General features: G+C 36.0%; 1 protein-coding gene and 1 long non-coding RNA gene across 2 annotated transcripts; both read left to right on the forward strand.

The window, feature by feature from the left end:
* The first annotated feature begins 3819 nt into the window (after positions 1 to 3819).
* LOC150093449 (uncharacterized) lies at positions 3820 to 34008 on the forward strand. Its single transcript, XR_016550452.1, has 2 exons — positions 3820 to 3877; positions 33596 to 34008. It is a non-coding gene; the product is annotated as an uncharacterized LOC150093449 (long non-coding RNA).
* Positions 34009 to 36042: 2034 nt separating this feature from the next.
* Positions 36043 to 43523, forward strand: LOC150093450 (uncharacterized). The gene is made up of 2 exons (XM_090413622.1): positions 36043 to 37112; positions 43153 to 43523. Exons 1-2 carry the CDS (start codon positions 36140 to 36142, stop codon positions 43521 to 43523), a joined length of 1344 nt encoding a protein of 447 aa, XP_090269748.1. The 5' UTR covers positions 36043 to 36139.
* Positions 43524 to 72089: the final 28566 nt, after the last annotated feature.

The raw sequence follows: 72089 nt of genomic DNA on the forward strand, positions 1-72089 counted from the left end.
GCAAGAACCATCTATGACAAAATGAAACTAGTTTATTTATTTAAAAACACAGAAATACAAATTTATTAAGTATATATTTATAGAGTTCATAATTAAAAGGACTCTAATAATAATAATAATAATAATAATAATAATAACAATAATAATAATAATAATAATAATAATAGATTTCTACAGATGTGTCTGATCTTGTTTTGGTATTATCAAAATTATCAAGTTATTCTGAAGCATTAAGAATTTTGCTATTTTATTATTATCCCGCTAATATTTCTTCAAATGCGATACTTTTTACAACAAAACTGGCTAAGTTATGTTGAATATATCTGTTCGCAAATATACGCAAAATCCTTTTGACCTAATAAAAAGGTAGAATGCTGATGAAACTTCATCTGCATTCTATCTGTTAAACTGCAATTACCCCCCCCCACACACACACACCCACCGTTAACGGATTATTGTAATTATGTGCACTGTATTTCTTCGATTGACCCTTTTTTGCACAATTTACTTATTGTGTCTCTTCCAAAATAAAAACGAATTTCACATGTCCGAAAATAAGTAATCAAAATGTTTGTTTGCATTGGCAATATTATGTCAAATATTTATATTTTTTAAATAACATTTATTGAAATGAATATGACATTTTGCTTCCTTTCCTTGCAAAATAAGATTACATGGGTCGCACATTTCAATTTTAGGAACGATATTTTTATTTTTATTTTTATTTTTTATTTATTTTTATGAACAACAAATGGTGTTAAACTGCATAACTCGGGGTTTCCGATTGTGAGTCTTTTTAATTTATATCCAATAGTTTTTTTATCAGAGATTCTACACCTTTGTCTTTTGCTTAAAACTGCAACAGGACAATTACTTTGGAAAAATAACGAATTCAAACAAAAAGAAAGTGCGCACATGTTATCTAGCAGAATTGTGTGTGTGTGTGTGTGTGTGTGTGTGTGTGTGTGTGTGTGTGTGTGTGTGTGTGTGTGTGTGTGTGTGTGTGTGTGTGTGTGTGTGTGTGTGTGTGTGTGTGTGTGTGTGGGTGGGTGGGTGGGTGGGTGTGTGATAATTTTGGGAGGTGGGAGTTAGCCATTAAAGGCGAATTAATTCTGTTATGAAAATTTTGGAAATGAAATTTCATTTTGACGCTTGCACCTACATGTTTCAAAGGATAAACTGTAGGGAAAATATCGCTACTTCAAACGCCGCATAATATCGAAATTATCCGAAAATATGTACAATAACAGTTGACTTTATAACTGCCGTTTATTTTGATTTGTAGTGAGTGATTAGGGGGAAAACCAAGAAAGTTGAAATGCCAAACCTACAGATCATGTTATAAAAATCATGCATTACATGATATGATTCAAGATTTACGTATGATAACGAATCTTCGAACTAAGATTATGAATAAAATAGGAAACTTAATTTGGAACAGATGGAGGCTGTATTCATTTTTAGATTCGGATTTTCATGAATTTATAAAATAATTGTTTGACAAAAATAATTATCTTTAATCAAGTTCATGGAGAATTTTAAAATGTATTGGCGATTAAAATAATTAGCAAAAAAATTGATAGTGACATTGATCTTCCAAAGTGATAAAATATGAAGTGAAGAAAGTATGAAAGGATTTCTTATTTTACGCTGGCATTAAAAACTATAATTATACGATAAAAACAAGCAGCAAAATGAATTTAACTCATACGTATTTAGTCTGATATAACTTAGATTCCAGTTACAGAGCAAACGTTGCTCTAAAAACGTTCTGTGGCTTACAGCAAAGGCAAGCCACATAACGTAGCTACTACGTACGCCAGGTAATGCAGTTAAGTATTCTTTTCAGCGTGAAGGATTATCGCACCTTCTAATGGACATCACAGTCAAACTACACTTCTTATCCATATTCTTTCAGCAGGTGGACAGAATATTATCCAGGTTTGCTGGACATGTATATACGTCCAGCAAAGAAATTGTATGCTTACATACATTAATTTTATGGAATACAGAGTTCCTGTTAGTTTTATATTCTAAGGAAAGAACAATGTATTTCAAATGGAAGTGGGAAGCCTCAGAAATATTTCAGCTGCCTCTAGTTTTTATATTATGAATTTAATAATTAAAAATAAGTATTTTATTTTGGAACTATAACTATGCTGTTTTTTTATTGTTCTTTGTGAGGAGTAAGGTTTTAAAATGAGGCCCCCTAGAGAGTGAGGCCCTCATCTTGCACATAATGGAAAATGTGGCTCTGGTTGGGAGATCACTACCCAGATCGGTTTCGATCTTTGAATAAGTGAAACAGGCTCTAAAAATAAGACGATCCCGAAAAATCGCCCAACTCTGCATTGTTCCACACAATAGCAGGCTCACCTAGCCAACGAGAAGAAGTTCTCAGCATTGGCTCTACCCATTGGCAGCCTCACCCCACCACCAAGCAGAGCCATAATCTCAGCAGTGGCCCCACTCAGAGACAGGCAAAAACTTATCCCCAAGCAGCGCCTCTCAGAGCCAGCCCCCACCGGTTTCAATCTTCATTGAGATCTCATCAGCGAGTAGCTAGACCAAAATAATACTAAGAGTATAGCAAAAAGAACTTATATATTCTGCTATACGAATTGTCAAAAAAGGTGCACCCATAAAATATTTAAAATAAAGAGCCAATAGGTTTCATTTTGGTGATGTAAACATTATTTAAATTAAGGCGATATTGAATCCCACATTGTTTTAAAACCGAATAAGAAACTGAAAGATCGGAATCAAATAGTTTCATGTCGAATATGGTAACTATAAAAATATCGGCGACTACTAGCGTAAGCTAAAGCATGTAGTCCAAGTGCATAGTACAAACTAGGACAACTCATAGCAAAGGTGGAGAAAGTTCTGATGAGATCTCAATAAAGATGGAAACCATTCTTGGTAGTGACCTTCCACCATTATGTAAAACATTATACATCTGCTAGGAGATGGGTTTTACATTATGGAAAATACTAACAATAACGATCAGAACTTTCTCCACCTTTGCTACGAGTTGCCCTAGTTTGTAAAACGCACTTGATCTACGTGCTTTAGCTCATGCTAGTAGTCGCCGATACTTTTATAGTTACTATATTCCACATGAAACTCTTTGATTCCGATCTTTGAGTTTCTTATTCGGTTTTAAAACAACGTGGGATTTAATATCCCCTTATAATATCCCCTTAATTTAAATAATATTAACATCGCCGAAATGAAGTATATTGGCTCTTTATTTTAAAAAATTTATTGGTGCACCTTTTTTGACAAATTGTATAGCAGAGTATATAAGTTCTTTTCGCTATGCCCTTAGTATTATTTTGGCCTAGCTACTCACTGATGAGATCTCAATAAAGATCGAAACCGGTCTGGGTAGTTACCTCTCACCATAATATAAAACATCATACATCTCCTAGGAGATGGGTTTTACATTATGGAAAATACTAAGAATAGCGATCAGAACTTTAACCACCTTTGCTTCGAGTTGCCCTAGTTTGTACTATGTACTTGGACTACGTGCTTGTACTTACGCTAGTAGTCGCCGATACATATATAGTTACTATATTCAGCATGAAACTCTTTGATTCCGATCTTTGAGTTCCTTATTCGGTTTTAAAACAATGTGGGATTTAATATCCCCTTATAATATTACCTTAATTTAAATAACGTGTACATCGTTGAAAAGAAGCCAATTGGCTATTTATTTTAAATAATATAATTTTATATTATATTACTGTTCTCTATCCGATTGAATTTAATTCCAACAGGTGTCGCACATATCAGTGGAATTCACGAGCAATGTGATTGTGTAGCGAAGTGTCTGTAAGGTAGTCCTTCGATGTGGTTAAACTGGAAATTCGTAAGTACATTTTAATGTGTCATGTATCTTATCAACTATCCCACAAGGTGATATAACTGCTTATTATGTGCCCTTTATAGTATCCTAACAGTCAATGAAAACGATCTCTAAGACCGAGCACTGCCACAACTTTTCTGACCGACGTACATGGCAGGTGCTAACGTAGTAAATGGCGATATTCTGCGAAGTATGCGCATATAGGTGATTATAACCAGACTATTATAAATTGCGTGAACTCTAATTGTAACGTTTTTGTTAAAATTAGAGTTTTATATTCTTGCTATAATTTTTACTGCGCAAAACAGTGAAGTTCAGTACTAAAAATTATCAGAAGACAGAAACCTGAACTGTCAATGTATTATATGGAAATTTAGAGAGCAATCAAGTTCACAGTAGTCAAGTCATTTTTCCGAAAGTGGTATGCATTCCACTACAGACCAGTGGTCGCAGGCAAATATGTCCCTCAGCCCTGATAGCAGTGTAGCTACGGAATCGTATCAAATTTCAAAATTTGCATATCATTCATTTTCTTAGCTTTTAGTTATAACAGTGCAGCTAAACAAAATTAGGACTCATTAGCATATTTTGAATTATTCCATTTCTAAAATCGGACTCTTTCCTTCCAAACGGTTACTTTGTTATCACGCGAGTCTAATGGAAATCGATGCGGACGCATAACTGCATGAGACGGCATCTCGTATCCGGATAAGTAGGAGCGGACAAAATAGAAGTTTTGCATTCATGGAGTAGGTGAAGCACAGATTAGGAGGATAACGGCTCGCTACTCGAGTGCCAATTCAAGGAGTTAGCAATTTTTCTTCATGAGGAATTATACTACCTGTTTCTTTATTATGCAACTATGTAGACCGGATAGATTTCGCATTTTTTCTTTCAAATATTTTTCTTTAACCTTTAAAATGGTGCAAATTGTAGAACCACCTGAAAATATCTTCAGGACTGAATATAGTGTTGTACTACTTACCCAGGTAAGATAATACAACACCAGGCAACTCGTAGCAAAGGTCGAGCAAGCTACCAACACTCCTATCCCAGTATCTTCCATAATGCAAAACACATCTCCTTGTGGATATGTATACTGTTATGCATTAAGGGATTGGCCACTACCCAGACTAGTTTCGACCTTTATTGAGGTCTCAACTTTATTGAGTGAAAAAAGAAATGGATGAACTTAATGCATTTGAAATGAAATAAGAAAAATCAATAGAACAAACTGGACAGAAAGAAAAACAAATGAAAAGGTCAAAGAAGAACTTAACTTTAAAGAAACAATAATTACCGCACTAAAAAAGCCCCAATTAATCTGGTTTGGACGTGTTTCAAGAATGAACCCAGGAATTCTACCGAACATTGAATAGTGGAATCGAAGGACTGCCGAGCAGCAGAAGACCAAGAAAGAAATGGATTGACAACATTAAAGAAAGCACCTACTTCATCTCTAGAATAGAATCTCATAAGAAGACAACAGACAGAAAGAAATGGCAAAGATTCATCTTTGAGTCAACCCACCATGAGCAGAAGAGAAGATAATTTTCTGTTTCCTTTTTAATCTCGTTTTTTTTTAAATATTGGTATTATATTTTTTATTCATTCTACCAGAATTTTTTTTTTGTTTTTATTTGATTGTATACTATATCTAAACTAAATGAGTTATAATTTCTTTACTATTTTTTTAATAAATCATTGATATTATCTAGACCTCATGATTTCCTATTATTCAGTTTTTAATTGCATTTTCAATTTCATGTATTTGTTTCTTCTTGGTTTGTTTACCTAGTTTTACTTTTATTTCACCTATTTAATTATAAAGGTCTTTAAAAGAATTTTCTAATTCTTCTATTTTTACTTTTACTATTGGAATATATTCTGCTTCTTCTTTCTTTTGTGTATTAATAAATGTCCACATTTGTTTCTATATACCTTAAATTTCATATTCAAGTTTTTTTGTATATGATTCCCAAAATTGATTTTTACTTTCTATTTTCTTTTGATTAACTTTATTTCTTTATATTTCAATTATCTGTTGTTTTCATTTGTAGATAATTTTCTTTCATTAATATTCTTATTTCTTCGTTAAAGCATGGAGTCCATCTTCTTAATTTTGATACTTTTTTTTTAACCTCTAATATTTCTGTTGCTATTTCAGTTAAATTTGTTTTAAAAATCTTCCAGTTATTTTCTACGTGTTGTTCGCTGCTTAGTGAGAATCCTTTTAGTATGTTGGAACTTTGTTTTTATCTGTTTTAGTAGAAACATTATTATTATTATTTCGGGCAACTCCAAGGAGTCGACAGCCTCATCAAGGGAGGCCCTAACATCATGTCAAGAACAACTATTCAACATTCACACAGTATCTATCATACCTTGCCTTCAACTCATTCACAGTCATAGCACCCACAACAGACTCTGGCAGCTTATTCCACTCATTCACCACTCTCCAAGTAAAAAACCTAGCTCTAACACCCCTGCTAACCACATTCTTGTCCAACTTCCATGTATGGCCCCTAGTCCTCCCACCACCAGTCCTATTCTCAAAAATATCTTCTGGATTAATCTTATAGAACACCTTCAGTAATTTGAATGTCTGAATCATATCACTCCTTTTCCGCCTATCAACCAATTTTTGCAACCCACAAATCTTCAACCTGTCCTCATAAGGTTAATTTCGCAGACCTGCTATCATCTTGGTCACTCGTCTCTGGAACCTCTCCACCTCCTCACCATCAAGAAGAAACCCTGGCACCCATATCTGGGCACAGTAGTCCAGATGGGGTCTTATCAAGGCTCGATACAGAGGAACAAAAACTTGTTTGTCTCTGCTTGTTAATGTATTTTTCAGAAGCCAAGTGATTTGATGAGCTGATTTAGCCTCTTTTGCGATGTGCCCCCTAAACTTCAACTCCCTATCCACCAACACTCCAAAATCCCTGGCCTCATCAATCTCCTGGAGTATGGTTCCACCAATGTGATATGCTGCTGCTAATCTTTTCAACCACAAAATGCATAACCTTACACTTTGCCAAATTAAATCGACATCCATTTTCTTTAGCCCAGTCCTCCAAACTATCCAAATCATCCTGTAAAATTTTGACATCCTGTGCACTCACAATTGCTCTACCCAACTTTGCATCATCAGCAAACAAGTGAACACTTCCTCTCAGATCCTTACCTATATCATTGATGAACAAATTGAAAAGCAGTGGTCTAAGAACAGAGCCCTGTGGCACACCACTAGTCACAAGCCATCTTTTAGACTCCACTCCTGAATAAACCACTCTCTGGTATATCTCCATCAACCACCCTTCTATCCATCTCACCAACCCTGTATCCATCCCTATCTGCTCCAGTTTGCTGGTTAGGGTTCCATGTGGTATCCTGTCAAATGCCTTGGCAAGGTCCAGTAGAATCACTGTAAACCCATTACCCTTACCAAGTTCAGCCATCACTGTGTTATAAAATGTGAGCAAGTTACTGAGGCATGATCTACCCTTCACAAAGCCATGTTGTTCTCCATACAGTATCCCATTTTCATCTATCCAATCCTGTATTCTTCTCTTGATTAATTTCTCCAATAACTTGACAATGAATTCAGATATGCTAATCGATCGGTAATTTTCAACAGCAGTCTTGGAACCTCCTTTATGCAGTGGAACTATTTTCCCCTCTTTCCACCCCATCGGGACTAAACCAGACCCGAGACTCAAATGAAACAAAATGGTCAAGGGTACTGACAATTCTTTAGCTGGTTCACATACGACACGAGCTGGTATACCATCCAATCCCACAGATGTGTTGACATTGAGGTTTTGCAATAGACTACTCACCTCCATTTCATTCACCACAGTTCCCATATAATCTATTGGTTGCTTCATTTCTGGATTGTCACCACCTGGATGATATATTCTTGTAGAGACCTCACTCAGTAATTCAACTATATTAACTGATTTGGTTACCTCCCTATCATTGGCATTCTTTAAAATCATTGTGCCATATACATTTTTTCTTTTACTTGCAACATATCGAAAAAACTCTTTGGGATTTTCTTTAGCCTTGATGGCCAATGTTCTTTCATAATCCTTTTTTGCTTTTCTTACCACACTCTTTACCCTTTTGGCCTGCGCTTCATACCGTTCATGTGCCTGTCGGTCATCTTTATCCTTAAATTCCCTTTATAGTTGTTTCTTCTTTTGCAGCTCAAGCTTAATGGTGTTATTCATCCATTTAACCTCTAAATGATTTATTATTCGGGCTCTAGGTATACAGTCGGCCATTGCTTCATGCAAACACTTCTTAACTGCCTCCCATGCACTATCAACTTCTAGCCCTTCCAGTAGTACATGCTATGGCACTGAACCAAACACACTCCTAAGCTTGTCATACTTACCACCCTGATAATTCCACATTTACCCTGTCTTAATTGTTAATTCCACACCTTTAGCCACCTCTCAAGTCAAGACCCTATGATTACTTTCACCAATTGGTGGCAACGTGGTCATATTTGTTACAGATTCTTAGATTCAGTTACTAGATCAAGCACTCCCTGACCCCTAGTATTTTCAATGATATGCTGTCGCAGATAGTTATCCCTTAATATCCACATAAAATCCAATCCCTTCGCCAATGTGTCCTCTTCTCACTCCAATCAGTGTTACCATAGTTGAAATCTCCCATAATATTTACCCTCCTTCCACTCATTTCTTCTATTTCTTATGCATACTATCTCCACCATCTATTCCATCACCTGATCTGTAGGAGCACCTAACTATATATTTTGTTCTGCTAATTTCAATCTCACACCAAATAGCATCAAATGTGCTCTTTTCTCTATCCTGCAGTTCCACTTCTATTCTCCTTGGCTGTAGCTCATCAGCTATCATCAATAACGCTCCTCCCCCATTTTATTCTCCCTGTCACTCCTGAACACACCATATCCCTCACATTCAATCCCACTGGCTGTGTCATCTTCTGTCAGCCATGTTTCACTAATGCCATTAACCTGTGGTCTGGAAGTGCCAACCAAGACCAAAAATTCTTCTTTCTTGTTCCTGATACTTCTGGCATTAGTATACATGAATTGCAGAAGCCGATTTGTCCCATCCCTATTTTGATGCCTTATACTAACTAGCCTATTCTGATTTGTGGTCTTTCCTACTTGCTTAGGCATATTACACACATTCACACACTCAACTGTCTCCCTAAAGCCTGCATATCTTTCCCCTCCCCCTTAACAATGCTAGTTTCCCTTATTCTGCACATTCACTTCCAGTACATTTGACAACACCTTTTCAAGTATCTGTACACCAAATCCATTCAAATGTAAACCATCCTTTAAGTTACTAAAAGTTTTTTATAAGATTGATGGAAGGGAAATGTTTCAGCTGTGTTGATAGTGATGGACGACAAGAGGCCTGGAAATTAAGGAAAAGTATGTTAACAAAGGTGTGAGAACAAGATTTTTTGCATGGAGGGTAGTGAAGGAGTGGAATTGATTGCCTGAATCAGTTGTGAGTTCTTCTTCTGTAAATGAAAAGAAGAAGAAATATGATGTATGTTGTTTTGCTAGTTTGGGTCTCCCGCGATGAGTCTACTGACTCCATGGATATACCTGCAATAATAATAATATCCTTTCTTCTTTTAATAATTGCATGTTACATTTTATTTTCACCTATTTCATGTAAAGTTTTATTTCACATATTAACAGGTTGTGGTCACTCCCAATTTCTGCTGATGTTAACACTATAACATCTTCTATTTCTGATGGTTGTATTACTTTATAATATAATATAACCTATTATTGATTCCTGTCCTCTTTTGTTTCCAAATGTTATTTTATGCTGATAAAATGCATTCATTATTTCAAACTTATTTGATCAGAATTGTATCAGTGTTCTCCATTATTGTTTCTTGATTAAATCTTTGCATAATTCAGTTTATTGATATATTTCTTATTCTTGCATTTAAGTCTCCCATTATAATTAATTTTTCATTTGGTTTTATTTCATGTACTATTTGTTGTAGGTCCTGATAAAAGCTGTTTTTTCTTTTCTTCCTTCTTCTGGAGTGTATACTGTAATTATATTTATTTTACATTACTTTTTTACATTTATTTCTAAATTACTACACAGAATTGTGGACAGACAAATATTTTAAAAAAGACAACTGGCAAACAATTAATGAAAAGGAAATAACTAAAGAAGAATTAGAAATCAGCCTGAAAGAAACAAGAAACGGAAAATCACCTGGAGAAGATAAACTAGGTTCAGGACTATATAAATATGCAGCAACTAGATTCAAAGAAAGACTTATTATTTTTAAATAAAATTTATTCAACTGGTATCCCCCCAATAGAATGGAAAAAAGCAATTGTGATTCCTCTGTTTAAAAAAGTTAATAGAGATGACCCTAAAAACTATAGAGGTATCAGTATACTAAATTCCTGTTACAAAATATATAGCAAAATCTTAAATAGCAAACTAATGTAATATATTACGAAAACTTTTTAGAAGTACAGAATAGATTTAGAAAAGGACGATCATGTATAGACCTGGCCTTTTGCCTAAAATTAATAATAGAGAAAAGAAGAGAATACAATTTAGAAACACGTATTGCATTTATTGACTTTCAAAAAGCATTTGACAAAGTTAAAAGAAACATATTATTTAACATATTAAAAGTAAGACAAATACCAAATAATATCCTAAAAGCTATCATATACAAGAGGGATAAACCAAGGGGTCCTACAGGGATGTCCCCTCTCAGCACTCTTTTTAATATCTACTTAAATGAAATAATAATAAAATGGAATAAAAATTTACATCAAGGAATTAAACTTTCTCCTACAGTAAACTTAAACACTCTCCTCTTTGCCGACGACCAAATAATAATTACAAATTCTGAAGATAAACTACAGAAAGCTATTTTAGATCTAAATGAGATATCCAAAGATTATGGTATGATAATATATATTTACTTCTGGATTTTGCTAAGGCTTTTGACAGGATACCCCATAGAACACTGTTACGCAAATTGGAGCAGATGGGAATGGATATTAAATTGGTGATATGGATAGGAGAGCTCAGGGAGAGATACCATAAGGTGGTGTATGTAGGAGCCGAGTCCAGAATGAGGCAGGTGACCAGTGGTGTGCCTCAGGGCTCTGTGCTTGGGCCAATGTTGTTTAATTTGTATGTAAATGATATAGGAAACGGCTTAAAGGGAGATATTCAGTTGTTTGCTGATGATGCAAAGTTGTGTAGTGCAATAAAAAATCAAGCTGATGTTGAAACTTTGCAGGAGGATTTAAATAAGCTGGTAAAATGGGCAAAAGAAAATGGATGTCAGTTCAATGTGGAAAAGTGTAAAGTCATGCATTTTGGGATTAAAAGATTACCAGCTGTGTACTACATCGATGGAAAGGTACTTCAAGAGATTGACGAGGCTAGGGACTTAGGGGTATTGGTAGATAGGGAGATGAAGTTCAGAGGACACATTGCTAAGGTGTCCAAGATTGCACATAGGATTACTTGGTTGTTGAGGAACACACTGACATCCAGAGATAAAGAGGTTATTATTCCCCTTTATAAAGCATTGATACTTCCACATTTGGATTACTGTGCTCAGGTCTGGTCACCTGGATTCCTTGGAGATGAGGAGGCTGTGGAGAGGGTTCAGAGAAGAGTGACCAAGTTGGTGAGTGATATAAAAAATGCTCCCTACTTTGATAGATTGAGAGCTTGTGGATTGCAGAGATTGGTTGATAGGCGAAGAAGAGGGGATATGATAGAAACATTCAAATTACTAAAAGGTTTTTATAGGATTGATGCAGGGGAAATGTTTCAGCTGTGTGATAGTGATGGAAGAACAAGAGGTCATCTCTGGAAATTAAAGAAGAGTGTGGTTAACAAAGGTGTCAGAACAAAGTTTTTTGCCTGGAGGGTGGTGAATGAGTGGAATTCATTGCCTGACTTAGTTGTGAGCTCTTCGTCTGTAAATGAATTCAAGAAGAGATATGACAGATATTGTTTTGCTAGTTTGGGTCTCCCGCGATGAGTCTACTGACTCCATGGAGATACCCGTAATAATAATAATAATAATAATAATAATAATAATAATAATATCAACAGAAAACTCAAAAACTATGGCCTTTAAGGGACAAGATGCAGCAAGAACTAAAATTGTAATAGATAACAAGATCTTAGAACAGGTGAATTCATTCAACTACCTAGGATGTACGATCACATATGAAAAAGATATAAATGTAAAAATTGGAAAATATTTAAAAATAACAGGTGTAATTAACTCTATATTTAAACCAAACCTAGTTCAAAAACAAACCAGATTAAAAGTATACAATACATTAGCCCTACCAGTCTTAATGTATGGAAGTGAAATCTGGACAATAAAACAAACAAAGATTAACAACAGCAGAAATGAAGTTTATGAGAAAAACTGCAAAGTATACCCTATTTGATCACAAAAGAAACAAAGAAATTATGAAAAAAGTAAACCAAGAACCAGTAATAGAAAAAATTAAAAAAAAAATAAACATAAATAGATGGAACACGTTCAAAGAATGAAAACAGAAAGATTACCAAAACAAGCTTTAAAGTACAAGCCATTAGGAAAAAGGAAACCGGGATGTCCTCTTAAACGATTCAATGATGACTTCTAAGGCCAGAACAAGCCATGCTAGGCCTAAATCCTTGATACACATGATGACGATATTTATTTTACCTCTTATCGTTTTTTATCCAGACTATTAATATTCTTTCATTTATATATTTATATTCTTCTATATTTTCTTTTCACATTTTATGTATTACTGTTCCTACTCCAGGTTTAGCTCTATTTTGTTTTTTTACTCTGCTGTCTATAAATATTTCTCTTTTATGTTCATTATTCCATTTCTTTTTGTTTGTTTCTGTTATGCTGCATATTTTAATGTTTCTTTTGGTTATTTCTTGAATTAGTTCTTCTTTTCCATTAATTCCCCATACATTCTATGTTGCTAGTTTTATCATTCCATATCATATTCTGTTTCATTTCCGATCGATATCCAATTTTCCCATCTGATTAATACTTAACTTGGTTTCTCGAGCATTATTGTTTTACATTCAATGACAAGTTGCTAGCCCAATCACCAGATGCCTCCCACGTTAGCCAGGAATATTGATGTAGCCTGCATGCCTTGGGTGGCCCTTCTGGAAGACCAAGCTTCTGAAGGTACTTCACCCGTTACCTCTCCCTGATGATGAGGTATGGGTAGGATTTAGTGAGGTATTGCATTATATACTGCATAATTCTCCATAAACACCCTTAATTCCCTTCACCTCACATAATTTAAAATAAAAATTCCTATCCAAAAAATGTGTAAAGATTAAAACTTGTTAAGCGAGAATTTGTAAAGTGAGAACTACTTTTATTATTTTTTTTAATGAAAAAGTGTATGTTAGAAAAATACATGTGTTAACCTTCCAACAGGCCGGAATGCCTATTTATATATGTTTAGCAAAATCTGAATATGATGCATGTTCTGTTGAAAGAACATGGATAAGAAGTGTGGTTTGGGCATCATGTTCATTTGAAAGTGCGATAAACCTTCATGCGGAAGAGAATTTGTGATTATCGCTGTGTCTCATTTGCCAATAACAAGAAATGTTTTGTTCCATGCTGGACTTTTACTTATATGGGATAGACAAAAAATATACAATTTTTTTTCCTTCTTTTATTGTTTATTTATCTTTAAATATTTATCTTGAAAAACATTTTTCAAGATAAATATTTAAAGTATTTTGAAAAAAAAAAAAAAAAAAATGGGCTGTCAACTTTCCAGATTTTGCTGTTTTGATTTTTATTGAAAATCAACTTTCGTACATAACCTGAAGGAAGCACTTTGATGACTTTGCTTTATAGACAAAAATATGAAAATCTTTAATCACATCAAATGTGAAGTGATACTGGGAAAAGTATGAAATACAAAATTAGATGAAATTGGACATAATTCAGTTACTTTCAGAGGTCGTGGTAGCTGGAGGGTGCGGGGGGGGGGGGGGTTGGATAATACTTAAAAACAAAATTTTAATCAATTCCCTGTAGGACATGTCTCAGATAAATATTCATATGCAGAAATTATGTTGCTTTCACTCACAAACGATTATTTTGTAAGAAACAGCATTATTATTGAAATGAGCACTCTAGAAGTAACGATAATAATAATTTGTTTTGTTTTACAACTATAAGTTCATATGAAATACCATTGAATATAATTTTGCGATATTTTAAAATTAACCTTGAATAAAAATGTAATGCGGTTTAACATCTTGTTCATAAAACAGAAAGAATTGTTCTCAAACAACAGCAGTATATCTCAATCTGTAAGAATAAGAATGTGACATGCATATTTTTGTACATCGTTAGTAGTGCAATATAAAATAAAAAGTAATCTTCAGAACTTACTTATTGCAATAGATTTTGCTTGATAACATTTTTTTTTTTCAGAAGATTTTAAAACAATTGTTTAACACAAGGGTCCTTTCCATTCCATTTTTTTTGGGAGTGGGGCCAAAAAGAACTGAATACCGGCAACACATGCACAAATTTTTTTCTTAATTGAAATTTCTCTTTCTTTCTTAAAAAGCTGCATCAAATAATTTGTTTCCGATAATAAAATTGAAATTGTGATTATTACAATTTCAATTTTATTTTCAATTTCAATTTTATCTTCAAATAAATATTCTATCAGATTGTAAAAGAAATATTGGAATTTCTATTTAGGAAAGAATTGAAAATAAAATAAGACTGCTGATGTATTATGTAACACTGTTTGAGGCTCTAAAGAAGTGGTCTTTCTTTCTCAGTAGCTTTTCGACTTTACCTACAGCTGAGGAGATGTTAAGAGAAAAGTTATTTCTGGCAGCAGTAAAAGTCATAATATTTGCAATATTGTAAGGGGCGGGGGGAATGGACACGAACAAAAACTGACTTATTAAAATGAACTTTCTTTTTTTGTGGCATAAAAAATAAATATAAATAAATACTTAACGCAATGCATACATTCTTCTTTGATTTGAAAAGTGATAATTTAAATTTTGAACATACCAGCATGAGAAATAATATTCATGGGGTGTTTAGCAGTCAACAATTCAATGAATTACAAACATACAGCTGGATACCTGTGCAAATCTGTATGCACATGTATCTAGCCTAACTGGCAAATGCGGACTGCATGTATAAAAAGAAATTCAGCAGTAGTGTGTGTGTGTGTGTGTGTGTGTATACATATATATACACACACACACTACTGCTGAATTTCTTTTCATACATGCATCAGGCATATATATATATACAGGGTGTTCGGGATAAATTTGAGAGTTTCGTAAGGAAAAAGAAAATCTTCTTTGTATCTATTAAATTTAATGAATTGACAAAAAAACATTACAGGCAGAGTTAATTACAATACTATCAACAAGATTTACTCAAAATAACCACCATTAGCATCGATCACAGCTTCAATTCTGCTTCGGAACCTCGAACAAGCTGATGCTACAGTCTCCCTGGGAAGGGCCGCAAAAACTGTTTTAATTTTATCCATTAACTGGGCTTTTGTATTACTGGAAGTGCGATTGGTGTCTTTTTCAACTGCGCCCCATACAAAATAATCCATGGGGTTAAGGTCTGGGGAGTTTGGAGGCCAAACATTTGGACTGGTGAAGTCGTAGAAATTTTCAGACAACCATTTTTGACTTTTCCCAGAGGTGTGGCAAGGGGCCGAATCCTGCTGCCATACATACGGCCTACCATTGGCTACCCTTGTTATCCAGGGCTTGACTACAGTTAGCAACTCCACGAACAAAGCCCGAATTCCAATGCCAGGGTTCTTCAACACCTGTTCCTGCAGATTTGCGAGGAATTCTGCTGTACGAACGCAATCAGATCGTCTGCTAGGGATCTTTCTTCTTGCTACATCCTCGTAGTCACCATTGCAAGTCTCTAGTTCATGCCTGATTGTTTTTACTGTATTCAGGGAGCATTGGGCAGCAGTCGTAATATCCTTATTTTGATGGCGGGCACGAATCATCATGATACAAGTTATTCTCTTCCATGATTCAGGTGGGTTCCAGCTATCCATCCTTTCTGACATCTTGTATATGAATGAAGAAGGGTCCAAACTTTTAAATGAAGAGAAGTGTGTGTTAATACATGTAACTTACGGAAAAATATAATTAATTATAAATATGTCAAATTTATCCCGAACACCCTGTATATATATATATTTTTTTTTTTTTGAGAGACATCTTTTTTAAAAGATTTTAAAATGATGAAAACCAAGAGATAAAATGTAAAAAATTCTGTTTAATGAAGCACAGTTAATGTCATCTTCAAAGAATACTTCTTCAGGTGCACAATCAGAGGGAAGAAAGAGCTAAAAATTGCAAAAGAATAAAAATCTATACATTAAAGTATTAGCAGATTGACAATTGAAGGTGTTCTGGGTATCTCCTCATTGTTCGGTGAACAGTTGCATTCAGCATTTTATGAATACCAAAGTTGGATGGCACCTGACTGATTATAATTAAGATTGTTAAGATGTATTTGATTGATGATGATTTCTTGGGATTCTACAATTCTTCTGTCTAGTTCATCACAGCAGCAAAAGCTATTTTCAGATTTGTACCACAACACTGGATGAATGATGTTTTCTTCATTATTGTCAGCAGAATTCATGACATGGTTTGACAGTGCAATAGCTCTTGTTTTGCCATACGTGATGTCACTTTTATGTTCTTCAAGACGTAATTTGGTGGATTTTTCTGTCTGTTCAAAATAATGTTTATTGCAGTTGCACCAAATTCGGTAAACTCCGACATATTTCAGGTTGCTATGTTATTGTTTGGGCATACTTAGCAAGGAAGGGTGTGAAAGAAGTCCGGATGGTGTAATTTTTAAGAACTTTGGCCACTTTAGGTGAAATAGAGCTGATATATGGGAGGGATATGTATCCTTCTTCACTAGTACTATCTTTAGTATGGCGAGGAAGTGGATTGAAAAATAACTTAACTGTTTGTTTTCGAATAACCATTTTGCTGAAAGTTAGTAAGAAGAAACAGGCTCCTTTTTTGTATTGTTTTTATAAACAAAAAAAAAATGTGATTTAGCCATGGGTAATTCATTTCCGAAATTCGATGCAGCGTAAATTTTCTCCAATTTTTATTGCATCGATTTTTACTAGAAAGCTATAAAAATAAATTTGCTTTTGTAAATGGAATACTAAAAGCTTATGTATAGGGCCCAAAGGGAATTAACTTGCTCCTTGCATAAACAAAGAATGTATAAATAGTAAACCAAGGGCAATAATATTCCGATGCCTTTGCCATCGGAATATTATTTGATGTTAGAGCTCTGATTGTAGTGTAAGAGAACTATTTTGTTTATAAGTTCAGTCTAAGATGAGCTTCAAGGTCAGTTGAGAATGGAACGGCATGAATCAACCATTGGTTCTGCAGTCCAGTAAAACTGATTGAAGATGTACGAAAGGGAGAGAAAAGAGAAATCAATGGAAATGTCAGATTAAAGGAATCATGAGGAAATATTTGGGGATTTCAATCCTGAACCCAAGGTTCCGTGGAAGACTGAATATAAGGCAAGGTTTTTCAACCATCAGGATCTACATTTTGGCTAGGATACACCAAAGTCTGAAGGATGTCGATCTGCTGCAATGTCCAAGATCAAAAATGACGGTCAGAAATGATTAGCCACGGAGGAACCAAATCGAGCCAGACCAGATGCCTTGCCACATAGATGACTCTACGTATGTGCCAACCACTGGACCCTTTGCCCGAGTTTCGAGTCGCCAGTAAATCGCATTCCAAACCACTCCAAGAGATCTGACTGACGTGCCAGTGCTCCGATAACCTCTAAGGAAAGAAAATCCAAAAACTTGAAATGAAGAAGAATCTGAGGACAAATGGCCTGTAAAGAACTGCTAATTAGCTTAAGGAATTAACAACATATATAACGGATATTAATTAAAGGAAACTTTAATGAATAACTTCAATATTTCGGCAACGTCACACATTGCCATCTTCAGAAACATACAAATATGGTATGCGCACACAGGCACTAACAGAAGCAAATGAGGAAGAAGGCAAGAAACTAGTATTGTTCCTAAAGTCCTAATGGTGCCCTCTCGGGGGCTGATTGGGTTGTCTTGGCCGTTTGGGCTGAAGTTCTCATAATGTAAGGCTCCCAAATTTGGGGTAGTTTCATGCAGCCAAATTTGTTGCAGTTTGGAACGTTTTTTAGAGCTGCTGATGATTCCATGAATAATCTTTGTACTTTAACTTGCTGTAGTGTATTCTTTTAGTTTTCTTCCAACGAATTCTATGGCAGGTATCTAAGGTATGGTCTGCCAGCTCAGAGTGGCCGTACTGGTGAAACCAGATGTAGTATACAACAGGGAGGTCTTGGGGAAGTGGTTGGTCTTTGGTAGAGCGGATAATGGATGTCAACTTTTTATGTGGTCTATAACAAGAAGCCAGGTCATATTTTTTCAGGATATTGGTTATTTTCTCAGAGGTGCCCTGGATGTAGGGGATAGTGATAGATTTAGTGTAATCTTTATTGTGGATTGGGGGAGGGGGGTTGTAGCCATTGGCTAAAAAAGTGTTGAGGATGTGGTTTAGTTCAGTGGTTAGGGCATCGTCGTCTGAGCAGATTAATTTTGCCCTGTTATATAGTGTTTTTATAACCCCATATTGTTGTGAAGGGAGTGGTGAGATTGTTGGTGAATGCATTTGCCTGTATGGGTGGGTTTCCTATAAACAGAAAAAAATAAAAATCCATCAAGCTGGTGAGTGATTAGGGTGTCTAAGAAGGAGAGGGTGTTGTTTTCTTCTTTCTAAGGTGAACTGGACTCTAGGGTGTTGGTTGTTTAAGTGTGTTAGGAAGGAGTGGAGGGTATCTAAGCCATGTGGCCAAATAGTGAACACATCATCCACATACTGAAACCAGATAGTGTGGTTTTGTGGGGCAGAGTTTAAGGCTTTCTCTTCAAAGGTCTCCATAAAGAAGTTGACCAAGGGTGTGGGAAGTGGTGAACCCATGGATGTCCCCTCTATGTGTTTGTGGAATTTTCCTTGTCAAACGAAATAGCCTGGGTTCATTGTGAACTGAAATAGGGCTGAGATATCAGGAGGAAACTTGGCTTGGATGAGCTCTAGAATTTCCTTGAGTGGGACATTAGTGAATAGGGAGGAGACGTCAAAACTGACCATTATATCAGTTTGTAGGAGTGAGAGGTTTTCTATACTGGCTTTGAAGTGGGCTGAGTTTTTTATGTGATGGTGTGTTGCCAGTATAGTGTGTGAGCGCTTTGGCTAAATGTTTGGCTAATTTTTATGTATGGGAATCAATGCCATCCATTATGGGACGTAATGGCACATTTTGTTTATGTATTTTTGGAAGCCCATATAATTGGGGGGGGGTCTAGAGTTATAATGTTTTAGTCTGTTAGTGACTTCCACAGACCAAGAAGTGACCTTCTTAAGGAGTCTGTGGAGAGTTGTAATCTAAGAGCAGGTAGGATTATATTCATTAGGGAGGTAGGTAGTGCAGTCTAGTATGAAAGCATTAAGCTTACCTGTGTAGTCCTTTTGGTTGAGGACCACAGTGGCATTTCCCTTATCTGGTTTGGTGATTACTATTTTTTTGTTTTTCTTCATTTCTAGTAGAGCTGCATATTTGTCTTTGGATAAGTTGGTTTTTGGAGGTTTTGCTTTAGTGAGAATGCCGGCTACATCCGGTCTGACGTTGACGATATGGTTAGGAAGGTTGCGAATGCAACGTTCTATTTATTATTATTATTATTCAGGTCTCCATGGAGTCGAAAGACTCATCGTGGGAGGTCCTTCCTAAGAACATAAAGTCTGTCATACCACTCCTTAAACTCATTGACCGTTATCGCTCTCACCACTCCATCAGGCAATGCATTCCACGGTTCAACCACCTTCCATGCAAAGAAACCACTTGTGAATTTCCTTGGCAGGTATTCTTTTAGGAGCTAGGGCGAAATTGTGACAATGAAAGCGTAGTGAGTGCATCAGGCTTTAAACTACGGAAGAGAGGTTGACTACAATGTTGAGTGGTGGCTGTGGTAAGGAAGTAGAATTCTTTATCAAGTTATCATATATTTGTGCCGACTATGTATTTTTTCGAATTCTTTTGTTGTAGCGCATGAGACAAATAATCGTCCAAAGATCATGGCTGAACGTATCTCAAAGCTCTTCCTCTAGCATCCATAAGGTTTTGTTTTCATTGGCAATGAGAACACGCGTCGCTGTGATTTGTTCTCTTGATAAGACGGGGCTTGTGTGGTTATAAATATGGAGAGCTTTGAATATGAAGAAATTGGCTGCATAATGCAGTCATAAGCAACCCAGAATAATTTGATCGTTGTATTATTTTACTGTAGCCAGTACTCTATTTCTTCATGACTTCCAATGACATTACATCTCAAACGAGTTTTCATGACTACCAATCGCTTTAATTGTTATCGATATCATACCTTAAACATTCCCACAGAACAAGTTTCACTATAAGTATGAAGGCTTCTGAGAAAGTTCTCTGAATACCTTTCTGCAACAGGAACGAGCGACATCTCACAGAATAAAGAAATCAAACTTTAAGTAGAGAGAACTGTTTCTGTGATTTTCTTACCGAATTATGCATGTAAGAATATCTTTGAAATCAATCACTTAAAATTAAAGACTCAACTGCCTGATATTGACTACATTAACTTTGTTTAATGGAGTAACAGCTAAATTGGAGAAGAGAAATGACAAAACATTACCAAAATCCTGCTGGATTTTGGTAATGTTTTTGATAGGACATCCCCATTGAACTTGAAATGCATATTAAACTGGTGATGCGGATACAAGAATGTCTCATCTACAGACACCAAAATGTAATGTATTATTATTATTATTATTACGGGCAATTCCAGGGAGTCTTTAGACTCATCGAGGGAGGCCCTAAATCATATTCATCACAACTATTCGACATTCATACAGTATCTATCATACCTCGCCTTAAACTCATTCACTGTCACAGCATCCACCACAGACTCTGGGAGCGCATTCCACTCATTCACCACTCTAAAAGTAAAGAACCCAGCTCTAACACCTTTACTAACCACACTTTTGCCCAGTTTCCATGGATGTTCCCTAGTCCTCCCACAACCAGCCCTGTTCTCAAAAATATCTTCTGAATTAATTTTATAGAAACCCTTCAGTAATTTGAATGTCTCAATCATATCTCCCCTCCTCCGCCTATCAACCAATTTTTGCAACCCATAAATCCTCAACCTGTTTTCATAAGGTTCATTCCACAGACCTGCTATCATCTTGGTCACTCGCCTCTGGATCCTCTCCACCTCCTCCCCATGAAGAAGAAACCTAGGTGACCAAATCTGGGTAGAGTAGTCGAGATGGGGTCTTATCAAGGCTCGATACAGAGGAACAATAACCTGCTTGTCTCTGCTTGTCAACGTATTCTTCAGCAACCAAGTGATTTGATCAGCTGATTGGGCCACTTTCGCAATGTGCCCCCTAATCTTCAACTCCTTATCCACCAACACTCCTAAATCTTGTGCCTCATCAATTTCCTGGAGTGCAGTTCCACCAATGTAGTAAACTGCTGCTAATCTTTTTACCCCAAAATGTAAAACGTTACATTTTGCCACATTAAATTGACATCCATTCTCCTTAGCCAAGACCTCCAATATATCCAAATCATCTTGCAAAATTTTGACGTCATCTGCATCCACTATTGCCCTACCCAACTTTGCATCATCCACAAACAAATGAACTGTTCCTCTCAGATCCTTTCCTATATTATTAATGGACAAATTGAAAAGTAGTGGTCCATTAAAAGAACCCCGTGGCACACCACTAATCACAGGCTGTCTTGTGGACTCTACTCTTGAATAAACCACTCTATGATATCTCTCCGTCAACTACCCTCCTATCCATCTCACCAACCCCATATCCATCCCCATATGCTGCAATTTACTGATTAGAATTCCATGTGGTATCCTGTCAAAGCCCTTAGCAAGGTCCAGTAGAATCACTGTAAACCCATTACCCTTATCCAGTTCAGCCGTCACTGTGTTATAAAACGTGAGCAAGTTACTGAGGCATGACCTACCCGTCACAAAACCATGCTGTCCCCGATACAGTATCCCATTTTCTTCTATCCAATATTGTATTTTCATCTTGACTATTTTCTCCAAGACCTTGATAATGATTCCTGTTATGCTGATTGGCCGATAATTTTCAACAGCAGCCTGAGAACCCCCTTTATGCAGCGGAACTATTTTCCCCTCTTTCCACCCCCTTCGGACTGACCCAGACCCGAGGCTCAAATTAAACAAAATGGTCAAGGGCACTGACAATTCTTTAGTTGCTTCACGTACGACACGAGCTGGTATACCATCCAATCCCACAGATGTATTGACATTGTGGTTTTGCAATAGACTACTCACCTCCACTTCATTCGCCACAATTCCCGTATAATCTATTGGTTCCTTCATTTCTGCAATGTCACCACTTGGATGATATGTTCTTGCAAAGACATCGCTCAGTAATTCAACTATATTAACTAATTCGGTTACCTCCCTACCATCGGCATTCTTTAAAATCATTCTACCATGAACATTCTTCCTTTTACTTGCAACATATTGAAAAAACTGTTTGGGATTCTCTTTAGCCTGCATGGCCAATTTTCTTTCGTAATCCGCTTTTGCTTTTCTTACCATCCTGGCCTGAGCTTCTGTTCCTGCGCCTGCTGGTCACCTTTCTCCTTAAATTCCTTCCACAATTGTTTCTTTTTTTGCAGCTCAAGCTTAATAGTGTTATTCATCCATTTAACCCCTACTTGATTTATTATTCAAACTCTTGGTATACAGTCAACCATTGCTTAACCACCTAAATTCTTAACCACCTCCCATGCACTATCAACATCCAGCCCTTGCAGTTTTACATGCAATGGCACTGAGCCAAGCACACACCTAAGCTTGTCATACTTACCAGCCCGGTAATTCCACATGTACCCTGTCTTAATTGTAAATTCCACTCCTTTAGCCACCTCCCAAATCATGACCTTTTGGTCACTCTCACCAGTTGGTGGCAACATGGTCATGTTCGTTACAGCCACATTCTCAGTTGCAATTACTAGGTCAAGCACTCTGCCCCCTGGTATTTTTCACTACATGCTTGCCGCAGATAGTTGTCCCTTAATAATCGCATAAAATCCAATTCCTTCCCCCCATGTGCCCTCTCCTCTTTCCAATCAATGTTACCATAATTGAAATCACCCATAATAATTACCCTCCTTCCACTCATTTCTTCTATTTGTTTATGCATACTATCCCCACCATATATTCCATCACCTGGTCTATAGCAGCACCCAATTGTATATTTTGTTCTGCTAGATTCTATCTCACACCAAACAGCCTCAAATGTGCTCTTTTCTCTATCCTGCAGTTCAACTTCTATATTCCTTGGCTGCAACTCATCAGCTATCACCAATAACACTCCTCCCCCCCCCTTTTTTTTTTATTCACCCTGTCACTCCTGAACACGCTATACACGTCGCATTAAATCCCACTAGCGTTATTATCTTCTGTCAGCCATGTTTCACTAATACCAACAACCTGTGGCCTGAAAGTGCCAACCAAGGCCAAAAACCCCTCCTTCTTGTTCCTAATCCTCCTGGCATTAGTGTACATGAATTGCAAAAGCCCATTTGTCCCATCCCTACTTTGATGCCTTGTACTAACTATCCCATTCTGATTTGTTGTCCTTTGTACTCGCTTGGGCATAATATACTCATTCATACACTCAACTGCCTCCCTAAAGTCTGCATATAAGTCCTCCCTAATGTAATCCTCCCTCCGTAATGCCTAAGTCCTCCCTCCCCTCTTAATAAATCTAGTTTCCCTTCCACATCATTCATCAACACTTTTTCAAGCCTCCGTACACCAACTCCATTCAAATGTAACCCATTCATCTTATATAAGTCCTTTTATGGAGAAGCTGAGTTGATGGTGAAGCAAGTAAGGCTGTAGGCTTCAAGTCTCTGTGCATGGACTATTATTGTTCCATTTGTACATAAATGATATAGGAAATGATTTGAAGGAAGATATTCAGTGGTTTGATTATGATTACAAGTTGGGGAAGGCATTAATTAATCAAGCTGATGTACAGAGCTTGCAAGAGGATTTAAATAAGCTGGCAATGTGTAAAATAGATGAAGGATCCCAGTGCAGTATGCAAAAGTGTGAAGTTATGCATTTTGGGATTAAAAGATTACAAGCTATCTAAAATAATTGATCGAACTGTACAGCAAGAGATTGATGAGGACAGGGACTTTTAGTAGATCAGAGGGCATATTGCTAATGTGTCCAAGCTAGCTCATAGCATTACTTGGTTATTGACGAACACACTAAGATGCAGAGATAAAGAAGTTATTATTCCTCCTTATAAGGAGTTGATAGTTCACATCTGGATTACTCTGCTCAAATGTGGTAGCCTGAATTACTTGCAGATGAGGAAGGGGAAGAATAGATTCAGAACGAGTGAGCAATTTAGTGAGTGGTATGGAATGCCCCTTACATTGATGGATTAAGAGTTTGTGGATTACTGACATCAGTTGATTAGCTGAGAAGACGTGATATGGTAGAAATAATTCCTTGACATATTTTTCCTGCATTAATCCCATAAAAGGTTTTTATAAGAGTTTCCCCAGGCATATGGCTGTGGTTTGTAATTTTTAATTGTGGTTCCAAATCATTACATCTTTACAGTATTTATACAATAACAATAAATTAATTATATATATTACAATTTTTGATTAAGTGTATTTACCAGTAACCAAAAAAAAAAAAAATGCACTTAAATATAAGGAATGGATTTTTTTTCTTTCTTTGGTTTGATCTCGTTTGAGATGTAATGTCCCAGTTTGCATCATCGGAGCTTTTTAGTAAACTTATCTGAGCATGGCACCATCGAGTTACTATTTTGATTCGTGATGGATGCAGGCTGATGATTGAAGGGTCTGATATTTACTACAGCCATAGGATGAGAGATTCATTCACACACACACACACACACACACACACACACACACACACACCTAATAATTTGGAATGTTGTAATGCGTCACTGAACTGGGAAGCCTGAACTGTGTTTCATTAAGTTTGTAAGGTGTGTTTGGTTCGTATTCCTTGTTCATAGTACTCTCAATGCTCTATTGAGGCTATTGCAGTTTGCAAGCTTCGTATATTCAAAAAGTAGTTTAGCATGTCTGGGAAGTAAAAGCTTGGCATTGCCTTTCTGTAGTGACTTATATTTATATGTGATATAATTAATCTTCTGAAGTCTTCTTAAATATATGTATTTCTGGCTGTATTGTAATTGGCATTGAAATAATGTTTTGCATAGTGACATAAGTGTTTTGCTGTTTGTATTTTGTGACATTGCAGTGTACCTAAAACGGGTATTGTGTTGTAATGATATTAATGTATTTAGCTTGTAGTGTGCACAGAATGCGTATGTTGTTATAGCGTATCGTCATATATTTTGGTATATTTCGTATAGATTTGGGCAGTGAACACTCCCTTGTGGCACAACAGGTTACTGGTAACTCTACTGTGGTTTGCCCAATAAGTGTGATATACTTTTTATGTTGCTTTAGTCAAATGGATAAAGACTAGCATGACCATTTTGTTTTTATCCAAGAAAGTATTAATTACTCCAATAATATCGTTCAAGAGAGAGATTTTGTTCCCTTATATTTCTGAAAACCTTATTGGATTTTGGGGATGATATGAAAGTTCTCTGTTCTTGTGTAGAGGTTTAAGTGCTGTGAGGACATTATGTTGGAGGTTTAATGGATTTTTTACAACACTCAAAAAGAATTAAATTAGAATTTAATACTCCTATATTTCGTCCTAGTCACTAGGACATCTATGGGGATTACAAAAGCAATTAATGTAACATGCACACAAAAACTTACAATACTAAGCCCAATCACGTGGGTGACACTAAAGTCCTATCTAGGTGGAGCGCCCTCTAAGGGCGGTAGTAGGTGGCCTGGAATGTAAGGTGGGACCTCTGGTGACAAGTGTTTCCGAAATCTTTGGAAGCTTAATGCAACCGAGCTACCTACATCCCGCTAGAACACGACCCCACAAAAACACAAGTTAAGAAATTAAAAATGTTACTTAAAAAAGTAACCTCTTGGCCCCCTGACGTCACGAAAAAACTTAAACCTTTCCGCTCCCCCCCCCCCCGAATATACGGTTTACCAAAAATCCACAAACCCAATTCCCCCACTCAGACCTATATTAGATGCCACCAATGCACCTTGTTACAGACTGTCTAAACAGCTGGCCAACTCGCTGTCCCCCCTCACCGGAAATTCAGCTTCCTATATAAAAAAACTTGACCCACTTTAAAGCACTCACAGAAAATTTAACCTTGAACAATGCAGACATATTGGTAAGCTTTGATATCTCCTCTTTGTTTACCAGTATTCCCTTAACTGACACTTTATCTCTCTTAGAAAACGTTTTCCCCTCTGACATCTTAGATCTCTTTTCCTTTGCCATCAACTCTGGGTATTTCTCTTGGAATAACAAAATCTACAAGCAGATAGAAGGAACCGCCATGGGTTCCCCCCTCTCACCCCCTTGCCAATTTCTATATGGAAGATTTCGAAAAACGAGCCATAGACTCAGCCCCACTCAAACCTTCTATCTGGCTAAGATATGTAGATGATGTGTTCTCCATTTGGCCTCATGGCCCAGACACGTTAGACTCCTTCCTCGGTCATCTCAATAGCCTACATCCAAGAATCCAGTTTACTATGGAAAAGAACAATTGTTTACCCTTCCTAGACACCTTAGTCACGCACCTGCCCAATGATACACTTGCCTTCACTGTATACAGAAAACCCACACACACACAGGCAAATACATTCACAAACTCTCCCACCACCACCACCCCTCACAACAATATGGCATCATTAAAACCCTTACCAAGAGAGCCCACAATCTTTGTTCCAGTGGAACTGCCCTCACTACTGAGCTTAACCACATACACAGAACTTTCCTCTCCAATGGCTACAGTGAACACAGTATCAAAAAAATCATCAATTCCTCCCCCATTCCCCATCCCTCTCGTCAACAAGAATTTAAAAATGCCATCACCATACCCTACATCCGAGGCACTTCGGAAAAAATAGCCAAGATACTAAAAAAGTATAACCTACACACAGCATATAAGCCCTACCGCAAACTTGCTACCCTTATCCGTTCTACGAAAGATCAGCTCCCCCCTCTCTCTCTGCCTGGAGTTTACAAAGTACCCTGTTCCTGTAAGCTTGCGTACTTTGAACAGACAGGCAGATCAGCATCCATCCGCCTGGAGGAACACAAGTCGTACATCGTTAAACACAACTATGGCCATTCAGGCTTGGCTGACCATGTTTTGGACACCACCCACAGAGTATCATGGAAGAAAACCACCATGCTCCACCACAGCAAATTCAAGAAAGAGAGACTTTTCTTAGAAGCAGCAGCAGCTCTCAGAAACCAACCAAATCTTAACAAATACGGTTGCATTAAGCTTCCGAAGATTTGGGAAACACTCGTCACCAGAGGTCCCACCTTACATTCCAGGCCACCTACTACCGCCCTTAGAAAGCGCTCCACCTAGATAGGACTTTAGTGTCACCCACGTGGTTGGGCTTAGTATTGTAAGTTTTTGTGTGCATGTTACATTAATTGCTTTTGTAATCCCCGTAGATGTCCTAGTGACTAGGACGAAATATAGGAGTATTAAATTCTAATTTAATTCTTTTTGAGTGTTGTAAAAAATCCATTAAACCTCCAACATAATAATGAAAGTTCTCTGTAGATGTTTTAAGTTTCCTTAGTACAATCCACTCCAAAATTTGATTGGTAATTAGTAGTGTTGTTATGGGTTTGTAATTACTGGTTAAATTTCTTTTTCCATTTGTATATGGGTGCGATTATGGCCATGTTTCACATACTTGGTATTTGCCTGGTTTTAAATATTTTATTTATTAATTTTAGTAGGGTGGGGCCTAGGCTAGTTGTGTGACGCTTGGTATCCTTAGGTCTTATACCATCAATTCCGGACCTTTGTTTGGATTGATGTATTAGAGAGAAGTTTTGATTGTGGTCCAACTGGTGTATTGCATTTTCTGATTAATGGGATATTTCTTGGATGGATTCTACAAAGTATTATTATTATTACATATTATTAAGTATTGGTTAAAGTGATTTGCTATTTGTTGGATAGATTTGCTGTCCAATCACATATCCTAGTCTGGCAAGGTGCCGAGGAGAGTCTATTCATGCTGAAGGGAAGAAAGAAATAAAGGATGTACGAATTGGTTACCAACATGCAAAAATCACGTGGTTTATGCGTAAAATTTTCCAACTGTTATACAAGCAAAGTAGTTACCACATTAAAAATGCAATGTTCATAAAAGTAATTTTCTGATGTGTAATAATAAACAACTCATCCCATAATACGGATTGATTACGCTATTATAGGAATGGACTCTCCTTCTTCTGACATGCACAGATGTATCGAGGGTCTCATATCTTTTGGCATACAGTAGTGTCTTCATGAAGGTGTGTTTTATGGTTTCAGAGGGGTTGGAATTGGGATCATGATCTAGCATCTCGTTGATCAGATGCCAGGTTTGTTTAATGTTTATTTTCTGCGGAGGTTAATTTCTCTCTAGTAGAAGCTTCTTTTCACATTTCTTATTTGCCTTGTAATGTGATTCCTTTTATCCTGGAGTTGGTTTTTAAAGCTGCGTTATTTAGATATTGCTTTAATTGTTTCCATAGAATATCCTTTCTGTTTATATCTAGGATTATATTTTGTGTTAACCAAGGATTTTGGTTTGTTTTTAATCGAATTCTAGCCTTCTTTGCCGCTTTCTTACATATTTCTTTTAGCGTGAGTTTTTTATATACTATCTGTTTGCGGCAAAGGTTGGTCAGTTGGTAGAGCCTCTGCTACTAATGGCTCAGTTAAGTAAGTTTGAGCGCGGTTAGTAGTTGGAAGGATTCAATCGTTCGATACTGTTGGCACACTCTCCCTCGATGAATCTTTGGACTCCCTGGAGGTGTCAAATAATAATAATAATCTGTTGAGTCTGCTGGTGCCATGTGTTCCTGGTCGACTATTTTTTTCTTTTATTATTGTTTTGTGTTACATTTCATATGTGCAGCATTGCATGGACGCTGTTTTATTGTGTAGGTTTAGAGCAAAGAAATAACGGTCTGCTAGTTTGCACATTATGACTGCTGCTATATTAATATATAACTATATATTAATATAGCAGCAGTTCTATATTCTATATAGTTCTATATATATTAATATATAGAATTTATAGTTCATATAAATAAGAATGTTTATATGAACTAAAAAAAAAGCAGTGATTAATTTCCCACTATTAATTCTATTGTACTGGATAGCATATGTAGGTATTGTATAGTGTTGTTATTGTTGTCATTTACGATATTTATGTTTAATCATCTATTATCATTTGGTATTCAGTTCAGCATACTTCTTGGCATGAAAGCCAGCAACTGATTTCGTGCAAGAATTTTATCATGTTTAAGTTTCGTGGCCTGTAAAGAGCGTTCAGTATTCTGGGATTCTGTCAATTGGCGGCGTTAATGATTTCAATGCAAAAGGTTTCAGCATGCTCAAACTACCATGCAGTTTCTTTTGCTATTAATTTATGTCGTGACAATGTAGCATCTAAAGTATAGGTGAAGTGCGTGGTGATCGAATGCGAGTATTGCCTCAGCTTGCCTGTCGATGACACGGCGCAAAAATTCGCTTAGTGGACAAAGCATTTTATTTGTCCTCAAAGATTTTAACTCAAGATAGTTATTTGAAATATTATTAAAAAATAAAGACTGCCAATTTTCCAGATTATGTTATTTTTATTCAAAATCAATACTTCACAGATTTCCTGAACGACGTGCATGGGTGACTTTCTTTATAGAAAATAACATGAAATTCTTTAATCATATCACTTTTTTTTTCTTTATATCATAATCTACTGTTCTTTGCAGTTTCACCTTTTTTGGTTTCCTGTGTAATTGGTCATTACAAAATAAAATTGACGGGAATGATTTCAATTGATATGTATATATTTTCTGCTGTTCAGAGATTATGCTCCAATTTTAAAGTAAGCAGTCATTTTCTGTCTTCCATCATGTATGTGGATGATAATGAGACCAAATGAACTCTTTCCACTTCTGTCTGTTCCTGGGGATTCTGAACAATTCTGTCCAGTATGGTGTCGCTTGTGATTTGGTTTTGAGGTCCCCTTTTATTTTGTTTTTCCATCTAATTCTGGGCCGTCCTTTGGATGTTTTTTCTTCCATCGTTGTATAATTATATTTAGGGCTTTAGATGGTAGTCTTTCTGTTCCAATTCTGGTCACTTGGCAAACCATCGCAGTCTTCTTTCTTGGATTTTGTATATTATTATTATTTCTTGTTGTTTCTTAGTCTATCCAGCAGAGATATTCCAATTAATCTTCTTAGCCAACCCATTTCAGTAGTTGATAATTTTTTCTCTTCAGCCTTTTTGAGATTCCTGCATTCATTTCCGTAGAGAAGTATTAGGAGGACCTTTGTTTCAAAGAGTCTTACTTTTGTTTAATGTCTCTTGACTTCCATATTTTATTAAGTCATCCAAAAGTTTGGGATGCTTGACTGATACGTCTGTTTATATCTTTTGTAATTTCACCATTGTACTTAATGACTCCTCCAAGGTAAGGGTAGTTTTCTATCTGCTCTAGATTCTTGCTATCAATTTCAATTTTCAGACTGGTGCTTCTTTTTCCTATTTGCATAATTTTTGTTTAGTTTTTTTTTTTGTTTTATCCGAATTTTATACACTCCTCCTTTATTTTATCAGAAATTCGCTGTAGATTTTCTTCTGTGTTTGCAAATAATGCGATGCCATCTGCGAATTTTAAATTTGTTACATTTTCCCCATGTATTTTGATTCCGGAGTTTTGATTGTTTAAGGCCTTACTGGTTGCCTCTTCCAGTTTAAGATTGAACAGGTCTGGTGAGAAATTGCATCCCTGTCTTACTCAACTCTCTGTGTGGAATCAGTTTGTTAATGTGTCCTCCATTCGTACTGCATTTTCAGATTTCTCATACAGATTCTTTAGTATACTTATTGTTTTGTTGGGAATTTCAAATTCTTCCATATTTTTCCATAATTCTCTTCGATGGATTGAATCAAATCTCTGACGAAAGTCTATGAAATTTATGTTGCAACTTTGGTTGTACTCTAGTGTCTTTTTCTGTTAGCTGTCTTAAGGTGAATAGTTGATCAATTGTGCTTTGTCCTGGTCCTATACCTGCTTGTTCTTCTCTTAGTGCTAGTTCTATATATTGCTTGATTTGTTTTTGGAGTACTTTCGTCGAAACCTTACTTGGAATACTGAGAAGGCTAATGTTTTTAATAGTTCCAAAAGTTGTTTCTTTTTCTTCTTTTGAGAATTCTTGCGATGCCATCTGCGTATTTGGGTATTTGTTTATATAATCCATAAAGGTTATTTTCTTTTGATTGCTTCTCTTAATTTTTCTTCTAACCAGTTATTCTTCTCTTTTAACTAGTTTTCTAATTTCTCTGGTTAATCTATTATATTCATTTCTGTTTTAGTTTCATGCTTATCCTTTGATCGCTTAACCTTTTTACTTCATTCGAGATCCAATCCTTTTTACTTTCTCTTTCTATGTAACTTATTGTATTTTCTGCTGATTTTAATATGATTTCTTTAATTTGCACCAATGTTTTTCGATGTTTATTTTCTGTTTGGGTAGTTCCTTCAGGTTTTTATCTTGTTCTAGTTGATATTTTCTTGGAATATTGTTGTCTTGTAGTTTTTTTACATTCAGTCTCCTTTTGTCTCTAAAAGTGCTCTATTTTGCAGATTCACTTTTCGGGCCTAGTGCGATGCTTCATGCATGGATTGTAGAACTTCGAATCTCTCTCAGATTACTTGACCATTTTAGAGATTGCAAGTGGCAGCTACATGCTTATTTATATTTGAGTACAATGCAATTGTTGGTGTAGTGGCTTTAATGGAGTGATTGGAGAGGACACTGAAAGTGAAATAAAAGAAGGATTTGGAAGAATGCAAGAGGAGAACGACTTCTACATTTCTATAAATAATATTACCTTATAGTTGTCAATACGCTCTTTCAAGTACCAAAGGAAGATGTTATACATGGAAATCGCCAAGATATGTTGCACGACAGCAGGCAAATTACATAGTAGTCAAAAAAATACTCAAGTCATGTTACAGCCACCCCAGAGCTGAAATAGAGAATGACTAAATATTCGTTATTGCAAAATATATTTCAAAAAAATGAGAAAATACATTGGATAAGCAGAGATTAAAATAAAATATTGAAATACTGCAACCCTCCTGTACAAAAATGAATTTAAAAAAGACATTGCATGCATGCAAATTACAATGGAGAAGACTGGACATTATCAAAGAGATAATTAAACCAACTTGTGAATTGTTCAATAGAGACATATGTGGTAGATATGTATATTTAATACCGGCAACTTGCATGTAAAAAAACTAATTTTTGTTTATTATTCCTATGTATTTCGCTCAATATATCATTAGCTTTTTTTCAGGCAGAAGACAGAAACACAGGCAACAATATTTTAATTTCTGAATACAAGTATGAGTCGTGCGGCATGAGTATAATATAATATCACGTGTGTGGATCGCATCTGTCCAATAGGAGGAAATACTTAATAGATACAGCGAGTCCTTGATAGAGAAAATATTTGATAGCTATCAACCCTCTTCCATCTTGCAATCTGGCGTTAAAAGGATCAACAAACTCTTCCTTGAAAGAATATCTGAACAAATAGGAAGGAACTTTCTATAATTTGTTCATCACCCACCACCCAGCCAAGAAGTTGTCAGCTTTTGTACCACATATCAAAGATACATTATCGCCTTATCCTTGAATGGTGTTTATCAAACACCCTATTCTCATATTTGCTGCTATTGATAGATTGGCCATTTTGATACCAATAGAATCGAAGAACATCACGGTTATATAAGATGCTTGGATTTTGAAGGTTCAGGCCTTGCTTCTTATGGAGTCGACACTAGATATAGAGTTCACTGGAACTATAAAAAGATGCTACACTACAGTATATTCAAATTTGATTGTCTATTTATTTTATTCAAGTGAAGCTCTATGCCACCATCCTAATTTTAATTGGAAAGACTGTGTGCCTGATTGTAAGTTACGAGAAGTGAGTTCTGTTAATTGGTTGTAATTTTTAATATTTTATGTAATTATTTCTAAATGAATATTTTTTCTTAATTATATATCTATACTTACGCCTGTGAATTCTAATAGTGTGTCTCTCTCTACTGAATAGTTGCGATCCACACATGAGGTCATTCTTACGATCATTCTACTCTGATATTAAATGTTGCCAGTTTTTCTGTCTTCTCCGTGAACGAAGCTCATGGCATATTGAGTAAACTATGAAGAAGCAATAAATTATATTTACTTTTCTCTTACAGGTTATTCAAAACATATAGAAATAAATGATCAGCACACAAACAGTCATCTCCTGGCACATAAGGAGACAATGAATGGATTATAAGTGTTGGAAGGGGAGAAACCAGAGAAAAGAAGAAGAGAACAGCCGAAATACACCTCCTTAGAGGCAATGTTTATATTAATCGGAAAAGGTATATTAATCGAAAGAGGAAATCCAGAAATTGGGTGATCTGGAAGAGGGAACGCTGCATATCCACAGGGATTATCCCTTAGAATTATGAAGAAAAGGAAATCCAAAGAAATAAGAACAGAGAATAATATCAACAGAAGAATGGCTGTTCGTGTTACCTACAACTGTAAATCACAATTGCTCGTTCTAGTAATAACTGACACACAACCAACTGAATAAAATGATATTTTTTTAAGAAATTCACCCCCTGATTGAAACGCCATTTTAAACGTTGACCTTATTTTGCAGTTTCCATGTGTGCAAGAAATACATTCGTATTTAACTTCATCCTTAGTGTTATTCCTGACGACACATTCAACTTCCGATTATAATCCGACCCCAATGCTCTCAGATTACTGCATTATTTTGTCATGATGCCGATGGCAAAGGAAATCCGGTTTTCTTACCCCATGATTTTAATGAGCGACAATACTCACTGTTATTGTCCATTTCAAGTTTTAGAGATATTTTTGTGTCCACTATTCATTACCAATATTAAATATCTAGATTAAAATTCATACATTAATTGCTATTAAATATTAGATAATATGTTGAAAGTATTTTATTCACTAAATAGTTTTAATTTAGCATTAATTACTTCATTTTTCTTTACAGATTGTTAATTGGGTTACTGACATGAGATATTTTGCCTACTAATGCATTAAAACAAAGCCGATAACCATCGATATATACCTGTTGGAATCATTTTATGCTGGATTCGCGAAATAAAAAAGAAATAATTCCGATGTGGTTGCACTTCTAGTGGCGTAAGCGAAAATCATTGAAATGAGAATGGAATCGACGTCCCAAATTCAAAAAGCAATGAGTAATTCTTCTCTGGCAACAGTGAAGAGGGCTCAATCACATTTCCTACTGAAATATCTTAACTGAGATGAAAATAGTGAAAAACATTTTGCATGCAAGAAGCAGTTTGTATATCATAGTCGTCTAAACCGATAACAGAAAATGCACAACAATCAGTCGAATAAAAAAACATCTTTTTGTACAAAGTATGCCACAAAACTTTAATACAAACTTCTGGTTCATGCATCGGAACATAAAGTACAAAAAATGCAAGAAGACATATCGCTTATAGTCCTATCTTCAGAGACACGTTAAACTGGCTCATACTGGGAAGCGTTTTTCCTTTTTCGGGATGTAAAGAAGAGTTTTTTTATTTTAACTTTTGAGCTGCATTTGAGAAATTGTGAACACTACAAACACTTCCCGATTAAATTACTAGGCACAAAAAAAGCAAATACAGCCGATCCCAAATCAATCTGCAAAGTTCCTAGTGGAGAAAGGCTTGTTTCCTCTGAAGCGATTGCCAAATCATTTTCCTCAATGGCATTTCTTAAAAGACATTCCGTTGTTCACACAAATGAGTAGCCTTTTCAATACCAAATATGCCACAAGCCATTTGCTTTCTCTCAGACACTAAAATGCCACATTGGTAGTGTGTTCTTAAAGGAGAAACCTTTCACCTGTGAAATATGTGAGAGTGCCTTTCATGAAAACAGGTTTTGTATTACATCAGAGTTTCATGGAAATGAGAAGCCATGAGTGTGAAATTTGTAGGAAATCATATGACTAGACAAAGTATCTCAAATCTCACACTATAAAAACCATTTAATTTCTTGTTCAGCTCTAGGTTTTCAATTCTACATCCCTTAAAAGGCACCAAGGTATTCTTCATGCACTCACTGAAGAAAGGTTTTCTCGTGTAAAATACGTGGCAAGCAATATTTTCTATCATGAAAACCATAGCAAAAGGCAAACTAAAGATAACTCGTTTACATCCGAAATCTGTTAGAATTTCTTCGACTCGTCTCACTGAAGTCGCAAAAGATTTGACACTGCAGTGAAACATTTTCCCTGTGACATTTGCAACAAGTAATGTTTAGAGAGAGCAAAATTTGCAACAAGAGGTTTTCATGCACTTGAAATGTGAAAAGATATCAAAGACTGCACGGTGATGAGAAAACTCATTTTCCCTGCCTGTAGCTCTATGTTTTATAATCTATATTCCCATAAATAGCACTAAAAACGCCAAAATCAGCAAAAAAAAGTTTTTTTTGTAAAATATATGACAAACAATTTTCACAAACAGCTTATCTTAAAAACATGAATAGGCACATTACAGACTGCTCCTCTTCATGTGAAATCTAAGGAGAAATCCTTCGACTTGTTTAACCCTGAAAATACACAAGAATTCACACCAGAGAGAAACTTCTTCCATGTGAAATTTGCAACAAGAAGTTTCAGACAGTTCATAGCTGAAAAGATAATAATTCATACTGGCAAGAAAACCTTTCAATGCGAAATTTGCAACACGATGTTATCTGACAGTTCGCATCTCAAAAGACATCTAACTGTTCATACTGATGAGAAATCTTTTCTATGCGAAATTTGCAGCAAGAAATTTTCAGGCAGTTTTCATCTGAACAGACATCTAAGAGTTCACACTGGTGAGAAACCATTTCTATGTGAAATTTGCAGCAGGAAGTTTTCAGACATTTCGACTCTGAAAAGACATCTAAGAGTTCACACTAGTGAAAAATCCTTTGAATGCAAAATTTGCAGCAAGAAGTTTTCAGACAGTTCTCGCCTGAAAACCCATTTAAGAGTTCATTCTGGTGAGAAACTTTTTCTATGCGAAATTTGCAACAAGAAGTTTTCATACAGTTCTCGTCTGAAAAGTCATCTAAGAGTTCACACTGGTGAGAAATCCTTTGAATGCAAAATTTGCAACCAGAAGTTTTCATACAGTTCTTGTCTGAAAAGACATCTAAGAGTTCATTCTGGTGAGAAACCTTTTCTATGCGAAATTTGCAGCAAGAAATTTTCAGACAGTTTTGCTCTGAACAGACATCTAAAAGTTCACACTTGTGAGAAACATTTTCTATGTGAAATTTGCAACAAGAAGTTTTTAGACAGTTCAACTCTGAAAAGTCATCTAAGAGTTCATACTAGTGAGAAATCTTTTCTATGTAAAATTTGCAACAAGAAGTTTTCAGACAGTTCGCATCTGAAAAGACATCTAATAATACACACTGGTGAGAAATCCTTTGAATGCGAAATTTGCAACAAGAAATTTTCATTCAGTGATCATCTGAAAAGACATCTAAGAGTTCATTCTGGTGAGAAACCTTTTCTATGCGAAATTTGCAGCAAGAGGTTTTCAGAGAGTTCGAATCTGAAAAGTCATCTAAGAGTTCACACTGGTGAGAAATCTTTTGTATGCAAAATTTGCAACCAGAAGTTTTCAGACAGTTCTCATCTGAAAAGACATCTAACAGTTCATACTGGTAAGAAACCTTTTCTATGCGAAATTTGCAATAAGAAGTTTTCAGACAGTTCTACTCTGAAAAGTCATCTAAGAGTTCACACTGGTAAGAAATCTTTTGTATGCAAAATTTGCAACAAGAAGTTTTCATACATTTCGACTTTAAAAAAACATCTTGGAGATCACACTGGGGAGAAACCGTTTCCGTGTGAAATTTGCAACAAAAAGTTTTCTTACAGTTCCAATCTGAAAAGACATCTAACAGTACACAGTGGTGAGTAATCCTTTGAATGCGAAATTTGCAGCAAGAAATTTTCAGATAGTTGATCTGAACAGACATCTAAGAATTCACACTGGTGAGAAATATTTTCTATGTGAAATTTGCAACAAGATAGAGAGTTCTAATCTGAAAAGTCATCTAAGAGTTCATACAGGTGAGAAATCTTTTCTTTGCAAAATTTACAACAAAAAATTTTCAGACTTCGAATCTGAAAATACATCTAAGAATTCATACTTGTGAGAAACCTTTTCCATGCAAAATTTGCAAAAAGTAGTTTTCATACAGTTCGACTTTAAGAAACCATTTAGATCACTGGAAACTATTTTTATACGAAATTTGCAACAAGATGTTTTCTTACAGTTCCAATCTGAAAATACATCTAAGAATTCATATTGGTTAGAAAAATTTTCTGTGCAAAAGTTGCAACAAAAAGTTTTCAGATAGTTCTAGTCTGAGATATATAAGTTTGTATACTGAGAATTCTTTCACTTTTTCTGAGTGTAGCTCTACGTTTTCTGCTATATATATAGTTAAGGAGCACCGAAAACGGTACGATCCGACTGATTGAAAGCTTTTTACGTGTAAGCTATGTGGGAGATAATTTTCTGAGTCAGGCTATCTTAAAAAGCATATGGAAAGGCACACCAGTGATTGCTCTTTTTAACATGAAATGTGACGCGAGAATTTTTTCGACTAGTTTAACCTGAAAAGACATGAATAAGTTCACTCCCAGAAGAAATTGTTTCCATGTGAAATTTGCAACAAGAATTTTTGAGTTTGGAAAGACATGTAATGGTTCATTCTGGTGAGAAACCTATCTATGCGAAATTTGCAAGATGTTTTCAGTCAGTTCGAGTCTGAAAAGATATCTAAGAAAACATGCTAAAGAGAAAACTTTCACTTGTCACGTTTTCAGCTCTATGATTTCAACTCTAAGCTCCCTTAAAAACAACAGAAACTGCACCCTCTGTCTAAAGAAAATCCTTTTTCGTCTAAAAAGACAATTTTCTGAATAAATCTTAAAAATCACATGATAAGGCATACCAAGATTACTCATTTGAATGCAAAATCTGTCGCAAGAAATTTTTTGGCTTGTCACACCTGCAAAGACAAAGTTTTTGCACCAGAGAGAAACTTTTTCCATGTGAAATATACATCAAGAGGTTTTCAGAGTTCGCATTTGAAAAGACATCTAAGAGTACAAACTGATGAGAAATATTGCACTTCCCAAACGTTCAGGAAAAGATTCTGGCTAAAGAACAGCTGATGATGCACTGAAAAATTCAACAGCTAATGAGTGGTGGTGTGTCCTTGTCACATGTGTCCAATTATTTTTGTATTTCTCCAAGTTGCCCTTTTATGCACAACTTGTTTGTTTTTCAAAAATAAATAACACATTAGTGAGAACAATGCTTTTCGAAGTGTCACTTGAGTTTTAAAAGTATTATACTTACGTGGACTAAAGGGAAAGTCATCGCAAATTTTTCAAAACTGCGAACGGAATTGGTTTTAATACCAGAAAAAATAATTTAACTCTTGTAGACACTTTAATGCAATGAGGTATGGGAAACCTGCTAGCACCAAGTAGGAATTTTCCGAAGTCACTTCAAAGGTTCACTATTTTTTTTGCTATTACCTTTGAAATAAAGTTCTCTTGGAGGAATGGCACAATGTTTTTTTATTTTTTTTTTTTGATGGTATCGATCGGTTCCTCGCATGTTGTTTAAATTTTATCGTTGGCATCGCACTTGATGAAAAGAGAACAAAAGCTGTTTCAAAGAAGTGGCACATGAAAATTATTTCAGATCACTGATCTCCAGTGTATTTTGTGCATGCTAATATCTAGTAACCGTGACAAGTTTCAATCCAACTGTGTAGCCAAACCACCCCTCATTCTTTGAAGTTCATACGTTTCAAGACCATCAGAGTAGGTAAGAACACGAAAGTAATGCAAGTGTGAAGACGGCAGCAGCAGCTAGTATACGTGAATGTGGAACTTGTTTTAGATATTTTCATGTTAAATACCGAACAGGACTTTTTCAGTGACATTTTGGATGAATAAATTTTAGTTAATTAGTTTTATTGTATTCATTATTGGTTTATTTATTTACACTATCATTTCATATGTTCCACGTTTGTTAGTTTAGTGTGAAATGAGAATTGTTTTCATTTACTTTGCAGACAATTTATTATGCTTACAAGTGAATTGCAAATTGTAATCACAAAGCAATTTCTGATGAGGTAGTTCACCTGAAATTTAATAAAATGCAATTCTTTTTGTATATTTGTGAGAATATTTCAATACATATTTGCTTTTAAAAAATACTTGTTCTAATGTATAAGCTTTTTAAAAAATTTTAAGAAACAAGTTTCTAATATGGCAATGTGTCTCTGGGGATATAACAAATTCAATTCTAAAAAAAAGCAAATTAGATGAAGTAATCACACACAGTCGGTTCTCTACTTCAAAACAAGCTTTGTACTGCTCTCCTCGACTTTTTGTTTATGGAAATGTTACTTAAAACTTTATATAAGATACTAGATGGGACAGATAATTGTGTCATGGCCATCAAAGGATACCCGTTTGGTGTCTTAAGCAAGAAGCAATTGATAAGGAATGTATGAAACGTTTGATGAAATTTGCAACCTCTGTTCAAGGTATAGGCTTATATGACTGCTGTGGGTCCAGGTAGGCTGTGTATTGTGTACAAATTAGTCAATTCCAAAGTGTACCATCTTGCTGAAAAAGGAAATCACCATCACATAAATCTGATGCCATAACAGGAAGCACTTAAAAATTTATGTGATGGTGATTTCCTTTTTCAGCAAGATTCAACTTCTTGTAAAATTTCAATTGCACTTGTAGATGACTTCAAAGAAAGGCAAATCAGTGGCCAGCAAATTTACCAAATTAAACCCATCGAAATTTTGTGGGGAATTACAAAAAACGCCTTCAAGAAGTATTTATTCTCAAGAGACATAAATGAACCTGTTTCTGGTCTGCAGACCACGTGGGTATCTTTTGATTACAAAAAAAAGAACTGCTAGTAAGTAATATACCCAACCGTTTACGAATGGTCATAAAAGCTACAGATGAGGCACAAAGTACTATTCATCGTGTTGTTTCCCTTTGACTGTAATTTGTGTACTTTTTTTGCATTATTCTGATATTTTAACCGCGTTAAAAAGTATGAACGATTTCAAATAATTTTCCTATAATTTACATATTTATAGTCTGTAGCAGAGTGGAAGTGGCGCTTGCGTCCTCTTCCGATTGGTACTTCGAAGTTAGACGTAGGTTGAAGTCTAGTCCTATCTTCGACCGGTTATCGAATTAGTCGATGTTATGGGTAAGCAGGTTTTTTTCTCTCGGAAATTCGGAATTTTTTTTTCTCGTATACTAAAGAAAATCGCCCGTAGTACCCGTATTATTTCCGACAGTAACATATCCTGTTAGGGTATTTACCTACATGATGATAACATGTCTAAAGCGGTGGTATAATGAATTTTAAAAATTTATTTTCAGAATGCAGCAAACATCATTTATCATTTCTGAAAAATTTTCACGACGTTACTGATTTATATATTTTTCACTTGTACCAAGTGTAGGCATGTTATTTCTGTGTACAAGTTGGTACTAGTGAGTGTTGTTCAACTATTTAAAAAATGCAGTCCAAAAAACAATGTTACATTCTATTTCTTGACTGGAGTCGCATTTTTCTAAGCCATACTTTTACCACTTACTCCCTTTCAGGAAATAAAATTCCTTGGTTTTTTTTCTTTAAGTCAGTAGCTCCTTATATTCCAATTAATATACTATTTATATATTTTCCATCTTCTAAAGATAAATGCTGAACTATGCCTATTCCTGGTGTATGCCAATTTCCATGTGACTGCGATCTTTCTTACGTTTGGCAAACCGAACATTCAATAGAAAGAGAATACAAGAGCATCGATCTTATATTCTTCATAACAAATCCGATAAGTCTGGTTTAGCGGAACACGGAATAGAGGCCGACCACAACAGTTTCTGATCTGAAACCCGCCATCCACACAGATGTCGGTATAAATTCGAAGTGCGTGCTGAGGCCTTATTTCACTGCCCTAACTTGAATCGGAATGACTGCCTATCCTTGTCAAAAGTATGGTAAACTTTGAATCGATTAACATTCGTTTTTGAGGCAAATAATGATATTTACAAAGACATAAACCATCTGGATACTACAGTTGTCTAGTAATCTGTTTGGTATGATATTATAAACTATATATTTCTATATGCAATTTATTTCAGACTTTTACGATTAACTTTTTACCTCAGTGAAAGCATAGCGCTATTAGCGATTTAACTTCATGCGGCTGGTACTATTTTGAATAAAACAATGGTTTGCATCCTACCTTGTAAAAACTTTTTTTTTAAGCCACAAAAGATAACTTTTTAATTTGAAAGTGAAATATTTCGTGTAGATAATTTATAGATGATATCTTAAACGAGAGCTTTCCAAACTGTGTCGGCTGCAGTGTGAAGGGGTGTCGCGCGAACATAAAGCGTTAAATAGAATAATCACTAAAAATTTCCACAGCGGAATCCATTTCACAAAGTACCGGTACGACCTGTTAGTGGCGTTAAAGAAGATATTTGGTCACCTCAGAATCCCCTCCCTGAGTCTGTACTCGCTTGCATGCAACCATCACCATCCATTTCGTTTTTGTTCTGGTTTTCTATAGTTCATTCAAGTATGAGTGACAGTAAATGTAAACAGAAGCTAAATTGTGCAGAGCCACACTAAGGAGTCCCAAAAATACTTTACTTTAAATAGAATGTAATTGCAAGATGTTTTACGTTGTAGAATTTAAATTTCACTTTCAAAATTATATATACAAACTCTTAATTATTTTTAACCTTTAAGTATAGTTCGATAAATAATGGAGAATAAATGCAGCTGAATTCATCCCTGTGGTTTTATCAAGTAGTAGTCGTTCGTCCAATAAAAATAAAGCGTCCCACTTATTTATACAAATGTTATTATTGATTTTATTTAAGTTAAGGGATATTACATCCCATATCATTTCTTACCCGAATAAGAAACTCAAAGAGTTTCATGCCGAATATAGAAACTATATAAAGTTTGGCGATTCCAAGCATAAGCAAATACCTGGATAGCGGCAACTGACCCTTAAGGTAGTGCAAGCTGAGGCAACTCATAGCAAAGGTTGAGCACCGATCACTATTCTTGATATTTACCCACAATGTGAACTTAGCTCCTAGGAGCTGTATTACTGTTCTACATTATGAGAGAAGGTCCCTCTCCAGACCGGTTTCAAACTTTATTGAGGTCTCATCAGTGAGTAGATAGACCTAGTTAATAATACCAAGATTGTAGGCAACAGAACTTACATCCGTTCTATAATTTGCCTCAGCTTGCACTATCTTAAGGGTCAGTTGCCGCTATCCAGGTATTTGCTTACGCTTGGAATCGCCGAACTTTATATAGTTTCTATATTCGGCATGAAACTCTTTGAGTTTCTTCTTTGGCTAAGAAATGATATGGGATGTAATATCCCTCAACTTAAATAAGTTATGTCGCCTAATTGAAGCCTTTGGCTCTTCATATATTTAGTTATTATTGATGTTTATTCTAACTGCAAGGAATAAACGAAGAGCTGGTGCTTTTATTTTATGTTTAGTTACTGTTAAAGCTTTACAATAAATGCGCCCACTTTTATTTATCAAATTGGTGTTGAATTACCCGTAAAATGGATAAGTTTCTAAAATTAATAAAAGAAAAGCTGAAGGTGACGTTTGTAATGAACAAAATGAATCGACTATTTATGCAAGAATCGGCTGAACGGTCTGCATTAATACGGAAGAAGTGTCAAGGAAAATTTTCCACGCCTCGTTTATACAATAAAGATTATATGAATTTGGGATTCACAATTTCTGTTAATGAAAACCATCCTTGTCCCCAGTGTTTAGATTGTGGGGTGATACTTGCAAATGGAAGTATGGTACCAAACAAATTAAAGTGCCATTTTACTTCAAAACACAGTCATTTGTCAGAAAAGCCAGTAAAATACTTTACTGAACTTTCAAATTCTATAAAGAAGAAGTCTACATCGTTCACCAAGAGAATGAAGACATCAGAGAAAGCTTAAAAGGCAAGTTACTTTGGCAATCAAATAATTGCCAAAAACAAGGAGCCACACACTATTGCTAAAACCACTGTAAAGGATTCTTGCTGTGCTGTTGTTCGAACAATGTTTGGGCCCGAATTTGAGATAGAAGTTAATAAAATCCTTTCGGCAGATTACACGATTGGAAGATGTATTCAAGACATGTCTGCCGACATTAAGCTGCAAATAAAAGATAGTTTTCCCGATAATACGATTTTTAAATTGCAGTTAGATGAATCAAGAGATGTCAGTGGGTTAACGCAATTACTCGTTTTATACGTTTCATTCATACTAACAGAATTATTGCGCAATTCTTGTGTTGTCTAGAACTTCCAATGAAAACTAGAGGCGAAGATATATTTAAAACAGCAGATTGCTTCATGAAGGAAAATAATTTGCTATGGTTAAATTGGGTAGGAATATGCACAGATGGCGCTCCTTCAATGGTTGGTTCAACAAAAGGTTTCACAGCTTTAGCAAAGAAAGAGAATGAAAATTAATTACTCATTGCTTTTTACATCGCGAAGCCCTAGTCTCGCAAACCACAGGTAATGAATTAAAAAAGCTTATGGACAAAGTTGTTCAAATGGTCAATTACATTTAAAGTAGACCTTTTAAATCAAGATTATTTGCTAAAATTTGTGAAGATATGAGGGCAAAATTTAAAAAACGTATACTACACTCAGAAGTTCGATGGCTGTCAAGAGGCCGAGTGCTTTGTCGTGTATATGAATTGAGGGAAATCAACAAATTGAATTCTGCGATCTAATTGCAAACAAACTATGGTGCACAAAATTGCTGACATATTTGAACACTTGAATAAAATAAACACCAGAATGCAAGGAAAAGGAGAAAATATCTTAATAGCGGTAGATAAAATTTGTGCTATGAGAAACGATAGAAATTTGGAAAAGGAAAGTGAAAGAAGGAAATTTTGAAATGTTTTCCAAAACTGCAGACTGTGAACTAAAATGTGATATCAGCTCGCTAATTGTGGATCATTTAACAATACTCGGTGAAAAAATTCATCACTACTTCCCAAATATAGAAATACAAGACTATGATTGGATCAGAAATTAATTTTTTTCAACTGCAACGATTAACTTGTCACTTATTGAAGAAGAAGAAGAATTGGCTGAAATAAAAAAATGATCGAAGTCTTAATGATGTATGAAGAAGGTGATTTAGAACAACTTTTGGATTAGTGTTTCAAAAATGCATCCAAACATAGGTAAAAAGCGTTAAATATTCTTTTGCTGTTTTCCCACTACATATACATACATGTGTGAACAGGGCTGGATTAACCATTAAGCAAAATAAGCACGTGCTTAGGGCATCATGGAAAGGGGGGCACCACAGAATATCTGCTTTAGTTAGATGACGAATTTAATTTAAATTAACTTTTAATTAGTTTTTCATTGTTTTTATCTTTTCTTACTGTTACCTACTTTGTTTCAATAAATAATGACGTGTAGGCCTAATGAAACTCTAAACACGTGCATGACGGTTCGTTTACACCGTATTATCGCTCACGACGTTTTCTGGCACTACCATTGCGTCAAATTAGGTAATTTTTTATAATTAACGTAACCATTTTATTTTTTATATTTTCCTGTCTGCTTTAGGTTTTGTTTTAATAAATTATGTCTTATATAAAAGGCTCCAGAAGCAAATATAAAACAAATCACGTGATTTTCTCAAAAACACGCCTCGGGTAAAAGGACTAACTCTTGCATAAGTGCGACTCCAGTAAAATAAGAGTTAATTAAAACACGAAAGCACAAGATTCAGCTGCAAGTCGAAAATTAAATTGTTCATATGATTTTGCCTGTGATATGTGTAATAGGTGGCAATCAACACAGTTGATTGCCACCTAATATTCAACAACAAAATCTTTTAATTTCTGTATTTAACAGATCCCAAGAACCAAGATGACACGTGTTCAGTTAAGTGGTGCACAAAAGCGAAAACTATCAAAAACGAAATAAGGGGAGATATTGGAATTAGATTCCAAGACTGCAAAGCTGACTGATTTCTTCACACAAGTTCCACAACATTATATACCAATTCCTGATCAGAGACAACCTCTGTCATCAGAAGTGACACAAATACCACTTTGATCTCTTCAAAATCAAAATATGCTGATGTTGGAATCATCAAGGTGTTACAAGTAGGTTCATCTAGCACATGTCTCACTACTGACCTCACTTTGTCTGTAAATTCTCTTGATATCTACTGCAAACGTTGATGCAAGTTGCTTCACAAAACATTCTGAGGTTGAAATAATTGCTGAAAATGAAAGATTAGTGGGCCATGGTGATGGTGGTGAAATGATTCAGTCCACAAAAGATCCCGGGTTGTGGCTTGATTTCTCTGCTGATCACGCGGCTTATTGGACTGCTTGTGGACCCAGTGACTGTCAACACTACAATGGGCCATTTGACAAGTGTTACCGACATTTCAGTAGTGGCAAACCAGTAAGATACTGTTCGCAGAAACGTTTTGTTGGAACAAAAGCCAATGGTGAGGAATACAAGAGAGAGTGGTTATGTACTCACCATCAATGGGATCAGTTTATTGTTTTGTTTGTAAACTGTTTGCTCCTAAAAATTTCTCACATTTTGTTATAGGAGAAGGATTCAGTCACTGGCGAAATAGTATTATAATTGATCAACATGAAAAAAGCATTACTCACCGAGACTCTATGCTAACATATTTAACTAGCAGACAAGGTGTTGTCTGCTAGTTAAATATGTTTTCCAACTGTTGTACCAACCCTGTGTAGGGTTGGTACAACAGTTGGAAAAACAAATTCAGGAAGAGCGTGACTACTGGGAACATGTCCTGAGGCATGTCATAGCTGTTATTTGTATGTTAACTGAACATGGCTTAGCTTTACGAGAAACAGAAGAAAGATTTGGATCATTGCAAAATTGGAACTTTTTAGGGCTGCTTGAGCTCATAAGTCAGTTTGATCCATTTTTAGCAGGTCACATTGATGAAATATGGAAATTGTGGCAAAGGAAATCCTTCTTATCTGTCCAAAGCCACCTGTGAGGAACTGATGGCTCAAAAGGTCCATGTGCTTATTGTTGATGAAATAAAATCTTCTGGTTATTTTAGTTTGTCAGTTGATTCAACACCAGATCTGTCACATAACGACCAGTTAAGTGTTGTACTTAGGTACTTAAAAGATGGACAGCCTATTGAACGCTTTTTAACCTTTCTGGAAATGAAAAGCCATACCGTTGAGGAAATGGCAAATCAAGTGTTGCAGTACTTAGGTAAAGTTTGTCAGCTAAACTTCTCAAAATGTATGGGTTAGTCTTATGACAACGCTGCTAACATGTCTGGGCGTTATAAGGGGGATACAGCAAAAAAGTTTAGAAACAAGTTTGCTATATATATGTGCCTTGTGTAGCTCATTCACTGAATTCGGTACACCGAAGTGCTATTGACTGCTGTCAAGAGGTGGTTAATTTCTTCTCTACAGTGCAGTTTCTCTATACCTTTTCTTCAGCCTCAACCAGCCAGTGGACAATTCTTAAAGGTTGTATGGAAAAGAAAATGTCTTAAAATCCCTCTCTGATACCAGATGGGAGGCACATGCTATGGCAACAGCAGCAATTTTGAAATCTTTCCTTCAAATTTTAGAAGCGTTAGACTATAGCCGAAGACCAGTCACAAAAGGAAGACACTAGAAGAGAAGCAGATAATATTGCAAATAAGATGCAAGGGCTAGAATTCGTTTTTATATTGAATTTTTGAAATGAGATTTTGCAAAATTTTAATAGAGTAAGCCAAGTTCTACAGAATGAAAATGTGAACTTAAAAACATGTGCAGATCTGTATGGATCATTAGCTGACCAATTGCGCACGTCACGAAATGAATTTGATAGATATGAAGCAGCTACAAAGGAAATGATACCAGATGTTGATTACAAGGCAGCTCAAACTCGCAAACGTATTAGAAATAAGGTACCCAATGACGGAGATGCTCCAGAAGTATATCTGAATGCCAGATAAATTTTTTATCACCACCTTTTACACAATTGTTGACAAACTTGAAACTGAGATGAGAAGAAGAGGAGAGATATACAAAGAAATATCAGAGAGATTTTCTTTTCTAAGTGATGCCACATAATGCTTCTTCAGTGACTTCATCATCTACTGAAATTGAAAGATATTCTCAGTGTTGTCAAAAGCTGATTGATGCTTACCCGGAGGACTTGAACACTAATTTCTCAGTTGAGCTTCAGCAGTTTCACACATATGTGCACCATAAGTTAAATACAACAAAAAATGTAAAAACAAGATTCAGTCATGTTGAAATTGTAGAAGACAATATTGAGTGTGCCTTTCCAAATGTAGACATTGCCTTTCATATATTTTAAACATTAATGGTCACAAATTGCTCAGATGAGCATTCATTTTCTCAGTTGAAGGATATTAAAAATCCCATGAGAACAACAAGGCAGGTTGAATGCCTTATCTCTACTAATTATAGAAGCAGATGTGTTTCATAAGATTAATTTTGAGGATCTGATCAAAGTCTTTGCAATTAAAAAAATTAGGAGAAAACTTTTCAAATCTAAATAAATTTGAAGTACCGGGTGATTATAAAATAATGTCAAGTGTTCAGAGCCCTCTAGCGAGTAATATATTAAACGAAAAACACCAATATTTGGTAGACATACACAGCGGAACATGGGGATTCGATTTAACGGGAAAAATAGTACCAAAAGTCGCCAACAGGGGAAATTTTGGCGCTGCCAAATTAATTTTAGTAGGTGTGACTAATGAATAACAAAATGGCAAAAGAGACAGCACACGTCAATTTCATGACGTTTATGGTTAATTACAAATGAGGTTCAATATGACCAACATTCTGATGTTCCAGGAACTGCATACGGTGCACATTTTCCACAGTGGCTCCCAACATATCGGAATTGATTTGCCTCACGTGTAACGTTATTCGATCTTTCAAAGTTGGAATATCAGGTACATGTCCTTGATACACAATGTTTTTAAGATATCCCTACAGCCAAAAGTCACAAGGATTGAGATCAGGCAATCTCGGTGGCCATGGCGTGGGAAATGCACAACTAATGATTCTTTTGTCAGAGAATCACTTTTGTCACGCTGTACCAGAAGTCCGATGTGGGGTAGTGCACCATCCTGCATGAAGATCGTCGAATCGAGACATCCTCTTTGCTGCAGTTGTGGAACCACAAAGTTCTGTAGCATATTGGCATACCTGTTAGCATTGACAGGACAGGTCACTGGTCCATTTTGACGATTTTCCTCGTAAAAGTATGGACCGATGATAAAAGATGCCATAAATCCGCACCACAGTGTGACTTTGGGCGAGTGGACAGGCATCTTCAGACACACGTGCGGATTAGTTGCAGCCCAAATGCGACATTTGCGTGTGTTAATAAAAGCGTCATTCAAATAAAAGTGCGCTTCATCACTACATAAAATCTGCCACGGCCATGCATCATCCACTTCCATGCACGCTAAGAATCTCAAAGATAAGTAGATTCGTGTGGTCGCATCACCAGGGCACAATTTTTGAACATGACTGATTTTATAAGGGTAAAATTTCACCATCTGATGTAGGATTTTCCACACCGTTGCGTATGCAATATCCGTTTGCCGGGATATTGCTTGTGCACTGCTGGTACCTTGCACATTCATCATCTCCTGTTCCACAATAGCAGTGGCAACTTTTTCAACTTCTCGGTGATTGATTGGTTTGCGTACCCTGCCTACCTGCACTGCTAGAGTTCGAATAGTTTTAAATCGCCAAATCAGTTTTCGTAAGTTTGTTACGCTAATTACGCTAATCGGTCCTTTTCGTGAATTTTTCATATGCCAAAAATCACGAAGACAAGCATTGGCATTATTGTTCTGCTGATAATATAATTTGACTAACAAAGCACGCTCATGTAAGGTAAGAGGCATCAAAAAGCAGTTCGTCTTCGAATTATAAGAAATCTCACAGACTTTCCCTTTTATTGCATGATCGCTCACAAGAAACGCGATAATGCAAAGTAATGCATTTCACCCGGTAAACAGCGCCAAGATATCCCCTGTTGGCGCCTTTTGGTAGTATGGTTTTTCGTTAAATCGAATCCCCATGTTCCACTGTGTATGTCTACCGAATATTGGTGTGTTTCGTCCAATACATTACTCGCTAGAGGGCTCTGAACACTTGACGTTATTTTATAATTACCCGGCATACAAAAATAAACATTATTTTCCATCTTACTATAAGTTTCGTTTCATTTTGAAAAATAAAAATTTATTTTATGGTTTATTATTGTTTATATTTTGAATTGCAATATACAGTATATGGGGCACCAAAATCTTTTAAGTGCTTAGGGCCTCTATGGGTCTTAATCTGGCCATGTGTGTGTGAAGTATCTTTTTCAACGATGGCAAACTTGAAGACAGTGAAACGTGGAAGCTTAAGAATGCTTGATGACGAAATGCGAGTGTCTTTATCTACTATTCCACAAAATATTGAAAAGCTGTGTTCATCCCATGAAGCTCATATATCTCATTAGAATTCTATTATTATATATTTCGTTTCTTTCTATTTCTTATAACAATGACATTAATCTTGGAAAGAAATATAAATATATTAAATATTTTGAGAGCCTGTGTAGCTCAGTAGAAGTGGCGTTTGCTTTCTACAGCGCTTGACCGCACGAAGAAAGGGTTTGGTGGTTCAAATCTAGTCGCCGACTAGAGGAAATTTTTCTAAGCCTTTTTTCGACCGGTTCCCGAGTTAGTCGATCTCTGGCACGGGCAAGCGGGTTTTTCCTCCCGGAAACTCGGGTTTTTCGTCCCGTAAACTCAAGAAAATCGACCGCAGAACCCACATTATTTTCAGACATTAAATATATTGTGTTAAGGTTAGGGACCACGAGATGGCGGCACATTTGAGCCGTCTCTCTTCACTGTGTACCGCTTAATTAGTGATAGCCTTGGGCCATCTATCTCCGATTGGTACCAGTGGAGATTGAACTGCCCACTCAGTCTCCAAAAGTTAGATAGGGCTAAATGGCCTCGCCTACTCCCGTATACGGGAATAAAAAGGCGTTAGCTGATTTTTTTTTTTTTATTAAATATTTTTATTTTGTATATTTTATTATATATAAAAATACAGTATGATCGATAAAACCCAACAAGCGAGCTATGAAATCTGTTTTCGATCTCATACGGATGTAGCAGGGTTTTTCTCCAAAAAACTCGGGTTTTTCATCCCGCATACAGACAAATCGGCCCTTCAGAACACACGCAATTTACAGACAAAAAATACTAGTTGTGTTGGGCGAATAGATGGCGTTGATGGAGATGATTCGTAGTGGAAGTGCGATGTAGTGGTTGAGACAGTTGTAGGTATCCTCCCGCGATGAGTCTTTGGACTCCTTGGAGGTGTCAAGAATAATAATAATAATACATTAAAAAATTAAGAAGAGAGAATCATTTCAGCTCACTTGATGTGTTTTTCATTCGATCATGCTGTATTACATATTTTTAATAAAAATGAAAGGTTTTCATGAGATAGGTTGTGTTGTGAAACAAGTTTAACCTCCGGTTTGCTAATGGACTGTGTCGTGCCCTCAAGACAAGAGTATAGACTAACTATATCACGCAACCTTTAAAGGAGTTATATGATATTTGATCTTATCGAATATCAAAAGGGGTCGTTGTTACAGTAATGATGGGATCAGTTTTAAACGGAGTAAATGATTAATCACTTGCTATAAATAGTGAATTTTTATTAATCCGGTATCGGACGAACAGGAAGAGATTTTTAAATAAATGTTCTAAAAGTTATAAAAAATATAATTGTAAAAGCATATAGTTAAACAACATCTGATCTGGCCACGTGACTCATGAGAGGCACATCCGACTAAATTACTGTGCCGCGAAATTATGTTAATCTAAAAAGTGTGTCACCAACATGAAAAGTTTGGAAAGCACTGTCTTAATCCATTGATCCTTCGCTTTTCCACCACCTACTGAATAAATCTCCTGACAGCTAGTCATCCGACTGTGTTGGTTGTGTTTATCAGTAGCTAATATTCCGGATATGCTAGGGTTGTGGTGCACATCAGCTGAATAGCGATAATACGGATATTATATTTCTTCATTTATTCCAGTAAAAAAAGACTTCCCTAATTGCTTCGCCTTCGCGTGATTTTGAAATTTAAACACAATCCACTAATGCTTCATGAAGAGGACATTTTAGCACGCGTAAACATTGCATCAGGTTCACGTTAGCGTGGATGTGCGGTCACAGATACAACTTTGCGCCATTAGAACAGACGTACAGATGGCGCAGTAGGTCAAATTCTTAGGTTGCAGTGGTTTTAAACCGCTCGAAGCAAGGTGTACGCTGAGATAATAGCACCTAGAAATCAATGGCTGTGATTGGTTATTGGCATGCAATCAAATGGAACGTTCTCATTTGTCACGAGTGGCTGTTTTTGTTTTCTGAGTTTAATCTATTTTACGCGTGTGAAGTGTGAATTGACGTGTTTATGACACAGACATAGACAAGTAATTTTCTTTAAATAATTATAACTTTTGCATATTTACAATTGGAAACAGTGTTGACGATCTTCCGAATGTAGCGTTATGATAGATTACGGCTGAAGAAGGTAAGAACTTGTGTATAAATAAGTAAAACGAATATATTTCAGCCTGGCTTCAGTTCAATCCCGAATAATAATTTCCCAAGTGATTATTTTTTCCGATTTCTGTGCGTATTACATAGCTGCATTTAAAAATCGTATGAAAATTCAAATTATTCGAGTCTCACTCTAGTGTTTGCCAATGATAATCTAATCTCTCCACGAAGCGTAAACCATTTATGCTTCTCGCACACACGGCGCGAAAGAAGCATAGTTATTGTTCATTTGACCTTTATGCTTTCCATATTTAAAATTATATTAATTGATAAATTAAAGTATTTGAAGTTATCCTACAATTCATTGAATGGGACGAATTAAGACGAGCGCTGATTCGTCAGGCCAACTTAAAACTCTCACGCATCGTTAGAAAGACCAATCATAGGGTGAAACTGAGTTGAATTTTATAGTGCGGGTTGCATAAGCCACCCACAGCAGATCCAACTTGAACTGGCACGCGCTGCAACTGGTGTTTATATTGAATGAATCATCAGAATATCCGAAAGCGTTTAATAACTATTTTTAGATTTTTAGAACTCGGAATGCTACAATGCTGTGTTCTTGGATAACATCGCTTGATGCCACTTTCTTGAAATAAAGAAAAAGAAAATGCACAAATTAGTTTTAGATCAGTTCATTTACAAACGAGTACAAAATGCATTTCATTCATTACCACCCACTATATACGATCATTGATCTACGCGCGCGCGTGTATGTGTGTGTGTGTACTGCTGCAATCTTGGTAAACAGAACCCCAGAAGCATATAAACGATCGAACAACACCGATTGAGGAAATTCATTTGATTTAAAATATGTTTTCAGTGGTCGAATATGAAAGCAATGCTGACCGCTTTCATCGATGCTCTTAATAAGTTCTTTCTTTCCCACATAATAAAAGCACGTGGTGTCACATGCTTTTATTATGTGGGAAAGATATTTCCACGTGAGAACATTTCCACATGCACCTGGAAATATTCTCCAATCCCTTTGAGAAGCAATTTGTCGGAGTGGATCTCAAAGATGTTTGTACAGCAAAATATGAGTAAGACGTGCCTTGGCTGATGCATTTAGTTAATGAAAGAGTTTGATAAAACATTTCAGTTATTCCAGAAATGTAATTTACAGTACAACAGGAGTTCAGTGCGGAGGTTTGCAAAAATATGTTGGAATGTTACTCTGTGGGAACATTCTATAAATATCAATATTTGTGTGATAAATAAAAATATACTTTCTGAAGTCAAAGACGCATCATGGAAGATAACTAAGAATAGAGAGTATAAAACGCAAATTTCCAGTAATACTTCACCTTAAAGATTCACTGTCCGCTTATTCATCTGACAACACGTTCTATTCATCCCGCCCTTCCCACCCCAGGATAAGCCTCATTCCGTTACGCTCAACATTTTCACGTAATTTTGAAGGAAAATCTCTTGCGCTTATCTTCTGATTATTTGCAACTTTTGGAAAATTATCTCTCTGGTAGACTGTTCTCATAGTTTATGTTTCATTCAAGGCCGTCTTCATGGGTGTGCGAACTGTACGGTGGCACAGGGCCCCGCAAAGGGGCGCTGTGCCACCATATGCAAATGAAACACCATATGCAAAATGAAATACATGCATTTCATGTCCATGAATACATGCACATGAAATGCATGTATATTCATGGACACAAATGGAATGTAATTTAAAAAATCACAATACAATTGATCAGGCAAATCAAAATGTCATAAAATTTGAAGCAGAACGCTTAAGAAATGTTTTAAGGCGAATAGTAGCAGCAATTCTTTATTTATCCGAATATAAGTTAGCTTTTAGAGGTAATTTTGATACTTTATGTACACAGCGCATAATGGTAATTTTTTTCGAAATCATAGAATTAATTGCAGAATTTGATCCACTTTTAAAAGATCATTTAATGCGATGGTCGGAGAAAAAAATTATACGTAAGAAACAAAATTCGTATCTGTTACCCATTGTGCAAAATGAATTAATTTTTCCAAAGTGATATGGGAACCAAAATTCAAAAAAATATTGTAAATATGATACCAGAGGCAAAGTACTATTCAATAATTCTCGATTGTACTCCTGATGTTAGTGATCAGGAGGAAATTTCAGTAATTTTTAGATTTTTACATATATTTGAAGCAGATATTGAAATTCGTGAACACTTTTTTAAGGTTTTAACAACTAATGACACCACTGGTAAAGGTATATCTGAAAATATAAAATCACTTTTGAATAAATTAAATTTTAAACTGTCAGATTGTAGACGGCAAGGGTATGATAACGGAGCGAATATGAAAGGAGAATATAAGGGAGTCCGTGCTTGCATTTTAAATGAAAACGAAAAGGCATTTTATACTCCTTGCGCCTGTCAGAATTTAAATTTGATTTTAGGGGATGTCGCAAAATCATCAATTATAGCAATAAATTTTTTAAATGTTATACAAAAAAAAATATTTTTTTTCTGCATCAACTTCACGTTGGGACATATTAAAGAAATTTGTTAAAGAATTAACTCCAAAACCGTTATGTGATACAAGATGGGAATGTAGAACAGAATCAGTTAGAGCTGTACGCGTTAAAATTACAGAATTTTTAAATGCACTAAACGAGTTATTTATATCTGCATCAGATAATACTGTCAAAGCAGAAGTGGTTTCAATATATGAACAAATAGATTCATTTGAGTCTTTACCAAGCCTTCTAATTTGGTATAAGCTTTTGTCAAAAGTTAATTTAGTAAGTAAAGTATTACAAATTCAAAAATTCTCATAGACGTAGCAACTAAGCATATTAAAGAGTTAGTGCAGTGCTTTGAAGAGCAAGAATATCAGGATTTGATGGCTGTTTTGAGATTGCTAAAGAACTGTCAAATCTATTAGAAATAGAAATTAAATTTAAAGAAAGTCGAGGACGTCGAAGAAAAGTATTTTTTGATTATGAAACGCCTGATGAATCACATATAGGTGATAACAAAGATAATTTTAGGATAAATTTCCTTTTTTATAATTTTAGATACTGCTCTACAATCTGTCAAAAAAAGATTTGAATTGTATAAATTCACGAAAAATCGTTTGGATTTCTTTATGATATGAAATTAATAAGAAAAATGACAGAAAATGAATTAAAATATTTTGCTGCAAACAGCTTTATCAAAAATTAAATACAGATATTGATGAATCTGAATTTTACAATGAATTAATTATTTTTAGAAATATTGTTCCAGAAGATGCACCCATTATTTTAAAATTCATAATTGCAAATAATTTTTTAGATATTTATCCAATTATTACTACATTTAAAATATTATTGACCAGTCCAGTTACGGTCGCATCAGCAAAAAGGTCATTTTCCAAATTAAAATTAATAAAAGCCTCTTTCCGATCTTCTATGTCTCAAGAACGTTTGTCGTCCCTGGCAATAATATCCATAGAGCATGAAATTGCAAAAAATTCGAATTTTGATAGGGTTATAAATGATTTTCTTGTTAAGCGCATTTTATTGATAGCTTAAATAAAATTTAATATATTCAGATTTCTTTTAAATCTTATAAGTTGTTATACATTCTTTATACTATTTCATTCTTTTTAGTAAAAATGGATTTTTTTTTCATATCTTTATATTATTAAATAAATCATTGTTCTGGCGTATTTATATGATGATGTGTATATACATAATAAAAGAATATATCATGTACATACAAACACATTTATTTTTTTAAATAATTTTTTCCCTTTACTTAAATTAATGATAAAGAACATACTTGTTTAGTTATGTGCATAAATATTTTTCATATTTGATTTAATTAATTAATTAACAAGATATTTTTCCATTTAAAATTTCCATAAATGTTACTAACTTTCAGGGGCCTCGCTTTTCCATTTCGCACAGGGCGCCGCAAAATGTAGAAAGTGGGCTGGTTTCAGTTACGCCCCCCCCTTCTCCTTTTCTTCATTATGAAGCTTTAGAAATTATATCCCCGAACCTATCCTTAATTTTGGCGTTTTACGCCTCCGCTATCTTTGTTACCTCTCTTTACACCCTTTTTTGAGGTTCTAATCCAGAAAATCCAAGAGAACGAAATCAATGCGCAAGGGGTTATTTTTACTTAGTTATTTACATTTCTTTCATTTATCTTTGCTGAATTAAACTCCCTAACTCATATCTTTAAATGCAACCCCGTGTCCAGTCTATTTAAATCGTTCTGATTGGTACAGTGTCAATATATTTCTTTATATGGTTTTCCTGAAATTCAACACCAACTGCATATTTTAGAACATTTGCTTATGACCATACGCTGTCCTATCATTAATGTTGAACTACTGTAGATTGAGGACAAAGACCAGGGGGTACCCTTCGATAAACAGTTCGTAGAGAAACAGAAAATCTACATAGTCCAGTCGACTTTGGTATTTATTTGAATGCCGATTTCTCCATTCACGAAATGGATTATTAACAAGCATGTGCCACCCACTTATGTACCAACTAACAGATTGGCAAAAATTCCTTCATTTCCACTGTAGTCATCTTATCATGAACTGTAACTACATTAAGCCATCCCGTAACGAAAGCGGAACCACGACGGTAGGATACGCCCTTCGGTTTGAATAGATCTAAGATAGTTGCTAGAGGAATCTTTATTTTGATTATCTGCAATTGAAGGTGGGTTAGCTGACCTGATACGGAGGAATCAGGGTTTTCTCCTCCATGAAACTTAATGTACAAAGAATTTCCATCCTCTTCCTAACCAATCTCCCTCAAAACTTTAACAACCATTCCAAAACTGTAAAGCGGTGTTGGCTCATTTGGTTATTTGTTCTGTCCTTGGGAAGTTACCTCATCTTTCCGTTCTGTCACTCGTATGAAACCTTTTAAAATGAAAGGTTCCTATTAAAACCAGAATGTAAAATGTCAGTGAATTTCATTCTTTCACAAAGGTGGCGAAATGATGCAACTTCTTCAGTCTGACCTTCTTTAAACTAATTCATCTTCAATGCAACAATTCTCCTCTCTTTTGGAACAATATTATTTCTAGCAGTAAACAAATCTTAAATAATTATATTCACTAACAATGACCAGTGTTACCTTCTAGGTTTCTTCCTCTCATCATTTTTGTCTGTCTGTTTCTCTAGTTGCATTTCATACTCCACTTTGCTTGGTTTCTATACTTGTCACTCTCCTATTTGATGTATTTTTGTCTTCGTTTGATCTCTGCAAATCGTTTTTTTTTTCTCTCATAATACTCTCTGAAGTTGAATTTCAAGTCTCCATAACCTTCAATACGAAGGTTGAATAAATACATTGTGCTACATAGTAATGCCAGAAGCATCAGCAACAAAAGGTAGGAATTGTTTGGTCAGTGCAACACTCGACCGCCCTCCTCACATAAACGATACCTATTAATCCTCCTTCAGAGTCAACAACTGAGTCATGGCCGTCGTCACCTGCAAAAGCTGCAAAGGTAAGATAGACAAAAACGAAGTACTGCAATGTTTTTTAGAATGTCACCCTCCTATTTGATGTATATCAGATAGGAGAGTGACATTATAAAAAATGACATTATAAGAATCTAACTTTCGAAAAATGTCTAAGACAAGAAATTAAAATGGAAGCTCCAGAGTTGAATTAATATTTCTCTCGAAAACGACCTTAAAACTATAATTACGTTAAATGGAAGCAACGACGGTTTAGATTTAACTAAAACACTAAACAAAGATGTTGGAGAAGGTGACGTAAGGGTTTTCCGAAGAAAGTTTCTGAATTAAAGACCAAAATGCCATCAAAGTAGAAGGGAATTGAAGTATTATTTAAAACCGAAATAAAAGAACTGACGGCTTCGCTGGAGTACAGTTTTGCCTGCATTCAAGACATAAATAAAAAAAGCCGATTGCAATGAAAAACTAACTACGATCTGTGCACTAAAACAGAACTAACAAACGAAAATAAATACCGAGAGCTCAAATGAACGAACTGAATTGGGAAGTTAAGAAATTCAGCAGTGCTCGAGGATTAACAATATCGGATCGAACGGTCTACCAGAAGGTAGGAATGAAAACTTGTAAACTATAACTGAAAATAGTGGAGAATCAGTTGGACTAAAAAAGGAAGACATGGTGCACTCTCAGCGCATACCCAACATGGGGAAGCTACATCATCTTTCCCTGTTGTCACTCGTTGTTCTGTTTTTCTGCTGTCACTAGCAGAAAGACAGACATCAAGCCAGTTGTTATCCAACTAGATAGCAAGATTATTAAAAATAAATGGATGAAGGAGGAAAGAAAATTAAAGATTACAGCTCAACAATTTGATGAACAGTTTAAACTAGTACCTGTCTATATAAAACGAAAACCTGACCAAGCTCAGTTAAGCAACTTTTTTGAAGGAAAACAAAAGAAAGCAAGTGGTACAGTCAAGTATTGGGTAAGAGATGGTAAGCTAATCATTAGAAAGAACAGTACTGAATAACTGGAACAATGAAGAGCTAAATGGAGTTAAGATTTCACATGAGTAGCTTAGATTCTGATGCAACTATAAGCGATCTTCTCTTCTTCTCTCTTCAATCATCTATGTGGATGATGTGGCCGAATGAACTCTTTCCGCTTCTGTCTGTCCCGAGAGAGTCCGAAAAAATCTGTTCAGTTTGGTGTCGCTTGTTGTGATTTGATTTCGAGGTTCTCTTTTATTTTGTCTATTCGTCTAATTCTGGACATTCCTTTGGATTTTTAACCTTCCATCGTTGTTCAGGGCTTTAGCTGGTAGTCTTTCTGTTCCCATTCTGGTCACATGGCCAAACCATCGCAGTCTTCTTTCTTGGATTTTGTCTATTATTGTTATTTCTTGTTTTAGTCGTTTCCTTTTGTCTTCGTTTCTTAATCTATCCAGCAGTGATATTCCAAGTAATCTTCTAGCCAACCCATTTCAGTGGTTAATATTTTTTTCTCTTCAGCCTTTTTGAGATTCCAGCATTCACTTCCATAGAAGAGTATTGGGAGGACCATTGTTCCATAAATTCTTACTTTTGTTACTTGTTTGATGTCTCTTGTTTTCCATATTTTATTTTATTAAGTCCTCCAAAAGGTTGGGATGCTTGACTGATTCGTCTGTTCATACCTTTGTAATTTCAACATTGAACTCAATAACGCCTCCAAGGTGGGTGAAGTTTTCTACCTGCTCTAGATTTTTGCTATCAATTTCAATTTTCAGATTATTGCTTCTTTTTCCTATTTGCATAATTTTTGTTTTGTCTATATTTATGTTTAATCCGAATTTTATACACACCTCCTTTATTTTATCAGAAATTCGCTGTAGATTTTCTTCTGTGCTTGCAAGTAATGCAATGGCATCTGCAAATATTGAATTTGTTACATTTTTCCATGTATTTTGATTCCAGAGTCATTGTTTAATGCCAAACTGCTTGCCTCTTCCAATGTAAGATTGAACAGGTCTGGTGACAGATTGCATCCTGTCTTACTCCGCTCTCTGTGTGGAACCAGTTGTTTAAAATGTCCTCCATTCGTACAGTACTTTCAGATTTTACATAGAGATCCTTAGTTATTCTTATTGTTTTGTTGAGAATTCCAAATTCTTTCATAGTTTTCCACAGTCCTCTTCGATGGATTGAATCAAATGTCTGACGAAAATCTATGAAATTTATGTAGCAACTTTGCTTGTACTATAGTGTCTTTTCTATTAGCTGTCTTAAGATGAATAGTTGATCAATTGTGCTTGTCCTGGTCTGAAACTTGTTTGTTCTTATCCGAGTGCTAGTTCTATATATGGCTTAATTTATTTTTGGACTACTTTCTTGAAAACCTTACTTGGAATACTGAATACTGCCTCTGTAATTATTGCATTCTGTTTTATCTTCTTTTTTTGTACATAGGAGTTATAACTGATTTGGTCCAATCAGTAGGCACTGCTTCATTTTTGTAAATTCTTTCAAATAATGCTTTTAATGGTTCCAAAAGTTGTTCCTTTCTTGCTTTTATGAATTCTGCATGTATTTGTTTATATAATCCATGAAATTTATTTTCTTTAGATAGCTTATCTACCATTTTGCATTTGTCTTCTAACCAGTTACTTCTCTTTTAACTAGTTTTCTAATTTCTCTGGTTAATCTATTATATTCATTTCTGTTTTAGTTTTATGCTTTTCCTTTGATCGCTTAATCTTTTTACTTCATTCGGGATCCAATCCCTTTTACTTTCTCTTTCTGTGTAACCTATTGTTTTTCTGCCGCTTTTAATATTATTTCCCTTAATTTGCAGCAATGGTCTTCGATGTTTCTTTTCTGTTTTGGTAGTTCCTTCAGGTTTTTATTTAGTTCTAATTGATATTTTCTTAGAATATTGTTGTCTTGTAGTTTTTCACATTCAGTCTCCTTTTGTCTCTAAAAGTGCTTTTAGATTTTAACTTTATTCTTAGGTTTGATAATTCTAGCTTATGGTCTGATGCACAATCAGCAGAGAAGGATCTGCAATTTAGGATACTTGATTTCCATCTTTGGTTTACAATAATATAGTCTATCATATACTTGGTTTGTCTGTCTGGTGATATCGATCCATATTCTTTGGAGGTTGGTTGTTTAACGAGATGGTTGGTACATTGCGCCCTTCGATTGGAAAAGGCCTAAGTTCGATTCTCGTCGCGACGAGAGGAATCTTTACCTGGACGTTTTCAATTGAAGGTGAGTTAGCCGATCTCATACGGAGGTAGTAGGATTTTTTTTCCCGGAAACTCAGGTTTTTCATCCTACATACAGACAAATCGGCCTTTCAGAAGGCACGCAATTTACAGACGAAAAAATACTAGTTGTGGTGGTGGTTTTGGGCGGTAGATGGCGTTGATGGAGATGATTGGTAGAGGTTCGGTGTAGTGGTGGAAACAGTTCTATAGTAGGTGTCCTCCCGCGATGAGTCTTCGGATACCTTGGAGGTGTTATGAATAATAATAATAATTCTTAGCCTATTATTTGAGCAGACGTTTAGCAGTCTTTCACGAGGTTCATTGCTTTCTCCATACCTGAACTTTCTGATTAGTCTTGGCCATGTGTCCCAGCCTTTGCCTATATTTGCGTTTAAGTCCCAAATTACAATTAACAGATCATGACTTGATGTCTGCTGGACTGATTTTTGCAAATCTATATAGAACTCCTCAATATCTGCTTCTGATGATATCGAAGTTGGAGTGTATACTTGAATAATAGTCAGTGATCCGGATGATGTTTTAAATTTAGCTTTAATTATCCTAGGTGAGATAGGATTGTAAGACAATAGAGACTTTTGAGCATTTGGTTTTAATATAAGTGCTACTCCTTCTTGGCGTTTGTTGTCAGTAGTATGGGTGGCACGTCTGACCAGATCAAGATCAAGATAAGGTATCGATTGGTTGTTGAGATGATTGCGTGATTGGTTGTTGAGATGATTACGTCAGTTGTGTGTGTGTGACGTCATGAGTTTGGAATGCTTGGAATTTTCATGGGGGCAGATGTATCAGTGACGTCACATCATGTCCAGATTGGTGGAGCAGTTTAAACCAAATGGGGTGTAGGGTGAATAGGGAAGCGCGTCAGTGTCGTGGATGTGTGTTGTTTTAAATATCAGATATAGATAAGTGACGTTATTGTTAGTTGTAAATTAGTGACGTTATTGTTTTGAATGGAAAAGGAAGATATGTTAATGGGTAAGGATTCGTGGTGTGATTGGTGGAACACTTTTAAACCAAACAGGGGTAGGGTGATTGGGGAAAGCAAGGTCAGAATTGTAAGTGATGTTTCGAGATAAGGAATCGTGACGTTATGTGTTTGGAAATTTCTGGGGAACATATGTCTCTGTGACATCACGTGGTGTTTTGGTTTGCCCATGGAATTGTGGGTGGTATTTTTGAGATAAGATACCTTGGAATTTCCCAGGGTGACAAACATCCGTCATTGTCAAGTTTTGTGTTTGGTTGTCTGTAGATGGCAGTATTAATTTTCAATATAGTTTGAGGTATTTCCTTCCTGTTAAAGAATATGGGAATTCTTAGAGTAGAGTCGAGATGGCGGCAGCGTTTAGACCTTTTGAGAATAATTAATTATAAGTTTACACATCTTTATTTCACAGATTTTATTTACAATGCTGTCTTTCTGAATCTAGCATTCAGAAATAGGAATTTTAAGACATCACCAATGCATGTGGTGTTTTTCTTGTAACATTTCTCTGATGAGACGTGTGATTGGCTGATTTCGATACTGCTTGGCGAATGAGTATGCAATTTCCACATATACTAATATTAGCAGCACTGCTATTAAAGCAAGTATCTGCTACTTTTGCGATGGTCCTTGATTTTCACCGGCAAAGAAAAAATATATTGTTAGTGATGGAAAAGTTAGCAGATTACTATAATCCTAATACAGTAGTTAGTTTTGGAAGTATCAAAGCTTTACAGAAACATACAAATTTGCCACATGAAACCGTGAAAAGTTGGTCAGCAATACAGCCTGCTTATGTGAGACATAAACCCATTAGAAGAAAGTTTAAACGCAATCAAATCAAAGTCCCGACAGTTTTACACAATTTTCAATGTGATTTGGCAGATATCTCATCCCATGCAAAAGAGAATTGGGGCGTTTGTTTCCATCTTGTGTGCATTGATTGCTTTTCCCGATTTGAGTGGGTTCGAACACTGAAGAAGAAATCAGCAGACGCTGTTGTTAACGATTTCGAGTCTATTTTTAAAGAAGTGCCATGTTACATAAAAACAGATCAAGGAAAAGAGTTTTGCAACAAGAAAGTTCGTGCATTGTTTAAGAACCATAATATTAATTTCTACATGACCAGGAACGAAATGAAAGCACCTATTGCAGAAAGATTTATCAGAACCTTGAAAACAAAGATCTACAAATGGGTGACATATAATAAAAGTAAAAGTTATACGAATGTGTTCCCGACCTTTGTACATACTTATAACCTCCCTCCACACGGCGCTATCGGTGTGGCTCCTTAGGAAGTTAACCTTCACAACGACGATCGTGTTTGGAAATATTTGTACGGAACCCAAGAGGATCCTACCAAACCAAAATTTCACGTAGGTGATGGCGTGGTTTTAAGTAATGAAACCCACAAATTTAGAAAAGGGTTTCGGGTTAACTGCACACGAGAATTGTTCGCTATTTCTTAGGTTATTAATAGAAACCCTGCAGTATATAGAGTTCGTAGTTGGGACGGAAAGTTAGTGGAGAGAATTTTATGAATCTCAACGGCGAAAGGCTGATATACCCAATGAACTTCCGGAAGAGGTGTATCTAATCGAACAAGTACTTAAACAATGCCAGCAGAAAGGAAAGCTTCAGTATTTTGTTAAGTGGCTTGGTTATCCCTCATCGTATAATTTTTGGGTTCGTAGCGAAGATGTTTTACTTAACCCTTCCCACTAACACTGATATGAAAATGTTTCCTACTGACACCAATCGAAATTTCAAGTGGAATTACCACACGAGATCAGACTTAAAGGTAAATGTGAAATGGCGTTGCCGAAATTCATCTTCCGGGAAAATTTAATAACATCGATTCCGGTTACGATGAGTTTCATATGATATGTAGAGTTGGAGGAGGAGGAGGTGTCAATGCTATCGACAACAACATCACAGGAAGAAAAGTTTTCGAAAAGTCTAAAGAAGGATTTTACAAAGTGTACAAGATTCCCCATGGCAGTTACATTTCACCCTCTGAACTTCTTCAAGCAGTGTTTGATGTGAGTTCTGTGATTACTGGAAAAAAGAACCCAAACAACACCATTTCTCTGAGAGTTCCATATGATTAGAACCTTTTGTTTAGCAAGGATTCCCTGGGTATAGAGCTTCTACTGGGTTTTAATCAGACTGGTGTGAACCTGAAAGGCACAATCACTGGGAAATATCCAGTTGATATAAGGTGGGGTGTAGCTGCATATTTTGTTTATTCTGATTTAATACAAGAACAGATATTTGGTGATACATGTGCACCATTTTTACGAGTTGTTCCGTGCAAAAACCAAGTGTTCCTTCGTTTTTGCTCACACTGTTTATTATCCGTTATCGTGGCGGCAAGAAAATAGTTAAATTACACTTCTGACAAGTGAAGGATGACTGATTATCTCAGATATTATACACTGCAGGCAGGTGGGGCACAAGTATTTACGGCCCTCCCAAGACAGCGTGGGTACGAATTGGATAGCATTTTCAGAAGTGCCTTCTCCTTCGTAAGTCCACTTTTAAAACCTACAGCTCAAATTTTCGGTCGTCAATCCTTAAAAGCCGGTCAGCATATGATAGGAAATGTATTCGAAGGGGTGCCTGTATGTCGAGCTTTTATAAACAGAGCATCACAAGCTGGGAAAACCACTGCTGAAAAAGCAATGGTTTTCCCAGCTCTGAGGATCGTTATGGATAATGTACACTCAAATTTTGCATTAAGAACTACTGTGATGTTTTCAGGAAGAGGTTGACCAAATTTAAATTCGAGTCGCACACTTCCTCTTCTTAACAGGTCGACATGGGGGACAACGGCATTTTCATCTGGGAATAAGTCAAATCCATAGAGAACTTTTCCCTTTACGTATTTACGTATTAGAGTTAGAACCCACCACAAGAAAAGTGGGTTTAGGAGTTTGTGCTCGTGATGAATTGCCACAACATCCGATCAGACAACAACAGTCGATGTTTGTCGTGAACACAGATCCGACCTGATAGCCAGGACAACATTGGCAAGCTATCTAAATATATTAAAGACAAACACGGCGATTTTTTCGATAGCTTCGGTCGTCCATCCGAAAGCGATATTCCTAACTTTCTGAATATCAACTATATATATATATATATATATATATATACAGAAGGTATTTTACCTTGGGTATAATAAATGTTAAAAATACCAAGCAATTTTAAACCTGGTTTACTCCATTTCCCAAGTAAAATTGCAAATTGCTTGGTATTTTTAACATTTATTATACCCAAGGTAAAATACCTTCTACATTTATATCTCCTCCAGAGATTTTTATTTAATAAGGTTAAAACACCTTATGGCAACTTGTTCTGGTAAAATACTTATAAGCTCTGTATTACTAAATCTTGGTATTTCTAGCCTAGCTCCCACTGATGAGTAGCAGTAGACTGGAAGTACGTTGGCCGTACCATCCGGCTTGTTGCAGTTTATGCCCCGAACAGCCCACACCACAGAAATGGTATCTTCTCTGCTCTTGAAAACTATCTCCTGGGAGCAGAACACCTCATCGTAGCCGGAGATTGGAACTGTGTGGAAGACACACGGTTAGACAAAGTGGGCGGGAATGCAAATACCGGAACTGGCGGCATTGCCGCTTTAAAACGATGTTGTGTAAATTTTGACCTCGTCGATGTCTGGAGGCGGAATAATCCCTCGAAAGTTGAGACAACGTGGTGCCGCGGCCAGATATCGACGAGACTAGACAGGGTGTACGTTTCTCAAAACTTGGAACAATATGTTCAAAGGATACGTCACACCGCAGTACACAACATGTCCACCGACCAATAAATGGTCATATTCAAAATTACACTCCCAGAGGTTATGGAAACAGCAAGAGGTCCTTGGAGGCTCCCTCCTACTTTTTCCGGTCTTTTTAGCGACCAGCTACAGAACCTTTGTGACAGATGGACAAACACCAACTGGGACTGGGAAAACTGGCTGCACTTCAAGGGGCGGGCTAAGGAACTGTTTCAAAAATGCGGGCGCAAAAGGGCCTACCAACAACGCAAACGGCTGAGGGATCTCTACAGGGAACTCGGCTGGTACCGGACAAACGAACGGAGCGAAGTTCCCTGCGGAGATCTTATCAGACAATTAGAAATAGAGCTGCAGCAAGAGCGGTAGAGTAGAGTCGAGGACCTCGACTTTCGAACGAGACTCTATCTCAGAAACTTGGAAACGCCTTCCGCCGCATTTTACAATCAACAACGGGTGGCGGCAAATGATGAGCGAACGATTTACCGGATCGAAGAGAAGGGCCAGGTTCTAAACTCAACCCATGAAATACGCCGTCATTTTCATCAGCAGTATCTCGGCATCTTCTCTGATCAGCAAGACACGGATGACTTCAGCTAGTGGGACATCAAACGTCTTCCCGATCATCTTAGTGCCCTGCATGACAGGCCAATAACTGCGGCTGAAATAAAGGCAACGTGCAAAACAATGAAGACCAAAAAGACCCCAGGGCTAGACGGACTGGGGATCGAGTTCTATAGATCTATCTGGGATTTTGCACTGCCAGCGTTAGTAAACATCTTCAACGAATTCCTCACTTCGGGAAACATCCCCGAGGAATTCGTTAAGAGCTACACAGTTTTTATTCCAAAGAAAGATCGAGATCGGACTTTGTCAAATAACTGGCTTCCGATCTCCTTAACCAATTTAGACTACAAACTGTTTACAAAAATTATCTGCACCCGCATTAAGGGCGGAATAGAAAATATTATAACAAGATACACCCGATCTCAGGACAAATAACGAAATTCTTTTTAGAAACATTAAAAATAGCTGGGGACAGCCTTTTCATCGGGATCTAGCCTGGCGAATAGCCTACGGGCGGCTCCCAGTGAAACTAATCAAATCCAGGTATGTACCCAGTCCGTGCGACCCCTTCTGCGATATCTGCCGGGCCGTGGAGACGGTGGAGCATTTTTTTTACTTTTGTCCACCTGCTCAGCGCGTCTGGCAGAGACTCAGCACAGCACTGCAAATCCCGATGTCGTCGCTGGAGAAGGTCGTATAATTTCCTCCACCGGTTAGCAAGACCCAAAAATTTACTATTTTCTTAATAAATGTATTGAAGTATCACATCTGGAAAGTACGGAAAAAATCCCAGGTACGCGACGCAGAGCTAATGTATGTAACAATAAAGAAAGATTTTTCTTTCTATTTACCTCGTTTCTTAGCACAAGAAGGACATCTACTAGGCGACTTTAAGTTTGTAAATGAATACTGTAAACCGCCCAAAATATGCTTCCTCATACAGGGACATATCAAACCCTGCATATTCCTGTAAATTTCACGACATGCCGTCTAGCTCCTCCTTGGGGAAAATATATGTTTCTTGTCTGATTCACTACAAATCTTAGTTCACATGGTTTTTCACATTCCAAAGGAGGGGTAGATCTGAGAACCCGGGCTGCGAACGCTTACAGCGAGGCGGTGCTGCTCCTTGTGAGCGGCATCTCCCGGGCCAGATTCTACCCCAACTCTGAGTCCTAATGGTACATGGTCTGGTAGTTCGCCACAATGCTATTAATACTATTAAAAAAAAATTTAATTTTAATCTATCCTGGACCTTAAGCCCTAAGCAATCTAAGAACAACAAGTAACTTTAAAATTTGGAATAAGAGTAAGGTTATCACATTTAATAATCAAGAAACTTTATTTATTAATTAATAACAATTAAGAGCTAATAGTAATTTTCTAAATATCGGTCTAAAGCAGGGATTGACGGACATCCTCCATAAACACTTGATAAGTTTTATTGATTCGGACAAACTTAAATGCGAACATCAGGTTTTTTAAATTTTGATTTATGTATGGTAATTTTATTTTATATAAAAAAAAAATAATAAAAATAAAAAAATAAATAAAATAAAATAAAATAAAATAAAATAAAATAAAATAAAATAAAAACAGGTGATAGGAGATAATGTGTATAGACGTCTTAGCCAAACCCACATTGTGGAATGGCTAAACAGGTCGACTGAGGCCTCTTTTACCTCCTACTATCTTACTCTACCTTTCGTGTTTTTCCCCTCATACTGTCTGCTGATCCTCAGCATGCTTTTTTTGCTCCAAAGGCCGATGAGGAGAAACATGAACTCCCATTCTACCTCAATAAAGGTCGAAACGGGTCTGGGTAGTGGCCCCTTGCCTTTAATACAAAACATCATACATCGCCTTCTTGGAGATGTGTTTTGGCATTAAGGGTAAATATTAAGATTAGTGATCAGAGCTTATGCCACCTTTACCACGAGTTGCCTTGGTCTTACACTACATGTAGGATCAGCTAGACTAGCATCACTTGCAGGCGCAAACTTGACTTGTTTGTCTGTTTACTTACTTGAGAAATGGACTAAACCAGGTTTAAAATTGCTTGGTATTTTTAACATATATATATGTATATATTATAATATATGGCATTATAATACTGTACCTGTACAAGCTAAGGAATCTCTCGCGTGTGGTTTGAACTGTATATATTTTTTAATATTGAGATGTCGTGGTTTTCTATGCAAAATATTATTAGCAAATTTATTCTAAGGATTTGTAGTTAAATGATATTGTAGTTACTTATGATGTAACAGGTCATTTACTGAAAATAAAAAAGAATATTAAAAAAAAAAAATTTTTTTTCACTTACCATTTTTTCCACACCAGTTTCTTATTCCCAAGCAGCTTTCGGGGAGATAAAAAGACGAAATCGGTATTGGTGCTTCGAGTTCTCCTGCTGGCGGGGAGTGGACTGGAAGCATTTTCCTCACTGGGACTGGCTGCTGTTGATGGTTGATGGGAATGGTTTTTGGTATTCGGTTTGTTCAGTGTAGGTTCTGGATGTGACAGTCTGTGTTCCTGTTGCTCACCTTCTGTGTGAGCTAATTGGTTTTCCAAACCGAAATACTTTTGCCAAGTCGTTAAGTCTTTTACTTTTTCATCTGGGTTTTTATTTCTCATTTTTAAAATGTCACTCATCTCATTATCTAGTGTGTGCAGTCTTTCTGTTCTGGTGAATGAAGAAGTATTTTTTAAATATATGATTCATTTTCTAATAAGTGAACTCAAAAAAGGAACAATGATACTGCCTAATACTGGGAACAGTGCTCCCCCGTGCTGTAAAACCAGTTTTCTTCTAGTAATGAAGGGAAGCGATTTGTTGCTTAGTACTCTTATAATTTTTTTTCCCCTTTGTAGGGGTGACTTCTGGTGGTTTTTAGGGGAATATCACCAGAGATAACATTTTTGCAGATTTCACAGAGCATCGTGATTTGGCTGGAGGTGCAGTGGTTTAGAGCATCATTTGCCTGTTTGGGAGAGGATCGAGAAAAGTACTTGATGAGATATTCATATCGTTTGAGTCAATCAGCGATTCAGGAATAAAGACTGTATTGGTTTCTTCTCCTGGCAAAATCCGTGACCTAAAGCGTAAAATATCAGGTGTTTCCTGTCTAAAGTCTAAAATTAAATATGAGTGGGGTTCGCGTGTTGCATCTTTATAAATCTGAACTAACACGTTCGTTTGTCCTGGAAATACTTGGGAAGCTAAATGAGAAAATTTTAAAGAGTCTTGGGGATTTTTAAATGCAATAAAATAATGGCTATTGAGAGAAATTGTCCGAAAATGTGTTCCTTTACAAAATAAATTTTGTGTCTGTAGAATGACGCTGAGGTTAAGGTGATGTGAACCTTTTATGAAAGATCCATTTGTGTCTATGGACAGAAAATGGCACAGGAATTTGGATGTTTTGTGGCTCACCCCTTACTGCTGCTATCATAGATTCCAGATTAATATCAGTTGCCGTGCGAGCATTCAAAGTAATGTTGCCGTGCGAGCATTCAAAGTAATGCCTTTGCATTTGGTCACAATCTTACCCCCTTGCGTTCTTTAAGAATAAGATTTGGGGCCTGTGGTAAAATATTCAACTATAAAGTCAAACTGCCTTGCCTACTCCCTATACGGGAACAAAAAGGCGTTAGCTGATTATTTTTTTTTTTTAAGTCACCATCGAGTTCGTTACCTTAGTGACTAGTGGATGGTGAGTATTCACCCGATTTTTCACTGAAAATGACAGAATTGGTACCTGAGTATAAAAGCCGTCTTTGCAAATGTTCCATGACTTCATATAACTATCCTACAGTAGGCAGCTACAAATGAGGAGATGACAGCATTATTAGAGAGGGTGACGGCAGTCTTCCTATCAATGACACCCCTCCTTCAGAAGACGTCCCAATAACCCCACCTCAAAGATGTCCCAATGATCCTACCTCATCCCCCTCCCTCTCCTCCAGAATGTCTGCTCAGTCAACGAGAAATGAGTGACCGTCCCATTTGCAGAGATCTGTTAGTGGTGTCACCTCAAACTGATAAACTCTGGTCATCAGTTTGGGGATTTAGAGGATTCAAAAAGGATTTATGAAAAAGCAATGATCATTAAAGATCTAGAAAATAACACCATATGAACACCATTTGTGTAAAAATTGGTGACAGTGAAATCTTTAAGCAGAATCATTTACATCATAATATAAGAAAACGTGAATGTAAAAAAAAAAAAAATCACTACTGCGAAATTAATACGCGAATGAAAAAAAAAAAGTGGAGAAAACTGATATCCTGTAATTAATTAATTATTTTAGAAAAGCGTCTAATGCTACCTGTTGACATTGTTGGAGTTATCTGTAAACATGTTCATATACTCGAAAGCCAGAACTGATAATCTGAATTAGAATGTTTGTGTCACATTAGCATCACAGAAGGACTGCGCATAAACATCCAAAGGGAGGATATGAGTCACATCCTACCCTTTTGATGTTTACGCGCTATATGGGACTATATGATTCATGATTAGACACCGTTTAGTTTACACTCGCATAAACATAACACTATAGACTAAAGTTTTAAATGTTTGGAACTTTGTAACATAGAAATTAACAAAGTATACTACACAGCTAATATTCATTTGAAATAACAATAAATAACTATTTATTTGTGCTGGCAAAACAAGTTTCTAATACGAAATCGCTAACGCAGAGTTCAAACCTCGTTTGTCTCATTTCCTTTAAACTTACTACTGCTAAAGAAAAATACGCCATTTTGAAAATAAAAATAAAAATAAATAAAATAAAATTTCAGCTGCAGAAGTAGCTTTTAAGTAGAAGGAATCGAAGGTAAAATTAATAGCCAGAACGGACAAGTTCATCCTACATTTTTGCAAGCAAAACAGTACATGCATGCCAATGAAGGAGACATAAAAAGTAGATTTTTAAAAACATATTTTGAATTTTAAAGTAAAATAGAGAAAAACAACCATTTAGATTGGGGGGAAAATATATATATATATTTGTGAAATTAATGCCGGGAAAATAAAAAAAAATTAAAAAAAAAACCTAATGCCACACGCGAACAAAAGAAAAAAAAAAAAAAAGGACTCATCTCACTCTTGTCAAAATTCCATACTTTAACCATTACCCAGGATTCTATACTGTAACTATCACCTACAATTGAAGAGAGTGAATTAGCACATTGGGATTGGGATAGATATTAAATTGGTGATGTCGATTCAAGAATGGCTAGTTAGCAGTTACCAAAAAGTCGCGTATTGCAACGCAGAGTCCATGATGAATCAGGAGACCAGTGGTATATCGCAAAGCTGTATGTTTGAACATTTATTGTTTAATTTTTACATAAATGATACAGGAAATGACGGGAAGAAAGATATTCATTTGTGTGCTGATGATGCTAAGTTGGGTAGCGCAATATTTAAGGACAAGGAACTGACTGAACATATTTAATCAAGGTGATGTAGAGAGCTTGTAGGATGATTTAGTAACTGGCAATATGGGCAAAAGACAATGGATATCAGTACAATGTGGAAAGAAACACATGTATTTTGGAATTAAAAGATTACAAGTTGTGAATCACATTGATGAATCAGTAATCCAAGAGATTGATGAAGGACCTTTTGGGTGTTGTTGGATAGAGAGTTCAATTTCAGATGGCATTTTGCTAAGGTGCTCAAGATGGCTCATAGGTTTACTTGATCTAAGTTAGTGAGTTCTTCATGTTTGAGGAGCTCACTAACATATAGAGATAAAGA

The sequence above is a fragment of the Typopeltis vanoorti genome, chromosome 24 (assembly GCF_054136105.1).
Source record: "Typopeltis vanoorti isolate ZY-2024b chromosome 24, IOZ_Tvanoo_1.0, whole genome shotgun sequence".
NCBI classification, from domain to species: domain Eukaryota; kingdom Metazoa; phylum Arthropoda; class Arachnida; order Uropygi; family Thelyphonidae; genus Typopeltis; species Typopeltis vanoorti.

Excerpts from the sequence above, each read along its gene's own strand:
- LOC150093450 (XM_090413622.1), top strand. The coding sequence starts at position 36,140 with ATGTTATCTGACAGTTCGCATCTCAAAAGACATCTAACTGTTCATACT. Across the intron at positions 37,113-43,152 it reads ACATCTAACAGTTCATACTG|AAAAGCTGAAGGTGACGTTT; the intron begins GTAAGAAACCTT and ends AATTAATAAAAG.